At 46.9% G+C, this 59,232-nt stretch overlaps 2 protein-coding genes across 2 annotated transcripts; both read right to left on the reverse strand.

Annotated features, from left to right (window-relative positions):
• Window positions 1-3,687: 3,687 nt before the first annotated feature.
• LOC140410846 (4-galactosyl-N-acetylglucosaminide 3-alpha-L-fucosyltransferase 9-like) lies at window positions 3,688-12,174 on the reverse strand. Its single transcript, XM_072499550.1, has one exon. It carries the CDS (start codon window positions 11,959-11,961, stop codon window positions 10,891-10,893), a length of 1,071 nt encoding a protein of 356 aa, XP_072355651.1. The 5' UTR covers window positions 11,962-12,174; the 3' UTR covers window positions 3,688-10,890.
• Window positions 12,175-26,444: 14,270 nt separating this feature from the next.
• Window positions 26,445-27,756, reverse strand: LOC140410847 (4-galactosyl-N-acetylglucosaminide 3-alpha-L-fucosyltransferase 9-like). The gene has a single exon (XM_072499551.1). It carries the CDS (start codon window positions 27,534-27,536, stop codon window positions 26,466-26,468), a length of 1,071 nt encoding a protein of 356 aa, XP_072355652.1. The 5' UTR covers window positions 27,537-27,756; the 3' UTR covers window positions 26,445-26,465.
• Window positions 27,757-59,232: the final 31,476 nt, after the last annotated feature.

A 59,232-nucleotide genomic window follows, 5' to 3' on the forward strand; every position in this document is an offset into this window, starting at 1 on the left:
CTCACGCCCCCCCCCCAGGACCCCGGAGCCCGGCCACGCCGCCTGGTCCCGCCGATAAATACCAGGTTTAATTTACGCCGGCGGGACAGGCAATTTCTGGGCGGGACTTCAGCCCATCCGGGCCGGAGAATTGAGCGGGGGTCCCGCCAACCGGCGCGGCCCGATTCCCGCCCCCGCCCAATGTCCGGTACCGGAGACTTCGGCGGGGGCGGGGGCGGGATTCACGGCGGCCAAAGGCCATTCTCCGACCCGGCGGGGGGTCGGAGAATGACGCCCAATGTTTTTATTGTCACAAGAGGAATGCAGTCAAGGTCAGCAACTAATTGATCAATCATGATGTTACAAAAATACATTGTGAAAGAGCTTAGCACCAGTGATTCTGCTATTCACTCTCTGTTTAATCTAAAGGCAGGCAAGATAGGTCCTATTGCTGTAATGCTCTGGGTAAATGGGAGGCCTAAACAGCTGGCTTGTAATGCAGAACAAGGCCAGCAGCACGGGTTCAATTCCCATACCGGACTCCCTGAACAGGGGCTGGAATGTGGTGACTAGGGGCTTTTCACAGTAACTTCATTGAAGCCTACTTTTTTAAAAATAAATTTAGAGTACCCAATTAATTTTTTCCAATTAAGGGACAATTTTGCATGGCCAATCCACCTAGCCTGCACATCTTTGGGTTGTCGGGGCGAAACTCATGCAAACACGGGGAGAATGTGCAAATTCCACACGGACAGTGACCCAGAGTCGGGATCGAACCTGGGACCTCGGCGCTGTGAGGCTGCAGGGCTAACCCACTGCGCCACCGTGCTGCCATTGAAGCCTACTTGTGACAATAAGCAATTATTATTATTATTATTAAGATGGAAGTGGATCCGGGCCATTAGTCACTATGATGGATGAGAATTCATTTCAGTACCTAAGTGAAGGAGTCCAACCATTGAACTTCAAGAGCACTTAGAGACTTATATGGGAGAAGCAATAAAAATAAAAGGCATTACAATGGTACTTGTAAGCTATGGACAACAGTCTACCCAACTCCCAGTGACAACAGTGATGGGTGAAGGACCAAGCCTTCTCAGCCGCGATCGGCTCAAAGAAATCAAGTTGAATTGGGCTGAGAGTTTTCAAGTGTGGGAAGGGGGACTGCCCAAACCGAAAAGAAAATACGGGAACGTCTTCTGTGATAAGGGCTACAAGCTAAAGTTTATGTGGATTCAGGGGCGACAGATCAATTATTTAGGGTAAGACCGGTACCTGGGCTGGATTCTCTGTGACATCATGCCGAAATCGCGAAACGCGATCGGCTGGAGAATCGGCTCCGATGCCAAAATCGGATCCAGAAATACAGTACACATCTCATTATCAGCCCTGACGACCGATTCTCCGGGGCCTCAGCGATTCTGCGCCCCAGATGGGCTGATTTCCCGACAGCGTGTTTCTAATGAGCTGTACAAAATTGTGAAGCCACCGTGCTGGCTGAGGCAACTGCGAGAGGAGGTAGGAGTTGGTGTGGGGAGCACTGCGGCCTCCCGTTTCGGACACTGGCTGTGCTTTCTGCAGGGGTATTTGCTACTCAATTTCCCGCTGACTATTTGGGGGCCTGTAGTACAGTCCTATCAAGGTGATCTCTCCCTTATTTTTCAGTTCCACCCATATAGACTCAGTGGGCGAACCCTCGGATACATCCCCTCTAAGAACTGCCGTGATGTTCTCCCTAAACAAAAACGCCACTCCCCCTCCTCTCTTACCTCCTGTTCTATTTTTTCTATAGCATCTGTACCCCAGAACATTGAGCTGCCAGTCCTGCCCCTCCCTGAGCCATGTTTCAGTCATAGCTATAATATCCCAGTCCCATGTGCCCATCCATGCCCTGAGTTCATCCGCTTTGCCCGTCAGGCCCCTTGCATTGAAATAAATGCAGTTTAATGTAGACTTTCCTTGCTCTCTGCCCTGCTTTCTCTGGTCATGCTTTACACACTCTCCCTTCCTGCCTTTTGTTTCCGTCCCCACTGACTTCCTACATCGGTTCCCATCCCCCTGCCAAATTAGTTTAAACCCTCCCCAACTGCACTAGCAAACACACCCCCGAGAACATTGGTTCCGGTCCCACCGAGATGCAGACCGTCCGATTTGTACAGGTCCCACCTCCCCCAGAACTGGTCCCAATGTCCCAGGAATTTGAAACCCTCCCTCTTGCACCATCTCTCAAGCCACGTATTCATCCTAGCTATCCTGTCATTCCTACTCTGACTATCACGTGGCACTGGTAGCAATCCTGAGATTACTACCTTTGAGGTCCTACTTTTTAGTTTAACTCCTAACTCCCTAAATTCAGCTTGTAGGACCTCATCCCATTTTCTACCTATATCGTTGGTGCCTATATGCACCACGACAGCTGGCTGTTCACCCTCCCCCTCCAGAATGCCCTGCAGCCGCTCCGAGACATCCTTGACCCTTGCACCAGGGAGGCAACATACCAACCTGGATTCTCGTTTGCGTCCGCAGAAATGCCTGTCTATTCCCCTTACAATTGAATACCCTATCACTATAGCTCTGCCACTCTTTTTCCCGCCCTTCTGTGCAGCAGAGCCAGCCACGTTGCCATGAACCTGGCTGCTGCCACCTTCCCCTGGTGAGCCATCTCCCCCAACAGTTTCCAAAACGGTAAATCTGCTTTGGAGGGAGATGACCGCAGGGGATCCCTGCACTGCCTTCCTACTCTTCCTCTGTCTGTTGGTCACCCATTCCCTATCTGCCTCAGTAATTTTAATCTGCGGTGTGACCAACTCACTGAATGTGCTATCCACAACTTCCTCAGCATCGCGGATGCTCCAAAGTGAATCCATCCGCAGCTCCAGAGCCGTCAAGCGGTCTAACAGGAGCTGCAGTTGGACACACTTCTTGCAGATGAAGGAGTCAGGGACACCAGAAGGTTCCCTGACTTGCCACATCTCACAAGAGGAGCATGACACGGGTCTGAGCTCTCCTGCCATGACTTAAACCTGAAGTTAAATTTGAACTACACTACACAGCTAAGAGAAAGTCAAAGAGAGAAAAATCACTTACTAGTCACAAGCCAATCGCTTACCTGCTGGCTGTGATGTAATTGCTCCCGAGACTCCCTCACAGGTCTGCTTCTCTGCACCTCCTTAAGATGAGCACCAAATTCCCTTCACTAGTTAATTAATTTACTTAATTAATTGGATTTTTTTTTTTTTTTTTTTGGAAACTCAACTCCAAACACCAAACTCCAAAAAACACAGCCCTCACTCACCTCTTACCCGAACTCAGCCTTACCCAAACTCAGATACACTCTGTTTGCTTCCAGCACTCCGTTTCTAAAGGCTCGTCAGCCACACCTTTTGTATCCTTCCTGATTTACACTCAGCCAATAGGCCTGCTCCCGGAACTGAACTCCCGAAACTAACAGCTGACCTGCAAGGTAAGGAAGCTGTTAAACAGTTAAAAAATGGGGGGGAGGCACCGGAGTGGCAGCCGGGAGAGTAGGGGAGATTTTTGAGAGGGGTGTAAGGATGTTGTGGCTGTTTGCTGTTGCCGCGGTTGGTTTTGGTTTTTCTTCTTTCTTATGTATATATTTGAAAATGCTTCCAATAAAATATTTAAAGATAAAAGACTGTGAAAAGATCGATTCACTCCAGGCATGATTCCATGAAGAAATCAGGTTAGTCATTTTTAAAACAAAACTTTATTGTGAATAACAATATTAAACCTGTTTAACTTCAAACCCGAAAAGAACAGCCACACCCGTACACCTTAAAATTACGATTCAATTTCCCATCAAAAAACAAGATCATACACATGCAGCTCTAAATATAGCTTAAACATGCAGGCCTTAAAGTGATACATGTCTCACAGTGCACATTCTGAGAATCTCTTCTTACTCTATCTGAAGGTCTTCAAATGGCTGCTTCACTTGATTTGTTTCAGTCTTTCCCTTGTCTCCGGAGAAGGCTGCTCTGTTTTTAAAGTAGTATCTTACTTGGAAAAGGAGTATGGACTCGGAGTCAAGCATATGGGAACTCAATTTCTCTTTTCTCAAACTCATTGCGTTTCTGCCTCAACCTGTGGTCCCAAAAAAAGCAAGAGTTGCCAGATCAGAGATCAGGGACGATCGGCTGGAGAATCAATGTTACCGATGAAATCGGGAGTGGCGCCGCTAAGCGGCATACTCTAGGAGTACGCCGCTGTCATAATATCCACGCATGTATATAATGAAGTGCGGACAGGCAGTGATTGACACACAGGATGACCAGTAAGCACACAGCACAGTGCAGCCAATCACCAGACAGGACACCACCACTATAAAGCCAGAGGGCACTAGGTTTCCCGCTCTCTCTGGACCCAGCCACTGAGACAGTCCGAGTCCACGAGCTAGCACAGTGCAAACACCATGTGGTAGCTAGTGAGTCTGGTCAGGCTAGTACAAGGTCTCCAGTCAGTTCAGTATAGTGTTGACCCACAGTTAAATATGTATGTTAGTTCTATCGGTCAATAAAACCGTGTTGGATCTTCTACAGTGTAGAGGTCTGTTACTTGCATCGCTGCATCAACTGTAGTCCACACCGAACTGACCTGCCTAACACATCAGCCGCGTGCCGTATCGACAGTTTCAGGATGTTGCCTGAGGCCCTCCCCATAAAGCTCCGCCCCCCCCAACCGGCCGAGTTCCCGATGGCGTCGGTCACGTGTGCTATCATTTGTCGGGAACTCGGCCTGGCGGCTGTGGACTCAGTCCAGCCCGTCACAGTCGGGGAAGGGCCAATCCGCGGGCAGGGAGGACTTTGGCAGGGGCTGGGGGCACTGTTGGGGGGTGGTCCGGGGCTCGCGAGCCGGCCAAATGGGAAGGCACTATTTTACAGGCCGGGACCACGCGCGGCCGGCGCTATGTTTCTCGGCGCGGCCACTGTAGACCGCCACCGTGCGCATGCGTGGCCATGGATCCGGCAATTATCCGTGCCGTATCGGCAGTTAGGTCCGGGTGGTCTGCGCTGCCTTCCTGCTAGCCCCCAGCCAGATGGAGAATCGGTGGCTGTTTACGTCAAATTTTTGGTCGTAAAACGCCACCGTTCTCACGCCAGCATCAAGACATAGCTTGAAAATCAGAGAATCCAGCCCCAGACCTCACTTCCAAAAGCCTTTCTCCAGCCACTGTCTCTCTTCACAGCTTCTCACAATATCGCTCAGTGCCTCTCCCCCCACAGCTGTTAAAAAATGTCCCTGAGCTCTCTTAGCTCCTCCCATCACTGACCTCCTCTGCCAGTGTTTAACCCTTAAATTGTCCACTATATTCATAACCCAATTTCTTACAATCGTCCAGTCATCACACCGACGAAGGAAAGAGAGAGGGAGAGTGCGCCTCCATTTTGAGGCTCCCTCGCAGCAACTTTACAAAATCTGAAATAAACAGTCACAGCTGTTGGAATGTCATTGTGGAGGGGAGACCCTGAAATTGGGCATGATGTCCACAAACCAGGGCACTGGCTGGTGGCACAAAATTATGCAAATGCCTACCAGCATTTCTGCTCACATATCAGGGAGGAAATTCAGCTGCATCTCCATTCATATTCCAAAAGGAGAAGATGTAGTTGAGGAGAAGGAGGGGGTCTAAGGTAAACCCTTTGGGGTTTCTTGAGGTGATATTGCATGGGTTCATAGAGACGCCACACAGAATGGCAATATGTGTTTCAGACCACCTTCATAGATAATTCCAAGTGAAAGATTGTCTCGAATAGGGCACTATAACTTTAATATATCTGATCAGCTATAAAATCTGTTTCAGGACACTTTCTCGATAATTTCTAATACAGTTTATCTTTTTCTAAAATGTTTTTAAAAGTGGCAATAGCAGGGGAAAGACAGTGTGATTTTTTTCCTAAATAAAATCATTCACCTTGGAAAGCCATTATTTTCCAGCACAGGTCAATTTAAGACGAGAAATTGATGCTCGGAATCCAACTACTGCAGTTTCAGAAGCATCATGAATTCTCACATCACCAGGGAAGATGTAAGGTTGTCGAGTTACTATTGCTTAAACAAATGAATTAATCAAAAATATTTTCTTTTGGAGAAAGAAGTCAATTGAATTTGATAGAAATTGCTCATGATCCGTGATATTTACCAGTGATGTGAGTCATCCGAGAGTGCCTTTAAGAACTGGATGTTTAAGCAATGTACCTTTAAGAAAACAGTGATGTCATAGAGTGGGTAGAGCTCAGGTCAGCCATTTTGCAGTTTGATTTTGCAGTTTGGTTTCAGTTTTGAAAAGTGCCTGGCTGGTTTTGCTGTGAGCTGATTAAAAGGAGAAAGCCAGTTTGAGACAGCAGCTTGAGAAGTTCTGGTTTGGAAAAGAGCTGGGTGTGTGTCTGTGTTTTGCAGTGAGCTGGATTTCTGCCATGAAAGACTATGCCTGGATCATTTGGGTGATTTAAAGTAAAGCCTTTAACCTGATGTGATTTTGTTTAAAGGTGTTAAGTCTCTTGGAAGTTTGAAGGAACATTTTAAGGAATTATTTACTGTTGCAATATTTTCTGAGTTATCTTTGAAGTAAGGGGAGTTAAGAGATCCAATGTTTATTTAAGATATTAAGTTGAGTTCATGGAATAAACAGTGTTTTGTGTTTGAAAACCCACCTGTCCATAATTGTAATACCACACCTAGGGAACAAGCCGTGTGCTAGGAAAAGCAACAAATCCATTAAAGGGAGAGGTTGGTTGAACTCCATGATACATTTGTGGTTCTGAAAAAGCCTCGCCCATAACAATTGGGGGCTCGAGGGGAATAAAAGTCTATCTATTGGATTGGCTTTTGTGAACTTAAAGACAGTGAAGGATTGTTGCTTTTCCGGTGTGGTATTTTAGTTTAAATGGGGAGAGTGTTGTGAACAATGGCTCTTTCAGAGGCTCAGACATTTTTGGGGGTGGTGAATGTTACACGTTACCTTACGGACAGAAATGAAAAACAGACTGTTAGATTTGGCAAGAATATTCGCATTTTGTCAGGTAATGTTAACTGCAAAAGATAAGGTAATTATGGCGGTGGTTAAGCATTTAAAGTTGCCTGAGATAGAGTTTGACTAATTGAAAATGGCAAAAATTCAGTTGCAAATTAATCAAATGGAACATGAGAAAGAATTAAAGTGGCTGGCATACGAGATTGAGAGAGAGGAAAAAGAAAGAGAAGAGAGGACAAAGAAAAAGAGAGAGAAGAAAGGATAAAAGAAAGAATAGCCCTAGCAAAACTAAAAGAAAAAGAAAGGGAGATACAGATCAGGGAAAAAGATAAAGAGAGGGAGTTTGAACTTCAGAAAATGGCCATGAAACATAACAATCAGTTAAAATTGGCAGACGTAAAGGGAAACGTACAGTTGGATGATAGTGATGAGGATAGTGAAAAAGAGTGTCATAGTCGAAGGCTTGGTGGGAATCTATTTAAATATGTCCAAGCATTGCCAAGGTTTGACGAGAAGGAAGTGGAAGCCTTTTTCATTTCATTTGAGAAGGTAGCTAAGCAAATGAAATGGCCACTGGACATGTGGGTGTTACTGATTCAAACAAAGCTGGTAGGTAGAGCTAGTGAAGTGTTTGCATCACTATGGGAGGAAGTATCTGGAAAGTATGAGGAGGTGAAGAAATCCATCTTAAGTGCATATGAGCGAGTGCCTGAAGCAGGTAAAGAAGTCACAATTTTAAGAGATACATGGGCTAGTCAATCTTTAATGGTAATGATGAGGAATTATGTAGTTTGCGAAGAATGGTGCCAGAAAAGGTGGTGACATGTGGAATTCAGGGTGAGAGGAGTAGTGTTCCATTATATAAGATAATGTTGGAAAGTCCAGTGAAGAGTGGTGAAGTGGTAGTAGGAGTAATAGATAAACTGTATTCCTGGACAAGATAGTTTATTTTGGGTGATGATATAGCTGGATCGCAGGTGGGAGTGATGCCTACTGTGGTTAATCAGCCATTGGAAAATCAGTCAACTGAAGGGTTGAAGGACGAATATCCTGGGATTTTTCTGGATTGTCGAGTAACAAGGTTGCAAAGTCACAGGTTAAGACAAGAGGAGAAATCAAAGAGTGAAGATGAAGCTAAAGTGCAATTAACAGAAACGATTTTTGACCAGATGGTTGAAAAAGAACAAGAACAGGTGGAGGGTGAGGTGAATATTTTTAGTTCAGGAACATTGGCAGAGTTACAACAGAAAGATGTAGAAATAAAACGGATATATTAGAAAGCATATACGGAAGAGGAATCTGAGAGTATACCAGAGTGTTATTACCGTAAAAATGATGTCTTGATGAGAAAATGGAGACCTGTTCATATGCAGGCGGATGAAAACTGGGCAGAAGTTCATCAAGTAGTATTGCCGGTAGGGTATAGAAAGGAGGTGTTGCGAGTTGCACATGAGGTACCAGTGGGAGGTCATTTGGGAATAAGGAAAACTCAAGCTAAAATCCAGAAACATTTTTATTGGCCTGGACTACAGAAAGATGTAGTTCAATGTTGTCAATCATGTCACACATGTCAAGTGATAGGGAAACCTCAAGCAGTGATAAAATCAGCGCTCTTAATACCCATTCCAGCATTTAAGGAACCTTTTACAAGGGTCCTAATCGATTGTGTAGGACCGCTTCCTAAAACAAAAAGTGGGAATCAATATCTTTTGACTATAATGGATGTGTCTACTAGGTTTCCAGAGGCCATTCCAGTACGTAATATTACAGCTAAAAGGATTGTGGAGGAGTTGCTTGAATTCTTTACTAGATATGGACTACCCACAGACATTCAATCGGATCAAGGAACTAATTTTACTTCAAAGTTATTCAAAGTTATGGATAGCTTAGGAATAAAACAATTTAAATCAACTGCGTACCATCCAGAATCGCAGGGAGCGTTAGAAAGGTGGCATCAGACATTAAAGACAATATTGAGGGCCTATTGTCAAGATTATCCAGAGGATTGGGATAAAGTAATCCCATTTGTTTTGTTTGCAATTAGGGATGCACCTAATGAGTCTACCAAATTTAGTCCTTTTGAACTAATTTTTGGTCATGAGGTAAGAGGACCACTTAAATTGATGAAGGAAAAATTGGTGGGTGAGAAATCGGAAATTCCACTATTGGATTACGTGTCAAATTTTAGGGAACGATTAAATAGAGCAGGTGAATTGGCTAGACAACATTTGAAAATTGCACAAAATGTGATGAAACGTCGCGGACAAGAAATCCAAAGTTCGTAGTTTTGCCAGTGGGGATAAAGTTTTAGTGTTGATACCAGTGGTAGGGGAGACTTTAAAAGCTAGGTTTTGTGAACTGTTTCAGATTGAAAGGAAATTAAGTGAGCTGAATTATGTGGAAAAAGCACCAGATAGAAGGCTCACCGAGTGTGTCATGTGAATATGCTTAAAAGGTACTTTGAAAGGGAAGGAGAGAAAAAGGAGGTTTTAATGATTCTAACTCAAAGTGACGAACCAAATCCAGGTGACTGTGATTTTGACATACCTCAAATTAAATTGGAAAATGAGAATGTTCTTAAAAATTGGGATAAATTAAGTTACCTTCCAGAGGAAAAACAAACTGACTTGAAAGAGTTATTGATATCACATGGGCAAGTTTGTAGAGATAAATTGGGAAGTACTAAAATGGCTATACATGATGTAAATGTGGGAAATGCTGTTCCTATCAAACAACATCCATATAGACTTAATCCTTTAAAATTGGCACAGGTTAACAAAGAGATTGAGAGTATGCTTAAAAATGGCATAATTGAAGTGGGTTGCAGCCAATGGCGCTCACCCATAGTGATGGTACCTAAACCAAACAGTACCCAATGGTTGTGTTTGGACTATCAAAAGGTGAATGCAGTTACAAGAATGGACTCTTATTCTATCCCACCATTGAAGGATTGCATGGAGAAAGTGGGACAATCTGCTTTTATTTCCACTTTCCAGACATGGAAAGAACATTTAAAACATCGTATGGAGTTCTTCGATCAACTTCAGGTGGCGGGTTTGGTGATGAACCTAGCCGAAAGTGAATTTGGAGAAGCCCGAATCACTTTTCTTGAGGAGTTTCCGATACCCTCAAGACAAAGGGAGGCAATGCGATCTCTTACCATGAATGAATTTGATCGAACCTTTGTGCAAAAGTTTTGTGGCGTGATTACTCCACTGATGGAGTTGCTAAAGAAACCTAAAAAATTTCAATGGACAGCGGACTTTCAACAGGCATTTGACTGCCTGAAAGCTGTGATCACCAATGCTCGTGTATTGGAGAATTGCAAGGGACTCTGTGGTCAGATTGAACGAAAGTATCTGATTCTAAAGAGAAATGCCGAGGAGTAGAGGAATGGATGGATCGTGCAGAGACTTTGTTGAAAAAGTCTATCAACCATTTTAGTTGGAGGAAGAAGAACAAAGAAAAATGGACTATATTATTATACCTGTTTGCGTGTGTTGTTTTCTTTAAATAAAAATGTATATTTAATGTGTGCATTTCTTAGTGGATGGTGCAAAAGTGAAAAATGAAACCATCTTGAAGTTGATGGGGTTTTTTTTCTTGGGGGGATGTGTCATGCGAGAGTACCTTTAAGAACTGGTTGTTTAAGCAATGTACCTTTAAGAAAACAGTGATGCCATAGAGTGGGTGGAGCTCAATGAGAGATCCAATGTTTAGTTGAGATGTTAAGTTGAGTTCATGGAATAAACAGTGTTTTATGTTTGAAAACCCACCTGTCCATAATTGTAATACCACACCTAGGGAAAAAGCCATGTGCTAGGAAAAGCAACAAATCCATTGAAGGGAGAGGTTGGTTGAACTCCATGATACATTTTGGGGTTCTGAAAACGCCTCGCCCATAACATGTGATTTTGAGTTCAGTCCCAAAACCATTTCTCCAAATTGGAACATGATCTATATTCTTGATACCGTTTTACATTCTCACACACGTGGCATGCGTGTTCACACCAGGAAAACGGATTCCTCACTGAGTAGTGTTTCCTCCATTTGAAGTAGGTCATGTACAAATCTTCATTCCCGTCCAGTTTGTGCAGGTAACCCGCAAGTTCTTTAGCTGAGTGGAAATCATCCACATGAATGAAAGAATCGGCTGGAATGTAATTTTCATAGTTTTTTCTAGATGTCCCCAGGACCACAGGCACGGTGCCAGCACGCAAAGCATTGTAGAGCTTTTCAGTTATGTAATCTTCATGTACTGAATTCTCAAAGGCAAGGTAGAATTTAGAACTAGATATGGTAGGCATCAATTTGTGATTGTCCAGACGTTTCCCGAAGGCTTGACCGTAAGTGTTGATATTAATGTATTTGCGGAATTCATTGTAGAACTTCACTCTGGCATGATTAGTGTTCCAATGGCTTACAACCCAACACACCAGATTGCTTTTCTTAGGCAGTTTAAAATCTAATGGCACTCTGTTTATTATCAGAGACCCATAAGACGCTTTGATATCTGAATCATGACGATATGTCAAGGTCAGGTTGAAGAAATGGTCGAGTCCAGTCTTTTTTGGAGAGTGGGTAGGTGACTCCAGGTTCATCCAAACCCATTTCTGAAATGTTGGCCGAGGCTGTTTGGGCAGATTGGACAAGTCTCCACTCATGTCTCGGTGATGGAAAAGGACAGCATGAGATTTGTTATAGAGGTTTCTATCTGCAGTTAAACGGCAGTTGAACTCAGATCCACAAGAATTGAGCTCAAATTTTGCACCAAAAGGCCAAAGCCAAATGAGTACAATAGTTTCATTCTTTTCAATAACTTTCACAAGGGGCTTTTTCACACCGAGTATCGATTTGGCAGATTCCAATGGAGTATAAATCCAGTTGGTTGTTGGTTGGACATACAGCAACAACATGGCTAAAAAACAGCCCAAACAGATGGTGGATATTAACAGGATGCGAAAAACCCCTGTATTACCAATTGATGTCATAATGTCTCCTGTGAAGGGAAAGATTAAGACTATTAGGATCCTGGAAGCACAGCTTCTCTTCCAATTAACTGCATCAAGATCCAGAATGTTTGAACACAGCTTTCTGAATGGAATGAGGAAGATTTAGCTTGGAGATATAAGAGAGAAGGTAAAGAGAGTGGAAGAGGAGAAAGCTTAAAATGAGAGTTCAATTTAGGAAAGAAGTGAACAAAAAGAATGAAGAAAAATGATAGTAAGAGGATCTAATCAAACACAGACAACAATGAGCATGATAATGTTGTCAACATTACAATGCACTGTGGAATAAAAGGAAAGAAAGATTTGCATTTATATTGCACCTTTCATAGAGCCATAGGATAGAATTGAAGGTAGATGATGGGGTTACTGCACATCAACTGGACAACGGCCTTCCCTGTGATCAAGGAAACTGGGGCAGAAATTCTGCCTCCTTTAATGCTCTTGGCCAATCAGAGGCGATCAGCTGAGTTTGCTTGGCAGGGCCCCCAGCTAATGTGCAATGAGGCAGGATTAATTAAAGAGCTCATAATTTTCAGTCATCATACTAGACTGAATTTTGCACTCATTTTGAATAAGCAAGGTGTAGATCTAAGACTGGTGTTTTAAATTTAAATAAAGGGTACGAAGACAGAGCTGGGCAACGTGAACTGGGAACGTTTGGCTGAGCGATAGATGAGTTGAGATGCAGTGGCAGATATTTAAGGAGATATGTCATAACACTCAACAAAGATGCATTCCAGTTCAAAAGAATTATTTGAGGAGAAGGATGCGTCATCCATGGAAGTGAGGAAGTTAAAGATAGCAGGGAATTGAAAGAAAACGCATATAATTTTGCTAAGATTAGTGGCAAGTCAGAGGATTGGACAGATATAAGTAAAACAAAGAATGACTGGAAAAGTAATAAGAGAGTAAGCAAGCTAGAAATATTAAAATAAGCATACAGAGTTCCTACAGATATTTGAAAAGAAAAATGGTCGCTAAGGTGGGTGTTTGTCCTCTGGGGGGTGGGCGAGTCTGGTGATTAGTAATGAGAAATATGGAAATGGAAGAAGCACTGGATAGATGTTTTGTGTCTGTCTTCTTTGTAGAAGACACAAATAACATCCCAGAAATAATTGTAAAGCAAGAAGTTGAAAAAGGGAGGAATTGAAATCAATTCGTATCAGGAAAAGGGTACTGAGAAAAATGTTAAAAGCAAAGCTGACAAGTCCCTGGTTCTGATAGACTTCAACCTAGGGTCTTAAAATAAGTGGTTGCAGAGATAGTAATTTTTCCAAAATTCCCTAGATTATAAAAATCTCCCATCTGCTTGGAAGTTTGCAAATGTAAATCTATTATTCAAGAAAGAAGGGAGACAGAAAGAGGAAATTACAGGCCAATTAGTCGAACATCGGCCAGAGGGAAAATGCTAGAATCCATTATTTAGGAGCTTATCTATGGTGATTGTCCCTTCAAGGGCAACACAGCAGAGTAAGGGTCACATGGCCTGTGTGACCAATCGGGACTTAGTGTTTGGAATCCATGGTGAGAAAGGTTCTTCGGCAAAGCAACATTTTGGGAGCTTGCTATAGCCATGAGACTGCTGTCCAATTCTCATTTATAAACACCTTTTGTGTTCACAAATGACATCTGTGAAAGTGCACCTTTACATCTGGTGACGAGGATAAATTATCCTGACACTACCTCTGACCCAACACCTGTGAGTAATATGTTTCAATCGAAGTCTAAGAAAATAAAGTACTCACCAGAATAAACCTATTTGACACCTCCATGGAGGACTGGACACAATAAGTTGAGCGCCTTGGATATGATTTCCAAGCAAACAAAGTGGAGAGGAGATGAAACACAAAGTAATTCTCCTTGTGGAACTCAGGCCTAAAACCTTATTTGCAGTCTTACAGCCCCAAGTGAGACCGACTCCAGATAATTTAGTGAGCTCATGGATTTAATAAATGTTCAATTGCACCCTCAACCATCAATCATACTCCAGAGATTCAAATTGAATTTGAGGGCGGGAGCCGCAAGCGACTTGATCACAACTTACATTGTTAGACTGAAGCAATCATGGAGTATTGTGATTTTGGAGCCAACCTAAACAACATGTTATGGGACAGGTTCATCTGTGGCATGAACAACATCATTCAACACAGATTGCTTCCAGAGGCCAAGGCAAATTTGAAACGAGCAATGGAGATAGTGATGGCCGTGGAAAGTGCTGAAAAAGGTGCATAAGACCTGCAGAGCGCATTAAATGGTGTTGTTCACCAGTTAGGGAAGGAACCTATAGGACACCATGGCACCAAAACCACTGAAATCGCTGTGAAGCAGGAAACAATCTCAGCTACAAGCTACAGAATAGGCAATCAATCTGTAATGCTTAAAATGGAATATTAACAATAATGAGTTAACCACACTCCTGAATCATGTGAGTTTAAGGAGACAATCGGCGAAATTCTCCCCAAACGGCGCGATGTCCGCCGACTGGCGCCAAAAACGGCGCCAATCAGATGGGCATCGCGCCGGCCCAAAGGTGCAGAATGCTCCGCATCTTTGGGGGCCAAACCCCAACATTGAGGGGCTAGGCCGGCGCCGGAGGGATTTCCGCCCCGCCAGCTGGCGGAAATGGCGTTTGTTGCCCCGCCAGCTGCCGCGGAAATGCGGCGCATGCGCGGGAGCGTCAGCGGCCGCTGACAGTTTCCCGGCGCATGCGCGGGAGCATCAGCGGGCGCCGACAGTTTCCCACGCATGCGCAGTGGGGTGAGTCACTTCCTCCTCCGCCATGGTGGAGGCCGTGGCGGAGGCGGAAGGGAAAGAGTGCCCCCACGGCACAGGCCTGCCCGCGGATCGGTGGGCCCCGATCGCAGCCAGGCCACCGTGGGGGCACCCCCCCCGGGGTCAGATCACCACACGCCCCCCCCCCAGGACCCCGGAGCCCGCCCACGCCGCCTGGTCCCGCCGGTAAATACCAGGTTTAATTTACGCCGGCGGGACAGGCAATTTCTGGGCGGGACTTGGGCCCATCCGGGCCGGAGAATTAAGCGGGGGTCCCGCCAACCGGCGCGGCCCGATTCCCGCCCCCGCCCAATCTCCGGTACCGGAGACTTCGGCGGGGGCGGGGGCGGGATTCACGGCGGCCAGCGGCCATTCTCCGTCCCGGCGGGGGGTCGGAGAATGACGCCCAATGTTTTTATTGTCACAAGAGGAATGCAGTCAAGGTCAGCAACTAATTGATCAATCATGATGTTACAAAAATACATTGTGAAAGAGCTTAGCACCAGTGATTCTGCTATTCACTCTCTGTTTAATCTAAAGGCAGGCAAGATAGGTCCTATTGCTGTAATGCTCTGGGTAAATGGGAGGCCTAAACAGCTGGCTTGTAATGCAGAACAAGGCCAGCAGCACGGGTTCAATTCCCATACCGGACTCCCTGAACAGGGGCTGGAATGTGGTGACTAGGGGCTTTTCACAGTAACTTCATTGAAGCCTACTTTTTTAAAAATAAATTTAGAGTACCCAATTAATTTTTTCCAATTAAGGGACAATTTTGCATGGCCAATCCACCTAGCCTGCACATCTTTGGGTTGTCGGGGCGAAACTCATGCAAACACGGGGAGAATGTGCAAATTCCACACGGACAGTGACCCAGAGTCGGGATCGAACCTGGGACCTCGGCGCTGTGAGGCTGCAGGGCTAACCCACTGCGCCACCGTGCTGCCATTGAAGCCTACTTGTGACAATAAGCAATTATTATTATTATTATTAAGATGGAAGTGGATCCGGGCCATTAGTCACTATGATGGATGAGAATTCATTTCAGTACCTAAGTGAAGGAGTCCAACCATTGAACTTCAAGAGCACTTAGAGACTTATATGGGAGAAGCAATAAAAATAAAAGGCATTACAATGGTACTTGTAAGCTATGGACAACAGTCTACCCAACTCCCAGTGATAACAGTGATGGGTGAAGGACCAAGCCTTCTCAGCCGCGATCGGCTCAAAGAAATCAAGTTGAATTGGGCTGAGAGTTTTCAAGTGTGGGAAGGGGGACTGCCCAAACCGAAAAGAAAATACGGGAACGTCTTCTGTGATAAGGGCTACAAGCTAAAGTTTATGTGGATTCAGGGGCGACAGATCAATTATTTAGGGTAAGACCGGTACCTGGGCTGGATTCTCTGTGACATCATGCCGAAATCGCGAAACGCGATCGGCTGGAGAATCGGCTCCGATGCCAAAATCGGATCCAGAAATACAGTACACATCTCATTATCAGCCCTGACGACCGATTCTCCGGGGCCTCAGCGATTCTGCGCCCCAGATGGGCTGATTTCCCGACAGCGTGTTTCTAATGAGCTGTACAAAATTGTGAAGCCGCCGTGCTGGCTGAGGCAACTGCGAGAGGAGGTAGGAGTTGGTGTGGGGAGCACTGCGGCCTCCCGTTTCGGACACTGGCTGTGCTTTCTGCAGGGGTATTTGCTCCTCAATTTCCCGCTGACTATTTGGGGGCCTGTAGTACAGTCCTATCAAGGTGATCTCTCCCTTATTTTTCAGTTCCACCCATAGAGACTCAGTGGGCGAACCCTCGGATACATCCCCTCTAAGTACTGCCGTGATGTTCTCCCTAAACAAAAACGCCACTCCCCCTCCTCTCTTACCTCCTGTTCTATCCTCTCTATAGCATCTGTACCCCAGAACATTGAGCTGCCAGTCCTGCCCCTCCCTTAGCCATGTTTCAGTCATAGCTATAATATCCCAGTCCCATGTGCCCATCCATGCCCTGAGTTCATCCGCTTTGCCCGTCAGGCCCCTTGCATTGAAATAAATGCAGTTTAATGTAGACTTTCCTTGCTCTCTGCCCTGCTTTCTCTGGTCATGCTTTACACACTCTCCCTTCCTGCCTTTTGTTTCCGTCCCCACTGACTTCCTACATCGGTTCCCATCCCCCTGCCACATTAGTTTAAACCCTCCCCAACTGCACTAGCAAACACACCCCCGAGAACATTGGTTCCGGTCCCACCCAGATGCAGACCGTCCGATTTGTACAGGTCCCACCTCCCCCAGAACTGGTCCCAATGTCCCAGGAATTTGAAACCCTCCCTCTTGCACCATCTCTCAAGCCACGTATTCATCCTAGCTATCCTGTCATTCCTACTCTGACTATCACGTGGCACTGGTAGCAATCCTGAGATTACTACCTTTGAGGTCCTACTTTTTAGTTTAACTCCTAACTCCCTAAATTCAGCTTGTAGGACCTCATCCCGTTTTCTACCAATATCGTTGCTGCCTATATGCACCACGACAGCTGGCTGTTCACCCTCCCCCTCCAGAATGCCCTGCAGCCGCTCCGAGACATCCTTGACCCTTGCACCAGGGAGGCAACATACCAACCTGGATTCTCGTTTGCGTCCGCAGAAATGCCTGTCTATTCCCCTTACAATTGAATCCCCTATCACTATAGCTCTGCCACTCTTTTTCCCGCCCTTCTGTGCAGCAGAGCCAGCCACGTTGCCATGAACCTGGCTGCTGCCACCTTCCCCTGGTGAGCCATCTCCCCCAACAGTTTCCAAAACGGTAAATCTGCTTTGGAGGGAGATGACCGCAGGGGATCCCTGCACTGCCTTCCTACTCTTCCTCTGTCTGTTGGTCACCCATTCCCTATCTGCCTCAGTAATTTTAATCTGCGGTGTGACCAACTCACTGAATGTGCTATCCACAACTTCCTCAGCATCGCGGATGCTCCAAAGTGAATCCATCCGCAGCTCCAGAGCCGTCAAGCGGTCTAACAGGAGCTGCAGTTGGACACACTTCTTGCAGATGAAGGAGTCAGGGACACCAGAAGGTTCCCTGACTTGCCACATCTCACAAGAGGAGCATGACACGGGTCTGAGCTCTCCTGCCATGACTTAAACCTGAAGTTAAATTTGAACTACACTACACAGCTAAGAGAAAGTCAAAGAGAGAAAAATCACTTACTAGTCACAAGCCAATCGCTTACCTGCTGGCTGTGATGTAATTGCTCCCGAGACTCCCTCACAGGTCTGCTTCTCTGCACCTCCTTAAGATGAGCACCAAATTCCCTTCACTAGTTAATTAATTTACTTAATTAATTGGATTTTTTTTATTTTTTATTTTTTTTGGAAACTCAACTCCAAACACCAAACTCCAAAAAACACAGCCCTCACTCACCTCTTACACAAACTCAGCCTTACCCAAACTCAGATACACTCTGTTTGCTTCCAGCACTCCGTTTCTAAAGGCTCGTCAGCCACACCTTTTGTATCCTTCCTGATTTACACTCAGCCAAGAGGCCTGCTCCCGGAACTGAACTCCCGAAACTAACAGCTGACCTGCAAGGTAAGGAAGCTGGTAAACAGTTAAAAAATGGGGGGGAGGCACCGGAGTGGCAGCCGGGAGAGTAGGGGAGATTTTTGAGAGGGGTGTAAGGATGTTGTGGCTGTTTGCTGTTGCCGCGGTTGGTTTTGGTTTTTCTTCTTTCTTATGTATATATTTGAAAATGCTTCCAATAAAATATTTAAAGAAAAAAGACTGTGAAAAGATCGATTCACTCCAGGCATGATTCCATGAAGAAATCAGGTTAGTCATTTTTAAAACAAAACTTTATTGTGAATAACAATATTAAACCTGTTTAACTTCAAACCCGAAAAGAACAGCCACACACGTACACCTTAAAATTACGATTCAATTTCCCATCAAAAAACAAGATCATACACATGCAGCTCTAAATATAGCTTAAACATGCAGGCCTTAAAGTGATACATGTCTCACTGTGCACATTCTGAGAATCTCTTCTTACTCTATCTGAAGGTCTTCAAATGGCTGCTTCACTTGATTTGTTTCAGTCTTTCCCTTGTCTCCGGAGAAGGCTGCTCGGTTTTTAAAGTAGTATCTTACTTGGAAAAGGAGTATGGACTCGGAGTCAAGCATATGGGAACTCAATTTCTCTTTTCTCAAACTCATTGCGTTTCTGCCTCAACCTGTGGTCCCAAAAAAAGCAAGAGTTGCCAGATCAGAGATCAGGGACGATCGGCTGGAGAATCAATGTTACCGATGAAATCGGGAGTGGCGCCGCTAAGCGGCATACTCTAGGAGTACGCCGCTGTCATAATATCCACGCATGTATATAATGAAGTGCGGACAGGCAGTGATTGACACACAGGATGACCAGTAAGCACACAGCACAGTGCAGCCAATCACCAGACAGGACACCACCACTATAAAGCCAGAGGGCACTAGGTTTCCCGCTCTCTCTGGACCCAGCCACTGAGACAGTCCGAGTCCACGAGCTAGCACAGTGCAAACACCATGTGGTAGCTAGTGAGTCTGGTCAGGCTAGTACAAGGTCTCCAGTCAGTTCAGTATAGTGTTGACCCACAGTTAAATATGTATGTTAGTTCTATCGGTCAATAAAACCGTGTTGGATCTTCTACAGTGTAGAGGTCTGTTACTTGCATCGCTGCATCAACTGTAGTCCACACCGAACTGACCTGCCTAACACATCAGCCGCGTGCCGTATCGACAGTTTCAGGATGTTGCCTGAGGCCCTCCCCATAAAGCTCCGCCCCCCCCAACCGGCCGAGTTCCCGATGGCGTCGGTCACGTGTGCTATCATTTGTCGGGAACTCGGCCTGGCGGCTGTGGACTCAGTCCAGCCCGTCACAGTCGGGGAAGGGCCAATCCGCGGGCAGGGAGGACTTTGGCAGGGGCTGGGGGCACTGTTGGGGGGTGGTCCGGGGCTCGCGAGCCGGCCAAATGGGAAGGCACTATTTTACAGGCCGGGACCACGCGCGGCCGGCGCTATGTTTCTCGGCGCGGCCACTGTAGACCGCCACCGTGCGCATGCGTGGCCATGGATCCGGCAATTATCCGTGCCGTATCGGCAGTTAGGTCCGGGTGGTCTGCGCTGCCTTCCTGCTAGCCCCCAGCCAGATGGAGAATCGGTGGCTGTTTACGTCAAATTTTTGGTCGTAAAACGCCACCGTTCTCACGCCAGCATCAAGACATAGCTTGAAAATCAGAGAATCCAGCCCCAGACCTCACTTCCAAAAGCCTTTCTCCAGCCACTGTCTCTCTTCACAGCTTCTCACAATATCGCTCAGTGCCTCTCCCCCCACAGCTGTTAAAAAATGTCCCTGAGCTCTCTTAGCTCCTCCCATCACTGACCTCCTCTGCCAGTGTTTAACCCTTAAATTGTCCACTATATTCATAACCCAATTTCTTACAATCGTCCAGTCATCACACCGACGAAGGAAAGAGAGAGGGAGAGTGCGCCTCCATTTTGAGGCTCCCTCGCAGCAACTTTACAAAATCTGAAATAAACAGTCACAGCTGTTGGAATGTCATTGTGGAGGGGAGACCCTGAAATTGGGCATGATGTCCACAAACCAGGGCACTGGCTGGTGGCACAAAATTATGCAAATGCCTACCAGCATTTCTGCTCACATATCAGGGAGGAAATTCTGCTGCATCTCCATTCATATTCCAAAAGGAGAAGATGTAGTTGAGGAGAAGGAGGGGGTCTAAGGTAAACCCTTTGGGGTTTCTTGAGGTGATATTGCATGGGTTCATAGAGACGCCACACAGAATGGCAATATGTGTTTCAGACCACCTTCATAGATAATTCCAAGTGAAAGATTGTCTCGAATAGGGCACTATAACTTTAATATATCTGATCAGCTATAAAATCTGTTTCAGGACACTTTCTCGATAATTTCTAATACAGTTTATCTTTTTCTAAAATGTTTCTAAAAGTGGCAATAGCAGGGGAAAGACAGTGTGATTTTTTTCCTAAATAAAATCATTCACCTTGGAAAGCCATTATTTTCCAGCACAGGTCAATTTAAGACGAGAAATTGATGCTCGGAATCCAACTACTGCAGTTTCAGAAGCATCATGAATTCTCACATCACCAGGGAAGATGTAAGGTTGTCGAGTTACTATTGCTTAAACAAATGAATTAATCAAAAATATTTTCTTTTGGAGAAAGAAGTCAATTGAATTTGATAGAAATTGCTCATGATCCGTGATATTTACCAGTGATGTGAGTCATCCGAGAGTGCCTTTAAGAACTGGATGTTTAAGCAATGTACCTTTAAGAAAACAGTGATGTCATAGAGTGGGTAGAGCTCAGGTCAGCCATTTTGCAGTTTGATTTTGCAGTTTGGTTTCAGTTTTGAAAAGTGCCTGGCTGGTTTTGCTGTGAGCTGATTAAAAGGAGAAAGCCAGTTTGAGACAGCAGCTTGAGAAGTTCTGGTTTGGAAAAGAGCTGGGTGTGTGTCTGTGTTTTGCAGTGAGCTGGATTTCTGCCATGAAAGACTATGCCTGGATCATTTGGGTGATTTAAAGTAAAGCCTTTAACCTGATGTGATTTTGTTTAAAGGTGTTAAGTCTCTTGGAAGTTTGAAGGAACATTTTAAGGAATTATTTACTGTTGCAATATTTTCTGAGTTATCTTTGAAGTAAGGGGAGTTAAGAGATCCAATGTTTATTTAAGATATTAAGTTGAGTTCATGGAATAAACAGTGTTTTGTGTTTGAAAACCCACCTGTCCATAATTGTAATACCACACCTAGGGAACAAGCCGTGTGCTAGGAAAAGCAACAAATCCATTAAAGGGAGAGGTTGGTTGAACTCCATGATACATTTGTGGTTCTGAAAAAGCCTCGCCCATAACAATTGGGGGCTCGAGGGGAATAAAAGTCTATCTATTGGATTGGCTTTTGTGAACTTAAAGACAGTGAAGGATTGTTGCTTTTCCGGTGTGGTATTTTAGTTTAAATGGGGAGAGTGTTGTGAACAATGGCTCTTTCAGAGGCTCAGACATTTTTGGGGGTGGTGAATGTTACACGTTACCTTACGGACAGAAATGAAAAACAGACTGTTAGATTTGGCAAGAATATTCGCATTTTGTCAGGTAATGTTAACTGCAAAAGATGAGGTAATTATGGCGGTGGTTAAGCATTTAAAGTTGCCTGAGATAGAGTTTGACTAATTGAAAATGGCAAAAATTCAGTTGCAAATTAAACAAATGGAACATGAGAAAGAATTAAAGTGGCTGGCATACGAGATTGAGAGAGAGGAAAAAGAAAGAGAAGAGAGGACAAAGAAAAGGAGAGAGAAGAAAGGATAAAAGAAAGAATAGCCCTAGCAAAACAAAAAGAAAAAGAAAGGGAGATACAGATCAGGGAAAAAGATAAAGAGAGGGAGTTTGAACTTCAGAAAATGGCCATGAAACATAACAATCAGTAAAAATTGGCAGACGTAAAGGGAAACGTACAGTTGGATGATAGTGATGAGGATAGTGAAAAAGAGTGTCATAGTCGAAGGCTTGGTGGGAATCTATTTAAATATGTCCAAGCATTGCCAAGGTTTGACGAGAAGGAAGTGGAAGCCTTTTTCATTTCATTTGAGAAGGTAGCTAAGCACATGAAATGGCCACTGGACATGTGGGTGTTACTGATTCAAACAAAGCTGGGAGGTAGAGCTAGTGAAGTGTTTGCATCACTATGGGAGGAAGTATCTGGAAAGTATGAGGAGGTGAAGAAATCCATCTTAAGTGCATATGAGCGAGTGCCTGAAGCTTACAGACAAAGGTTTAGAAATTTAAGGGAAGAATTTGGTCAAACATAAATGGAGTTTGAAAGGCTCAAAGAGTAATTTTGATAGGTGGATAAGGGCTTTGAAAATAGACCAAACGTATGAAGCTCTCAGAGAAATTATACTTTTAGAGAAGTTTAAAAATTAAATTCCTGATGTAGTGAGAACTCATGTGAAAGAACAGAGGGTTAAAACTGCGAGATTAGCGGCGGAAATGGCAGATGATTATGAATTAGTTCATAAATCAAAGATTGGTTTCCGACATCAGTTTCAGCCGGTGAGGGATAGAAACTGGGGACATGAGAAATACTCAAGTGGTAAAGGTAAAGGTGATCTGATGGGAGACAATAAAGAGGGTGTACTTCAGATTAAAAAAGAAATCCAGGATGGTGGAAAAGAAATGAAAAATTTCAAATGTTTTCATTGTAATAAACTAGGCCATGTAAAGTCACAGTGTTGGTGGTTGAAGAAAAGCACTGGGAAGGCTAATGTGGTAAAACAGGATAAGACGGTGGGGTTTGTTAGAGTGGGAAAGGAAAGCCCAAGGGAAGCGAAGAGGTGCAAACGATTGTACAGCCTGTTCAAGAAGTAATTGTTAAGAAGGTGCCAGATGTCTTTAAAGAATTTAATTGTGTGGGTAAAATTTACTCATGTGTATCAGGAGGAGCAGGTAAAGAAGTCACAATTTTAAGAGATACATGGGCTAGTCAATCTTTAATGGTAAGTGATGAGGAATTATGTAGTTTGCGAAGAATGGTGCCAGAAAAGGTGGTGACATGTGGAATTCAGGGTGAGAGGAGTAGTGTTCCATTATATAAGATAATGTTGGAAAGTCCAGTGAAGAGTGGTGAAGTGGTAGTAGGAGTAATAGATAAACTGTATTCCTGGACAAGATAGTTTATTTTGGGTGATGATATAGCTGGATCGCAGGTGGGAGTGATGCCTACTGTGGTTGATAAGCCATTGGAAAATCAGTCAACTGAAGGGTTGAAGGACGAATATCCTGGGATTTTTCTGGATTGTCGAGTAACAAGGTCGCAAAGTCACAGGTTAAGACAAGAGGAGAAATCAAAGAGTGAAGATGAAGCTAAAGTGCAATTAACAGAAACGATTTTTGACCAGATGGTTGAAAAAGAACAAGAACAGGTGGAGGGTGAGGTGAATATTTTTAGTTCAGGAACATTGGCAGAGTTACAACAGAAAGATGTAGAAATAAAACGGATATATTAGAAAGCATATACGGAAGAGGAATCTGAGAGTATACCAGAGTGTTATTACCGTAAAAATGATGTCTTGATGAGAAAATGGAGACCTGTTCATACGCAGGCGGATGAAAACTGGGCAGAAGTTCATCAAGTAGTATTGCCGGTAGGGTATAGAAAGGAGGTGTTGCGAGTTGCACATGAGGTACCAGTGGGAGGTCATTTGGGAATAAGGAAAACTCAAGCTAAAATCCAGAAACATTTTTATTGGCCTGGACTACAGAAAGATGTAGTTCAATGTTGTCAATCATGTCACACATGTCAAGTGATAGGGAAACCTCAAGCAGTGATAAAATCAGCGCTCTTAATACCCATTCCAGCATTTAAGGAACCTTTTACAAGGGTCCTAATCGATTGTGTAGGACCGCTTCCTAAAACAAAAAGTGGGAATCAATATCTTTTGACTATAATGGATGTGTCTACTAGGTTTCCAGAGGCCATTCCAGTACGTAATATTACAGCTAAAAGGATTGTGGAGGAGTTGCTTGAATTCTTTACTAGATATGGACTACCCACAGACATTCAATCGGATCAAGGAACTAATTTTACTTCAAAGTTATTCAAAGTTATGGATAGCTTAGGAATAAAACAATTTAAATCAACTGCGTACCATCCAGAATCGCAGGGAGCGTTAGAAAGGTGGCATCAGACATTAAAGACAATATTGAGGGCCTATTGTCAAGATTATCCAGAGGACTGGGATAAAGTAATCCCATTTGTATTGTTTGCAATTAGGGATGCACCTAATGAGTCTACCAAATTTAGTCCTTTTGAACTAATTTTTGGTCATGAGGTAAGAGGACCACTTAAATTGATGAAGGAAAAATTGGTGGGTGAGAAATCGGAAATTCCACTATTGGATTACGTGTCAAATTTTAGGGAACTATTAAATAGAGCAGGTAAATTGGCTACACAACATTTGAAAATTGCACAAAATGTGATGAAACGGGTAGCGGACAAGAAATCCAAAGTTCGTAGTTTTGCCAGTGGGGATAAAGTTTTAGTGTTGATACCAGTGGTAGGGGAGACTTTAAAAGCTAGGTTTTGTGAACTGTTTCAGATTGAAAGGAAATTAAGTGAGCTGAATTATGTGGAAAAAACACCAGATAGAAGGCTCACCGAGTGTGTCATGTGAATATGCTTAAAAGGTACTTTGAAAGGGAAGGAGAGAAAAAGGAGGTTTTAATGATTCTAACTCAAAGTGACGAACCAAATCCAGGTGACTGTGATTTTGACATACCTCAAATTAAATTGGAAAATGAGAATGTTCTTAAAAATTGGGATAAATTAAGTTACCTTCCAGAGGAAAAACAAACTGACTTGAAAGAGTTATTGATATCACATGGGCAAGTTTGTAGAGATAAATTGGGAAGTACTAAAATGGCTATACATGATGTAAATGTGGGAAATGCTGTTCCTATCAAACAACATCCATATAGACTTAATCCTTTAAAATTGGCACAGGTTAACAAAGAGATTGAGAGTATGCTTAAAAATGGCATAATTGAAGTGGGTTGCAGCCAATGGCGCTCACCCATAGTGATGGTACCTAAACCAAACAGTACCCAATGGTTGTGTTTGGACTATCAAAAGGTGAATGCAGTTACAAGAATGGACTCTTATTCTATCCCACCATTGAAGGATTGCATGGAGAAAGTGGGACAATCTGCTTTTATTTCCACTTTCCAGACATGGAAAGAACATTTAAAACATCGTATGGAGTTCTTCGATCAACTTCAGGTGGCGGGTTTGGTGATGAACCTAGCCGAAAGTGAATTTGGAGAAGCCCGAATCACTTTTCTTGAGGAGTTTCCGATACCCTCAAGACAAAGGGAGGCAATGCGATCTCTTACCATGAATGAATTTGATCGAACCTTTGTGCAAAAGTTTTGTGGCGTGATTACTCCACTGATGGAGTTGCTAAAGAAACCTAAAAAATTTCAATGGACAGCGGACTTTCAACAGGCATTTGACTGCCTGAAAGCTGTGATCACCAATGCTCGTGTATTGGAGAATTGCAAGGGACTCTGTGGTCAGATTGAACGAAAGTATCTGATTCTAAAGAGAAATGCCGAGGAGTAGAGGAATGGATAGATCGTGCAGAGACTTTGTTGAAAATGTCTATCAACCATTTTAGTTGGAGGAAGAAGAACAAAGAAAAATGGACTATATTATTATACCTGTTTGCGTGTGTTGTTTTCTTTAAATAAAAATGTATATTTAATGTGTGCATTTCTTAGTGGATGGTGCAAAAGTGAAAAATGAAACCATCTTGAAGTTGATGGGGTTTTTTTTCTTGGGGGGATGTGTCATGCGAGAGTACCTTTAAGAACTGGTTGTTTAAGCAATGTACCTTTAAGAAAACAGTGATGCCATAGAGTGGGTGGAGCTCAATGAGAGATCCAATGTTTAGTTGAGATGTTAAGTTGAGTTCATGGAATAAACAGTGTTTTATGTTCGAAAACCCACCTGTCCATAATTGTAATACCACACCTAGGGAAAAAGCCATGTGCTAGGAAAAGCAACAAATCCATTGAAGGGAGAGGTTGGTTGAACTCCATGATACATTTTGGGGTTCTGAAAATGCCTCGCCCATAACATGTGATTTTGAGTTCAGTCCCAAAACCATTTCTCCAAATTGGAACATGATCTATATTCTTGATACCGTTTTACATTCTCACACACGTGGCATGCGTGTTCACACCAGGAAAACTGATTCCTCACTGAGTAGTGTTTCCTCCATTTGAAGTAGGTCATGTACAAATCTTCATTCCCGTCCAGTTTGTGCAGGTAACCCGCAAGTTCTTTAGCTGAGTGGAAATCATCCACATGAATGAAAGAATCGGCTGGAATGTAATTTTCATAGTTTTTTCTAGATGTCCCCAGGACCACAGGCACGGTGCCAGCACGCAAAGCATTGTAGAGCTTTTCAGTTATGTAATCTTCATGTACTGAATTCTCAAAGGCAAGGTAGAATTTAGAACTAGATATGGTAGGCATCAATTTGTGATTGTCCAGACGTTTCCCGAAGGCTTGACCGTAAGTGTTGATATTAATGTATTTGCGGAATTCATTGTAGAACTTTACTCTGGCATGATTAGTGTTCCAATGGCTTACAACCCAACACACCAGATTGCTTTTCTTAGGCAGTTTAAAATCTAATGGCACTCTGTTTATTATCAGAGACCCATAAGACGCTTTGATATCTGAATCATGACGATATGTCAAGGTCAGGTTGAAGAAATGGTCGAGTCCAGTCTTTTTTGGAGAGTGGGTAGGTGACTCCAGGTTCATCCAAACCCATTTCTGAAATGTTGGCCGAGGATGTTTGGGCAGATTGGACAAGTCTCCACTCATGTCTCGGTGATGGAAAAGGACAGCATGAGATTTGTTATAGAGGTTTCTATCTGCAGTTAAACGGCAGTTGAACTCAGATCCACAAGAATTGAGCTCAAATTTTGCACCAAAAGGCCAAAGCCAAATGAGTACAATAGTTTCATTCTTTTCAATAACTTTCACAAGGGGCTTTTTCACACCGAGTATCGATTTGGCAGATTCCAATGGAGTATAAATCCAGTTGGTTGTTGGTTGGACATACAGCAACAACATGGCTAAAAAACAGCCCAAACAGATGGTGGATATTAACAGGATGCGAAAAATCCCTGTATTACCAATTGATGTCATAATGTCTCCTGTGAAGGGAAAGATTAAGACTATTAGGATCCTGGAAGCACAGCTTCTCTTCCAATTAACTGCATCAAGATCCAGAATGTTTGAACACAGCTTTCTGAATGGAATGAGGAAGATTTAGCTTGGAGATATAAGAGAGAAGGTAAAGAGAGTGGAAGAGGAGAAAGCTTAAAATGAGAGTTCAATTTAGGAAAGAAGTGAACAAAAAGAATGAAGAAAAATGATAGTAAGAGGATCTAATCAAACACAGACAACAATGAGCATGATAATGTTGTCAACATTACAATGCACTGTGGAATAAAAGGAAAGAAAGATTTGCATTTATATTGCACCTTTCATAGAGCCATAGGATAGAATTGAAGGTAGATGATGGGGTTACTGCACATCAACTGGACAACGGCCTTCCCTGTGATCAAGGAAACTGGGGCAGAAATTCTGCCTCCTTTAATGCTCTTGGCCAATCAGAGGCGATCAGCTGAGTTTGCTTGGCAGGGCCCCCAGCTAATGTGCAATGAGGCAGGATTAATTAATGGGCTCATAATTTTCAGTCATCATACTAGACTGAATTTTGCACTCATTTTGAATAAGCAAGGTGTAGATCTAAGACTGGTGTTTTAAATTTAAATAAAGGGTACGAAGACAGAGCTGGGCAACGTGAACTGGGAACGTTTGGCTGAGCGATAGATGAGTTGAGATGCAGTGGCAGATATTTAAGGAGATATATCATAACACTCAACAAAGATGCATTCCAGTTCAAAAGAATTATTTGAGGAGAAGGATGCGTCATCCATGGAAGTGAGGAAGTTAAAGATAGCAGGGAATTGAAAGAAAACGCATATAATTTTGCTAAGATTAGTGGCAAGTCAGAGGATTGGACAGATATAAGTAAAACAAAGAATGACTGGAAAAGTAATAAGAGAGTAAGCAAGCTAGAAATATTAAAATAAGCATACAGAGTTCCTACAGATATTTGAAAAGAAAAATGGTCGCTAAGGTGGGTGTTTGTCCTCTGGGGGGTGGGCGAGTCTGGTGATTAGTAATGAGAAATATGGAAATGGAAGAAGCACTGGATAGATGTTTTGTGTCTGTCTTCTTTGTAGAAGACACAAATAACATCCCAGAAATAATTGTAAAGCAAGAAGTTGAAAAAGGGAGGAATTGAAATCAATTCGTATCAGGAAAAGGGTACTGAGAAAAATGTTAAAAGCAAAGCTGACAAGTCCCTGGTTCTGATAGACTTCAACCTAGGGTCTTAAAATAAGTGGTTGCAGAGATAGTAATTTTTCCAAAATTCCCTAGATTATAAAAATCTCCCATCTGCTTGGAAGTTTGCAAATGTAAATCTATTATTCAAGAAAGAAGGGAGACAGAAAGAGGAAATTACAGGCCAATTAGTCGAACATCGGCCAGAGGGAAAATGCTAGAATCCATTATTTAGGAGCTTATCTATGGTGATTGTCCCTTCAAGGGCAACACAGCAGAGTAAGGGTCACATGGCCTGTGTGACCAATCGGGACTTAGTGTTTGGAATCCATGGTGAGAAAGGTTCTTCGGCAAAGCAACATTTTGGGAGCTTGCTATAGCCATGAGACTGCTGTCCAATTCTCATTTATAAACACCTTTTGTGTTCACAAATGACATCTGTGAAAGTGCACCTTTACATCTGGTGACGAGGATAAATTATCCTGACACTACCTCTGACCCAACACCTGTGAGTAATATGTTTCAATCGAAGTCTAAGAAAATAAAGTACTCACCAGAATAAACCTATTTGACACCTCCATGGAGGACTGGACACAATAAGTTGAGCGCCTTGGATATGATTTCCAAGCAAACAAAGTGGAGAGGAGATGAAACACAAAGTAATTCTCCTTGTGGAACTCTGACCTAAAACCTTATTTGCAGTCTTACAGCCCCAAGTGAGACCAACTCCAGATAATTTAGTGAGCTCATGGATTTAATAAATGTTCAATTGCACCCTCAACCATCAATCATACTCCAGAGATTCAAATTGAATTTGAGGGCGGGAGCCGCAAGTGACTTGATCACAACTTACATTGTTAGACTGAAGCAATCATGGAGTATTGTGATTTTGGAGCCAACCTAAACAACATGTTATGGGACAGGTTCATCTGTGGCATGAACAACATCATTCAACACAGATTGCTTCCAGAGGCCAAGGTAAATTTGAAACGAGCAATGGAGATAGTGATGGCCGTGGAAAGTGCTGAAAAAGGTGCATAAGACCTGCAGAGCGCATTAAATGGTGTTGTTCACCAGTTAGGGAAGGAACCTATAGGACACCATGGCACCAAAACCACTGAAATCGCTGTGAAGCAGGAAACAATCTCAGCTACAAACTACAGAATAGGCAATCAATCTGTAATGCTTAAAATGGAATATTAACAATAAGGAGTTAACCACACTCCTGAATCATGTGAGTTTAAGGAGACAATCGGCGAAATTCTCCCCAAACGGCGCGATGTCCGCCGACTGGCGCCAAAAACGGCGCCAATCAGATGGGCATCGCGCCGGCCCAAAGGTGCAGAATGCTCCGCATCTTTGGGGGCCAAACCCCAACATTGAGGGGCTAGGCCGGCGCCGGAGGGATTTCCGCCCCGCCAGCTGGCGGAAATGGCGTTTGTTGCCCCGCCAGCTGCCGCGGAAATGCGGCGCATGCGCGGGAGCGTCAGCGGCCACTGACAGTTTCCCGGCGCATGCGCGGGAGCATCAGCGGGCGCCAACAGTTTCCCACGCATGCGCAGTGGGGAGAGTCACTTCCTCCTCCGCCATGGTGGAGGCCGTGGCGGAGGCGGAAGGGAAAGAGTGCCCCCACGGCACAGGCCTGCCCGCGGATCGGTGGGCCCCGATCGCGGGCCAGGCCACCGTGGGGGCACCCCCCCGGGGTCAGATCGCCTCAAGCCCTCCCCCAGGACTCCGGAGCCCGCCCACGCCGCCTGGTCCCGCCGGTAAATACCAGGTTTAATTTACGCCGGCGGGACAGGCAATTTCTGGGCGGGACTTCAGCCCATCCGGGCCGGAGAATTGAGCGGGGGTCCCGCCAACCGGCGCGGCCCGATTCCCGCCCCCGCCCAATCTCCGGTACCGGAGACTTCGGCGGGGGCGGGGGCGGGATTCACGGCGGCCAACGGCCATTCTCCGACCCGGCGGGGGGGTCGGAGAATGACGCCCAATGTTTTTATTGTCACAAGAGGAATGCAGTCAAGGTCAGCAACTAATTGATCAATCATAATGTTACAAAAATACATTGTGAAAGAGCTTAGCACCAGTGATTCTGCTATTCACTCTCTGTTTAATCTAAAGGCAGGCAAGATAGGTCCTATTGCTGTAATGCTCTGGGTAAAAGGGAGGCCTAAACAGCTGGCTTGTAATGCAGAACAAGGCCAGCAGCACGGGTTCAATTCCCATACCGGACTCCCTGAACAGGGGCTGGAATATGGTGACTAGGGGCTTTTCACAGTAACTTCATTGAAGCCTACTTTTTAAAAAATAAATTTAGAGTACCCAATTAATTTTTTCCAATTAAGGGACAATTTTGCATGGCCAATCCACCTAGCCTGCACATCTTTGGGTTGTCGGGGCGAAACTCATGCAAACACGGGGAGAATGTGCAAATTCCACACGGACAGTGACCCAGAGTCGGGATCGAACCTGGGACCTCGGCGCTGTGAGGCTGCAGGGCTAACCCACTGCGCCACCGTGCTGCCATTGAAGCCTACTTGTGACAATAAGCAATTATTATTATTATTAAGATGGAAGTGGATCCGGGCCATCAGTCACTATGATGGATGAGAATTCATTTCAGTACCTAAGTGAAGGAGTCCAACCATTGAACTTCAAGAGCACTTAGAGACTTATATGGGAGAAGCAATAAAAATAAAAGGCATTACAATGGTACTTGTAAGCTATGGACAACAGTCTACCCAACTCCCAGTGATAACAGTGATGGGTGAAGGACCAAGCCTTCTCAGCCGCGATCGGCTCAAAGAAATCAAGTTGAATTGGGCTGAGAGTTTTCAAGTGTGGGAAGGGGGACTGCCCAAACCGAAAAGAAAATACGGGAACGTCTTCTGTGATAAGGGCTACAAGCTAAAGTTTATGTGGATTCAGGGGCGACAGATCAATTATTTAGGGTAAGACCGGTACCTGGGCTGGATTCTCTGTGACATCATGCCGAAATCGCGAAACGCGATCGGCTGGAGAATCGGCTCCGATGCCAAAATCGGATCCAGAAATACAGTACACATCTCATTATCAGCCCTGACGACCGATTCTCCGGGGCCTCAGCGATTCTGCGCCCCAGATGGGCTGATTTCCCGACAGCGTGTTTCTAATGAGCTGTACAAAATTGTGAAGCCGCCGTGCTGGCTGAGGCAACTGCGAGAGGAGGTAGGAGTTGGTGTGGGGAGCACTGCGGCCTCCCGTTTCGGACACTGGCTGTGCTTTCTGCAGGGGTGGGGAAGGGTGGGGAAGACAGGCCGAGCAGCCGTGGAGCCCCCGACAGGACAGGGGCGGTGCCCATGCACGGAGAGCCATTACGGCAGCCAGCTTGCTGCCACCCACCCCCGTCCCTAGGAGGACGCAGAGAAAACGGCCATAAGGGGGGATACCTCTCCTCCTCCACCCTCTGGTGCCCGATGGCCCCCGGGCCTCTCCATGGGACGGGGGTGCGGGCGGAGCCATCCCCCGTGGTCCCTCACCACCTGGCACTGCCAGTCCTGGAGGCCCGCTCAGGTATCGACATGGGTCTGAACGTTCGTGGCCATGGAGCACAGGGAGTGGGCCATCTCTGTCTGCGACTGTGCCACCACCCTGAATGTCTGTGCCACATCAGCGAGTCATTGGGCCACCTCCCTCTGTGTCTGTGCGAGCACCTGGGCAATGCCGCCGCAGCTCTCATCAATAGCCTGCTGTGACTGGGCCAGCACCTGGGCTATGCCGCCAATTCTGTCAGGAATGGCCTGCTGTGAGTCGACGACGCTGAGGAGCACTGCTGCAATCTCCAGGTGGCTCTGTACATGATTGCCAGTGAGAGGGCAGCCCTGTCCTGGGCCACGGCTCCCGCCTGCACAGAGTGCCCCACACACGTTGACCCATGTTTGACACCGTTGCCCCCAATGCCTCCACCGCGGACGCCACCCATAAGGTTTCGGCCTGGGTAGCACGCATTGCCGGCACCACCTCCTGCTGCTGCACGCGGATGGACTCCTCCACCTGCATCTGCAGGTGCTGGAAGCCAGCCGTCATCCCCTCCTCTAGTCCCTGGGTCTCTGCCTGCACCAACACTACAGGTGGGACTGGATATTCCAAGAACCCGGGACCCGTCTGGGCGGCAGCTGGTTGCTGGTTCCGGCCTACCCTCCGACCGTCCGGCCCCTCGGCTCCTCCTACCTCCTGCTGCACCGGAACGACTGTGTGGTGCGCACCAGACAGTGTCCCAGAAGCCTCTTTACTAATTTGCTCAACCGAGGTCATGGAATCATAGAATTTACAGTGCAGAAGGAGGACATTCGGCCCATCGAGTCTGCACCGGCCCTTACAAAGAGCACCCTACTGAAGCCCACATATCTCCCGTATCCCCGTAACCCAGTAACCCCCACTTAACATGTTTTGGACACTGAGGGCAATTTAGCATAGCCAATCCACATAACCCGCACATCTTTGGACTGTGGGAGGAAACCGGATCACCCGGAGGAAACCCATGCAGACACAGGGAGAACATGCAGACTCCGCGCAGACAGTGACCCAGCTGGGAATTGAACCTGAGACCTTGGAGTTGTGAAGTGGCTGTGCTAACCACTATGCTACCATGCTGCCCTACAAATTCAACTCCGATAGTCTCAGAGATGGTGGAGGGCGTTGAAGATAGCTGTGATGGAAAGTCAGTGTTCTCCTCCGACCCGAACTCCGGGATCTCTTGGGTCGCGGTGTCCTGGGTTGTGGTGTCCTGGGTCGCCTCGGGCAGAAAGCTGGTTTTCCAATTGCTCCCTCGGTCGATGCTTGACTGTCTGGAGGGCACATGCTCTGGCCCTCACTGGGGGTGGGTGGCCACGGATGGGCTGAGACCATCCCCGGCTGGTCCTGTAAGGCAAAAGACGGCATTTATGGTTAGACAGCCAGACGGGGGTGAGGCGTGAGGTGGTGAGGGCTGGGGTGAGGGGGGGTATGGAATGTGGGGTGTTGGATTGTGGGGTGAGAGAGGTTGGGGTGCGGGCTGTGGGGTGAGGGGGGTTGGGGTGTGGGGATTGGGGTGGGAAGGGACCCACAACCATGCATGGAGACCTGCACCAGGCAGGGGAACCAAGCAACCAGCCAGTAACAGTGTTAGATGGCCCAACACATACACCCTAGGGGTCGGATATCTGATGGCATTAGTGGCCAGGGGACCCGGCCATGCGGCTGGCATGGGTGCAGTCATGTGAGTCAGGGTGGGGTTGTTGGGTCACATGTATGTTGAGGGTAGGGTGCTTGGTGCCAGGGGCACAGCGCTGGGTACTCACCCTGGCCGCCCTGAGGTGGTTGTGCAGTTTCTTCCTGCACTGGCCTCCAGTCCGGGCCACCTCGCTGATGGCGACTCACACCTCCGCCGAGGCATGGCGAACAATGGCTTCTGCTGAACTCTGTCTCGGCCCGGGGTATAGTATCAGCCTCCTCTCCTGCATGGTGTCAAGGAGGGTCTCCAGTTCGACGTCCCGGAAGCGCAGTGCTGCCCTCCTTGCGGGCATGTCGGCTGCCACGCTTGTTTGAGGGGGAGAATGCATTATGTGCAGCCGCGGCGTTGCGTCAATCACGGAACCGGCGAATCGGCCGTCGGTCCATTAACAGCATGTTGTGGTTCCCGATACGTCCACGCTAGCCCCTTGGGAGCGATTAAATCGCTGCAGCTGTGGACCTGATAACGTCATCGTGAAAATCCACCATTTGCATGACAGCGTCAACACGTAGTCTCCAGAATGGATAATCCAGCCCCATATGTCTATAAGATTAAATGGATACTGAGTTTAAAAAGTTGGAAGAAATGAAATGAAATGAAATGAAAATGAAATGAAAATTGCTTATTGTCACAAGTAGGCTTCAAATGAAGTTACTGTGAAAAGCCCCTAGTCGACACATTCCGGCGCCTGTTCGGGGAGGCTGGTACGGGAATTGAACCGTGCTGCTGGCCTGCCTTGGTCTGCTTTAAAAGCCAGCGATTTAGCCCTGGTACTCACCAATTCAGTTCAGTTCTGAGAATGGGCAGCACCCATGGTCCGCATATTGAAACTGGACAAGACCATCCACATTTACGGCAATTACAAGCTGACACATTATCAGGCTGCCAAGCTGGATAAATATCCAATCCCGAGTATTGAAGACCTGTATGCTGTTATATTACAGAGATGTAGTATAAATATTATTCATTTGTCTTGCTGAGTTGTATTGAACCTGGTGATAAACAGTCAAAGTCTTCCAGTTGATGACAAATTATTTATTGAGTAACAAAATAATATACTTGTGAGTTCTTTTACTTTAATACTTTAACTAGTAAGATAATTAACTGAGATTATATTAAACTAACAACTATGATAATACACTACACTCTGATCTGGTCATGTCTTTACTCTAGCTGCACTACGCACACAGTAACCCACAGAAAGAGCGGGTTAGTATTGCCATCTATTGATCATCTGATTGTAATGACTGCACATTAACTAATCATGTATTAACATATACAGAGATCACTACATATGCAAAGCTGGCAGGAGATCAGTCCTTCACAAAGTTGTATATGAGTCACGCGAACCAGCAATTTGAATTAGATGATGCGATAAACACACACTAAAGCCTATTCCAGTACACATGCCTGCCTTTTGTTATGCCTTCAGCATCTGCAATATTCCAAAGGACATTGAAGAGTCTCCTACAGGGGCTACCACGAATTGCAGTATACCTTGACAATGTCCTTATCACTGGATCGACAGACATTGAGCATCTAGTGTAAAGAGATTTCAGGAGGCTGGAGTTTGCTTCAAGAAATCGAAGGGCACCATTCAAGCCATTGAGGTAACCTACCTGGAGCCCTGTGTAGGTGCACAAAGATCACACCCTGTGGAAAACATGATCAAAGCGACAAAGGAGGTACCTGCCCTCACACACGCAACTGAACTCAAATCAAACTTATCAATGGTATTAGCCCCCTTGTATATTTTGCAAAAGAAGCACCATCATAGGTCTTGAAAGGCTCTTGAGGAGGAGGTTTTCAACAGAGTAAAGAAAGTGCTCCATCCCTCAAACCTGTTAGTATAATTTGACCCAGCAAAGAACTGATATTGACCTGTAACACCTCTCCATATGGTGTCGGTGCGCTATTGTGCCATGAAATGGACTAGGGCTCTGAAAGGCCAATAGGGTATGTGTATGGAACTCTTTCAGAGGCCAAAAAAGGCGACTCAACAATCACGAAGAAAGGACTTTGGCATCAAGAAATTCCAACAGCACAGTAGACAGTTTTCCACTATTTATGACCACAAACCGCCCTTGGGTCTCTTCGAAGAGGACAAGGTTATCCTGACGATCGTCTCAGCGAGAATTCATTGATGGGCATTAATTCTGTCTGCCTTTAAATACTTTCAAGCACAGAGCTGGAACACACATTCCAAATACGGATGCTCTTAGCATCCTACCCTTGCAAGAAAGTACCACCTATACACCAATACCACAAGATATCATCATGGCCTTATACTTTTTAGACACATTGCCAGTCTCGGCGAAGCAGATCTAAAACTGGACTAAATGAGATCCACTTCTGTCCAAAGTCCCCCAGTTAAATGAGTACTTATCGGATAGGTCAATGAGCCAGTTTTCGAGGAAATGAAACAATTCTTTACCCGCAAGAATGAATTGAATTGTCAGGAAATGAAAATGAAATGCAAATTGCTTATTGTCACAAGTAGGCTTCAAATGAAGTTACTGTGAAAAGCCCCTAGTCGCCACATTCCGGCACCTGTTCGGGGAGGCTGTTACGGGAATTGAACCGTTCTGCTGGCCTGCCTAGGTCGTCTTTCAAAACCAGCGATTTAGCCCTGTGCTAAACAGCCCCGATGGCATCATACCTTTGGGGAGTGAGTGTTGTCATTCTAGGCAGCTCTAGTTAGGCTGCTCCTATCTGAATTACACAGCACTCATCCTGGTATCTCTAGGATGAAGACGTTTGCCAGGAGTTATGTGTGGTTGCCTGGTATTGATGCTGGTATCAAGAAGCTAGTTAAGCACTGTCAACAGTGCCAACTGCAATGGCTGCCTGCTACAGCCCCACGGGCATCCTTGGGTATGAATCCATAATAATTATGTTGGTCTATTCCTGGGCACAATGTTTTGCTCATGACTGATGCACACTCAAACTGGATGGGCACGTTTGAGGTAAAGTCACCTGCATCGCACACTACCATTGAATAATCCCGTCAATGTTTATCAACTCCTGGGGTACCTGAAGTCATGGTATCAGACAATGGAACCGTATTCACAAGGGCTGACGTTCAAATCTTCACCGGAATGCCCGACCCGGCCCCCGACCAAGAGACATGACCCGACCCGATTCGGAGAGACCCATCTGGCATCCCAACTTACCGGCAGATGGAGAAAAGGGGGTGAATCCACGTGAAGGCCCGATTTCAGGAACGCCCGACCTGACCACCAACGCTGGAACCGAACACGTGACACAGGACAACCTGATGCAGGAAGACCCTGCCTGCGACCCAAACCCAGGCTAAACACCCCCAAAACAGCGAAGACCCCATGCGAGGACCCGAATGTGCTGAAAAGTAGACCCATCCTTACAGAACCCGGGGCCAGACCGGATAGCAAAGGTAAGTCAACCTTTAAAAGCACTTCTCTTTGCAGGGGCAGGCCAGTCGATTTCGGCGGCGTGAGAGCAGCTGGTTAGTCAGTTTCAGCGGGAGCATTGCGGAAGGAGGGTGCTGGGAGGTAAGTCAACCTTTAAAAGCACTTCTCTTTGCAGGGGCAGGCCAGTCGATTTCGGCGGCGTGAGAGCAGCTGGTTAGTCAGTTTCAGCGGGAGCATTGCGGAAGGAGGGTGCTGGGAGGTAAGTCAACCTTTAAAAGCACTTCTCTTTGCAGGGGCAGGCCAGTCGATTTCGGCGGCGTGAGAGCAGCTGGTTAGTCAGTTTCAGCGGGAGCATTGCGGAAGGAGGGTGCTGGGAGGTAAGTCAACCTTTAAAAGCACTTCTCTTTGCAGGGGCAGGCCAGTCGATTTCGGCGGCGTGAGAGCAGCTGGTTAGTCAGTTTCAGCGGGAGCATTGCGGAAGGAGGGTGCTGGGAGGTAAGTCAACCTTTAAAAGCACTTCTCTTTGCAGGGGCAGGCCAGTCGATTTCGGCGGCGTGAGAGCAGCTGGTTAGTCAGTTTCAGCGGGAGCATTGCGGAAGGAGGGTGCTGGGAGGTAAGTCAACCTTTAAAAGCACTTCTCTTTGCAGGGGCAGGCCAGTCGATTTCGGCGGCGTGAGAGCAGCTGGTGAGTGGTGAGTCAGTTTCAGCAGGAGCTGAGACTTTTTCTCTTTTCTTTAAATTAGATTTTTAGGCGGGATCAGGAAGTCGACCCGCGGACGTCTGGGAAGACCCTCACCAATAAATTCAGGTGGAGAGGAAACCCGAGACACTACACGTGTAGTGTCTCCCACCCGCCCTCCTCCTCTAACCTAATAATAAAACCCATTGGTCTGAGGTAAGTACCATATTTTTATTATATTATTATTATTTTTTATAAAAATTTAATTTAGTTGTTAGCCAGATCTTGGTAGAAAGTTAGAGGAATGGCAGGGAAGGGAGTACAATGTTCCTCCTGCAGGATGTTTGAGGTGAGGGATGCAGTTAGTGTCCCTGCTGATTTTACCTGCAGGAAGTGCTGCCATCTCCAGCTCCTCCAAGACCGAGTTAGGGAACTGGAGCTGGAGTTGGAAGAACTTCGGATCATTCGGGAGGCAGAAGGGGTCATAGATAGCAGCTTCAGGGAATTAGTTACACCAAAGATTGGAGATAGGTGGGTAACTGTAAGAGGGACTGGGAAAAAACAGTCAGTGCAGGGATCCCCTGCGGTCGTTCCCCTGAGAGACAAGTATACCGCTTTGGATACTTGTGGGGGGGGGGACTTACCAGGGGTAAGCCATGGGGTACGGGCCTCTGGCACGGAGTCTGTCCCTGTTGCTCAGAAGGGAAGGGGGGAGAGGAGCAGAGCATTAGTAATTGGGGACTCTATAGTCAGGGGCACAGATAGGAGATTTTGTGGGAGCGTGAGAGACTCACGTTTGGTATGTTGCCTCCCAGGTGCAAGGGTACGTGATGTCTCGGATCGTGTTTTCCGGGTCCTTAGGGGGGAGGGGGAGCAGCCCCAAGTCGTGGTCCACATTGGCACCAACGACATAGGTAGGAAAGGGGACAAGGATGTCAGGCAGGCTTTCAGGGAGCTAGGATGGAAGCTCAGAACTAGAACAAACAGAGTTGTTATCTCTGGGTTGTTGCCCGTGCCACGTGATAGTGAGATGAGGAATAGGGAGAGAGAGCATTTAAACACGTGGCTACAGGGATGGTGCAGGCGGGAGGGTTTCAGATTTCTGGATAACTGGGGCTCTTTCTGGGGAAGGTGGGACCTCTACAGACAGGATGGTCTACATCTGAACCTGAGGGGCACAAATATCCTGGGGGGGAGATTTGTTAGTGCTCTTTGGGGGGGTTTAAACTAATGCAGCAGGGGCATGGGAACCTGGATTGTAGTTTTAGGGTAAGGGAGAATGAGAGTATAGAGGTCAGGAGCACAGATTTGACGTCGCAGGAGGGGGCCAGCGTTCAGGTAGGTGGTTTGAAGTGTGTCTACTTCAATGCCAGGAGTATACGAAACAAGGTAGGGGAACTGGCAGCGTGGGTTGGTACCTGGGACTTCGATGTTGTGGCCATTTCGGAGACATGGATAGAGCAGGGACAGGAATGGATGTTGCAGGTTCCGGGGTTTAGGTGTTTTAGTAAGCTCAGAGAAGGAGGCAAAAGAGGGGGAGGTGTGGCGCTGCTAGTCAAGAGCAGTATTACGGTGGCGGAGAGGATGCTAGATGGGGACTCTTCTTCCGAGGTAGTATTGGCTGAAGTTAGAAACAGGAAAGGAGAGGTCACCCTGTTGGGAGTTTTTTATAGGCCTCCTAATAGTTCTAGGGATGTAGAGGAAAGGATGGCGAAGATGATTCTGGATATGAGCGAAAGTAACAGGGTAGTTATTATGGGAGACTTTAACTTTCCAAATATTGACTGGAAAAGATATAGTTCGAGTACAATAGATGGGTCGTTTTTTGTACAGTGTGTGCAGGAGGGTTTCCTGAAACAATATGTTGACAGGCCAACAAGAGGCGAGGCCACGTTGGATTTGGTTTTGGGTAATGAACCAGGCCAGGTGTTGGATTTGGAGGTAGGAGAGCACTTTGGGGACAGTGACCACAATTCGGTGACGTTTACGTTAATGATGGAAAGGGATAAGTATACACCGCAGGGCAAGAGTTATAGCTGGGGGAAGGGCAATTATGATGCCATTAGACGTGACTTGGGGGGGATAAGGTGGAGAAGTAGGCTGCAAGTGTTGGGCACACTGGATAAGTGGGGCTTGTTCAAGGATCAGCTACTGCGTGTTCTTGATAAGTATGTACCGGTCAGACAGGGAGGAAGGCGTCGAGCGAGGGAACCGTGGTTTACCAGGGAAGTGGAATCTCTTGTTAAGAGGAAGAAGGAGGCCTATGTGAAGATGAAGTGTGAAGTTTCGGTTGGGGCGATGGATAGTTACAAGGTAGCGAGGAAAGATCTAAAGAGAGAGCTAAGACGAGCAAGGAGGGGACATGAGAAGTATTTGGCAGGAAGGATCAAGGAAAACCCAAAAGCTTTCTACAGGTATGTCAGGAATAAGCGAATGACTAGGGAAAGAGTAGGACCAGTCAAGGACAGGGATGGGAAGTTGTGTGTGGAGTCTGAAGAGATAGGCGAGATACTAAATGAATATTTTTCGTCAGTATTCACTCAGGAAAAAGATAATGTTGTGGAGGAGAATGCTGAGCCCCAGGCTAATAGAATAGATGGCATTGAGGTACGTAGGGAAGAGGTGTTGGCAATTCTGGACAGGCTGAAAATAGATAAGTCCCCGGGACCTGATGGGATTTATCCTAGGATTCTATGGGAGGCCAGGGAAGAGATTGCTGGACCTTTGGCTTTGATTTTTATGTCATCATTGGCTACAGGAATAGTGCCAGAGGACTGGAGGACAGCAAATGTGGTCCCTTTGTTCAAAAAGGGGAGCAGAGACAACCCCGGCAACTATAGACCGGTGAGCCTCACGTCTGTAGTGGGTAAAGTCTTGGAGGGGATTATAAGGGACAAGATTTATAATCATCTAGATAGGAATGATATGATCAGGGATAGTCAGCATGGCTTTGTGAAGGGTAGGTCATGCCTCACAAACCTTATTGAGTTCTTTGAGAAGGTGACTGAACAGGTAGATGAGGGTAGAGCAGTTGATGTGGTGTATATGGATTTCAGCAAAGCGTTTGATAAGGTTCCCCACGGTAGGCTATTGCAAAAAATACGGAGGCTGGGGATTGAGGGTGATTTAGAGATGTGGATCAGAAATTGGCTAGCTGAAAGAAGACAGAGGGTGGTGGTTGATGGGAAATGTTCAGAATGGAGTACAGTCACAAGTGGAGTACCACAAGGATCTGTTCTGGGGCCGTTGCTGTTTGTCATTTTTATCAATGACCTAGAGGAAGGCACAGAAGGGTGGGTGAGTAAATTTGCAGATGATACTAAAGTCGGTGGTGTTGTCGATAGTGTGGAAGGATGTAGCAGGTTACAGAGGGATATAGATAAGCTGCAGAGCTGGGCTGAGAGGTGGCAAATGGAGTTTAATGTAGAGAAGTGTGAGGTGATTCACTTTGGAAGGAATAACAGGAATGCGGAATATTTGGCTAATGGTAAAGTTCTTGAAAGTGTGGATGAGCAGAGGGATCTAGGTGTCCATGTACATAGATCCCTGAAAGTTGCCACCCAGGTTGATAGGGTTGTGAAGAAGGCCTATGGAGTGTTGGCCTTTATTGGTAGAGGGATTGAGTTCCGGAGTCGGGAGGTCATGTTGCAGCTGTACAGAACTCTGGTACGGCCGCATTTGGAGTATTGCGTACAGTTCTGGTCACCGCATTATAGGAAGGACGTGGAGGCTTTGGAGCGGGTGCAGAGGAGATTTACCAGGATGTTGCCTGGTATGGAGGGAAAATCTTATGAGGAAAGGCTGACGGACTTGAGGTTGTTTTCGTTGGAGAGAAGAAGGTTAAGAGGAGACTTAATAGAGGCATACAAAATGATCAGGGGGTTGGATAGGGTGGACAGTGAGAGCCTTCTCCCGCGGATGGATATGGCTGGCACGAGGGGACATAACTTTAAACTGAGGGGTAATAGATATAGGACAGAGGTCAGAGGTAGGTTCTTTACGCAAAGAGTAGTGAGGCCGTGGAATGCCCTACCTGCTACAGTAGTGAACTCGCCAACATTGAGGGCATTTAAAAGTTTATTGGATAAACATATGGATGATAATGGCATAGTGTAGGTTAGATGGCTTTTGTTTCGGTGCAACATCGTGGGCCGAAGGGCCTGTACTGCGCTGTATTGTTCTATGTTCTATGTTCTATCTCCTCCGGCGACCCCGAAATCACACCTAGTGCCCGGGACCCTGCCAGATACGACCCTGAAATTGCAACCACCCTACCATAAGGCCAGATGTCTCCCACCATCCAGAAGCAGCCACCTGACCGAGGAAGCGAGGGGAACGCGGCAGTCTGTAGGTGAGACGAAAACAATGCTGATTGAAGACTCCTCTCCCCAGCATAGTGCTGGCAAATGTCCAAGTGATTGAAAACAAGCTGGACGAGCTTAACTCTAGACTTACCTCTCAGAGGGAAGTAAGAGGCTGCTATGTGCTCTATTTTACGGAGACATGGCTCCCCCCTGCCTCACCAGACTCCGGATGGACGGCACAGCAAAGCGAAGGATGGAGGCGTTTGCCTCCTCGTCAACTCCCACTGGTGCTCGGACATGGCGACCCTGGTGAACTACTGTTCCTTGGAACTGGAATACCTGACTGTGAAATGTCGCCCCATTACCTTCCATGGGAGTTCAGTTCTGCCGTCATCACGGCGGTCTACATCCCACCCTAGGTGGAACTGAAGAAGGCACTTGATGAATTGTACACCACTGAAAATAACAAAGAAACAGAATGCCGGAGGCCTTGTTCATCGAGGTCAGGTGAAATAGATCCATGGAGGCAGAAGTCCCTTCACCAGAATCCCTTTTATTAACAAAACCAACAACAGTACAACAAGATGCATTCCGCTTGCTATCTACACTGGGAGTGCCGAGGATCTGACACTACCTGTTATATACAGAGAAGAGGTCCCCTGATTAGCTCACTAATCAGGGAACTCGTATACCAATTGGACAATCTCAAATGCCTGGTCTAATTCATTATACCGGGGACTTTAACCAGGCCAATCTCAAGAGTGTACTGCCAAAATTACACCAACAAAGCTCCTGTCCCTCAGAGGCGCCAAAATCCTTGATCACTGCTTTCAAAATCACCATAAACACCAAGTGCCTGATTGACATGTTATCGACATAACTGATGTCTCCATGGAAGCAAATAGCGATGAATCGCCTGGGCCAGAAGAGATGTCTGTTATTGCAGTTCCTGTAAATGTCGATCCTGTGGAAGCATCTCAGATGACAGAAATATGCCACTCGACAAGATACAGAAAACCTCCTCAAAGACTTGATTTGGAATTGTCCAACTCATGTACATAATGTTTAGTTAATATTTAGGGCTGAGTAAAAGATTGTATAAAGGAATTAAAGGGGAAAGGATATGGTGATTGTCCCTTTAAGGGCAACACAGCAGAGTAAAGGTCACATGGCTTGGGTGACCAATCGGGACCCAGAGTGTCGAATCACCCCATGGTGAGAAAGGTTCCTCACCATTTGGGGAGTTGGCTACAACCATGAAGCTGCTGTATAATTCCTATTAATAAATATCTTTTGTGTTCACTAAGTCAGTGAAAATGCATCTTTACATTATCATAAGCCAGTTTGAAAATCTTAGTCCAGTCAGGAAGAATCAATGTGGTTTTGTGAATGGGAAATTATGATTTACTAATTTATTTGAGTTCTCTGAGGAAATAATATGCAACATGGATATAGCAGAAACCGTGGATATAGTGTACATGGATTTCTGGAGGCATTTGACAAAGTTCCACATCAAAGGTTGCCACAAAATAAGATTGCCACAAGAGGTAAAATGTTAGCATGGATAGAGGATTGGTTGGTAAACAGAAAACAGAGAGTAGGGATACATGGATAATGATTGCAATGGCAACATGCTACAAGTGTTGTGCCACAGGTATCAGTGCTGGGGCCTCAATAATTTACAATCTATACTAATCACTTGGATGAAGAGGCCAAATCCATGGTTACAAATTTTGGTGATGACACAAAGGTAGGTAGAAGAGCAAGTTGTGAAGAGGACATAAGAAGTCTGAAAAGGGACATAGATATAGGTAAAGTGTATGGGCAAAAATTCGGCAGATGGAGTACAATGTGGAAAGATGTGGAACTTGTCCACTTTGGCAAAAAGAATGGAAAAGCACAATATAATGTAAATGGTATGCGAGTAGTCCTGTGTTGTAGCATGCTTCACAAAAGGTAATTATGCAGGTACAGCACGTGATTAGGAAGGCAAATTAAATATTATATTTTATTGTGAAGGGAATAAAATATAAAAGCTGAGATGTTTTGCCGTAGTTGTGCAGGGCATTGGTGAGACCACACCTGGGGTATTGTATACAGTTTTGGCCATCTTGGGCAGGATTTACTGGCTGTTCAAACCGATGGAAAATTCCAATCCCACGTCGGAGCATGGGTCTCCCAGCAACGACAACGGCGAATACTTTTAAGGCAGAGTCAGATTTGTGACTGAGAAGGGACTCAAAGGTTTTAAGGATAGACAGGAAGGTAGATGCTGCCATGAGATCAGCCATTTTCTTAACAAATGGTAGAGCAGGCTCAAGAGGCCAAATGGTCAATTCCTGCTCCACATTCTTATGTCTTTGCGACTAACAATTCACCCACTTGAGCACCAGGGAAAGTGAGTGATCCAGGCCACAGTTGAATAGTATTGGGGAGGGGGGTGAAACCCCAAGGATAAAGGTTGCAAGGGAGAACAAGTAAAGTCACAATAGTCTGAGATGACCAAATGCTGTTTTCCCTTTGAAGGGGAGGCTGACTAGTGGTGATTTAACCTGAGGATCACCATACCTCAGGCGAGGGGCAAGGTCATGAATAACCTCAGCCGGTACAATGGTATGTTGGCATCGCTCTGCATCAAGACCCAGCTGTCCAGCCAACTGATCTAAACCAACCCTCAACAAGGGAGTATGGGCAGCAGCAAGGATATGGGAATTAGCTATAGTAGGGTTGTAGCCATCTGGGATGGCCACTTACAAAGGGAAACATGGCCACTTATAAAGGGAAGTATGGCCACTTGCAAAGAATCACGGGAAATATGGCCAATGCGGGATCCAGGCGAACTCAGAGCTTAAGTGTATATTTCCCACTAGATAACCAGACTCGATCGAAACCCCCAGCCAATTTACATTCTAATGGCCCATTTCCCCAGAACAAAGGTCTTGTACTTAGGTATCAGATACAGATACAGACTCATCGGCGTCACTCCCTTCACCCAAGAAGCCCAAACAGCCAAGGTCAATGACCGCTTAGGACATGCCCAGCCATCAAGGCACCCGTCCCTTTATTGCCTGAAATCGAAGGCAGTAATCGAAGCCTGCCGAATTATTAGGTCCAAAGCTAAGGACTGCTCAAAAGAGCACAAAACCGCCGAAGGATAAAAAGAGACACTGCCATGTGTTCAGTCTTTTTTGGCCCCAGCGCACCAGCAATTCTCTTGGCCCCGGCTTGCGTCCAAAACCAATTGTAGCATGATGGCCAGAAGCAAGTTCAAGACCAACAATTGCTACCAGATGGATGAGCCCAGCAGAAACAAAGTCACTTCTCCAGACCCAGCCATGCAAGATCCAAACAAAGGCCTTGTTCTTCTGCATAAAGCCGGGTGCCTGAAGTTAAGTACAGGTTGTTGTAGTGTTAGGTGTCATTTGGCTTGTAGTGTTTTATGTTGCATGTCGAACTAATTCTTGTGTGTAAATAAACTATCATTGAACTTGAACTAACTAACAGGTTTTTTGGTCTTTGATCGATATCCGGTAAAGCCTTGTGGTGGTATCATTTGATACCTGGCGACTCTGAAAAGCAATATTATCATCAATAACTATCAGTATCCAGTTAAAAGGAACAACACTATTGGCGACACTGACGGGACTCGACCCAGAAGTGATTTTGGCACTCCGACAGAACTCACAAAACGTTGAATTAGAAATCCAATTGGGAAAAGTGAAAGAAACCACAAGTGTAAGGCCAAATCTCCAAGATTCGGAAGTGTGTATTAACTTGCATGCGTACTAACAGGGATATAAGGTAAGCTCGTTAGATTTTCTTGCGTAAAACTATCGGGAGTATTGTGAACCGGTAAATAGCTTAGGCCATACCCGCTGTTCGAATCGCCGCCTTACTTCCGCTGTCCCACATTTACGGTAGAGAAACAGAGATTATGGGAGGATAAGCGATACTAGTAACAATGGCAGCAAAGGCAATAAAACGCCTAATGAACCTGCAAGAACCAAAGTCGCAGCGTCCAGTAGAGCAGAGCAGTGCCCCATATGGGAAGAAGAGTTGAGGAAGTATTTAAAGGGGAAAGGATGGCCCCTTTGGTCCGAGTTTTGTTCAAATGAAGAATCCAGTCCAGGAAGCATAGAACAAACCTGGTGGGATAACCTAACCGAAATACATAAGAAGAATGTAGGAAATGTTTGTAAGCCGTTGCCAATCGTGTCCTGTCTGGCACAATTGCGAGGCACAGAGGAGGTCGTGAGGACGCTCCGCAGACAGCTTGTAGAGAAAGAGGAGAAGAGTGAGGGAAATTTTAATGAATGTAAGAAAATTTTTAGAAACTGCTGGCGTAGGCCGCTGGAGGCAACGCCAAAAACGATCTGGTCCCGGATCATGGACTCTGAGGTGGTGTCGTAACCGCAGGACTGCGCGAGTATGCGGAGGTGCGTCAGGAAGGACTGAAAGAGCTCATCCTTACCTTGCAGGCGCTGCTGAAAGACATACCTCTCAAAGCTCTCGTTGACCTCAAGATTGAGGTGCTTGTCGAGCTTGAGGAGGACCGTGTCATACTTAGCTTTGTTCTCGCCTTCCGCGAACACCAAGGAGTTGTATACATGGATGGCGTGCTGACCTGCGGTAGTGAGGAGCACGGCAATCTTTGTTTCGTCCGAGGTGCCCTGTTTTTCATTCCCCTGCATGAAGAGTTCAAAGCGCTGCTTGAAGAGCTTCCAATTTGTGCCCAGGTTCCCAGCAACTTGCAACGGCTGCGGTTTGTTGAGGGTTTCCATGGCTCAGGATGGCAGATTTGCTGGTAGGTATCGATTCACTCCTGGTATGATGAAGTGTTGGGTGCTCTGAGGTACAGACGAACCAACATGGTTGCGATTGGTACAACGCAGTTTTATTCCATCTAACTATTTATACATCAGACTTGGTACTCAGCATGTTGTGACGGTGTGAGTGTCTTGCTTTGAGGTCCTGTGCCGTCTCCAGATGGACTGCCCGGGAAGTGTTGTGTTTCTTGTTTTATACTGTGTCTGCTCTTGTCTGTGTTTGGCTGTCGTGTTATGTGTGCTAATTGGTCCGTTGCTCTGTCTATCATTATGTATGTGTTATGATGCATGTTTGAATATCATGACAGTGGGTGTCTGGGTTACAGGGGCTCGGCTTTGATGCCTGGGGGCACCCGCTGCATCCAGAAATGTGTGTGCAGGCTGTGTTTCATAGCACCCTGAGGATGTAAGGGGTAGGCTGGGGAACTGGAGTGTACCGGGTAAAAGCTATCGCTGAGTGACTGTTTCTCACCCTTATCAATCCCTTGCAGATATTGCACGAAATGGATACCTTGAACCCCACAGAAGTTGCCATCATGGTGCTGCTGGCAGGCCAGGTGGCCAAATGTCAGAGGAGGCAGCAGTACTGACAAAAGTTAGAGATGGTGGCCCATGTTAAGGGCCCCGCCCCACACCCTGAGGGCCCAGCCACTCATCAGACCAGGGAGGGATTCAGAGGAGGAGGCTGACAATGGCCCAAGGTGTACAGGCGTCGCTGGTCATTCGAACAGATAACGGACGTGTGCCGCAGGAGGCCCTGCCTCAAAAAGGGGATGGTGTGGCACCCTTGCCATGTCTTTGTGGACTTCGCACCATGTGTGAGGAACAAGGTAGAAGAACAAGGTAGCCTGCCTCAACGACGACCGACCAGTGGCCTTGACGTCTATTATCATGAAATGTTTCGAGCGGCGAGTCTTAAGACGGATCACTGCCAGCCTTCTAAACTGTCTCAATCCACTGCAGTTTGCACCGCAACCGGTTCAAAGCAGACGCTATCTCCCTGGCTCTCCAAACAACACTCGAACACCTCGACAACAAGGACACCTATGTAAGACTGCAGCACTACAGCTCCGCCTTCAACGCCATTATCCCGACAAGATTAATAACCAAACCCTGCAATCTTGGACTTGACCCCTCCCTGTGCAGCTGGATCCTTGACTTCTTCACCAGCAGACCGCAAACTGTCAGGATAGGCAACAGCACCTCCACCACAATAGTCATCAACACCGGGGCCCCGCAAGGGTGTGTGCTCAGTTCTCTACTATGCTCCCTATACACACTATGGTAAACCACTATATTGCATTGTACTGTTGTATTGTTACATGCCTGGGCTTGTCCCTGCTGGCTCCAAACCACTGTCGTATATAATATGTGTATTGTGGTAAACTGCCACTGTATTATATGTAATGTGGTAAACCACTGCCTGCTGGCTCCGCCTCCCCTTGGGCTCGCTATAAAGGTGGCTGGTCTCCGCCGCTGCCCACGTTCGGGATCCGAGGCCAGGCGGCTTTCTGTTTAGTTTCTTAAAGTCTCAGTTATGTTCACCACTCGTCATGTGTTCATTGATGGCACATCAATTTAATAAACTAAACTACTAAGATGAATTCATTGCTCAAGCCGGATCACCTGGAGCTGGACCCACAGGCAGCTGACGCCACTGCAACATTCGAGCACTGGCTATGCTGCTTCGAAGCGTACCTCGGATCCTCCACCGAACACTTCACCGATCTCCAAAAGAAGCAGATCCTCAACGCACGGGTGAGCCCGCAAGTTTTCCTTCTCATCAGGGATGCCCCCTCGTATACGGAGGCGATAATGCTGCTGAAGGGACAATATGTGAAGTCTGTAAACAAGGTGTATGCTAGGCACCTTCTTGCCACGAGACGACAACGCCCGGGGGAATCACTAGCAGAATTCCTGCGTGCCTTGCGGGTACTCAGCTGGAACTGGGGCTTGGTATAAAGGTGGCTGGTCTCCGCCGCTGCCTCAGTTATGGATCCAAGGCCAGGAGGTTTTCTGTTTAGTTTATTAAAGCCTCAGTTACATTCACTACTTGTCTCGTGTTCGTTGATGGCACATCACACACATGACCGTGTGGCAAGATTTAACTCAAAGTCAATCTATAAGTTTGCAGATGATACGACTGTGGTGGACCGTATCTCAAACAATGACGAATCAGACTACAGGAGGGAGATAAATCACTTGATTTCATGGTGTACCGAAAACAACCTCTCTCTAAATGGCGGAAAGACCAAGGAACTGATGATCGACTTCAGGAAGCATAGCACGGCACACACTCCCGTCTGCATCAATGGCTCTGAAGTGGAGATGGTCGATAGTTTTAGGTTCCTGGGGGTCACCAGTACCAACAGTCTGTCCTTGTCCACTCACATTGATGCAACAGTCAACAAAGCCCAACAACATCTCTACTTCCTACGGAAGCTAAAGAAATTTGGCATGTCTGCATCGACTCTCACAAACTTCTACAGATGTGCCATAGAGAGCATCCTATCCGGCTGCATCACAGGCTGGCATGGCAACTGCTCAGTCCAAGATCGCAAGAAACTGCATCACACAAGCTTGCCACCCCCACATTGATTCTGTATACACTTCCCGCTGCCTCCGGAAGGCAGACAGCATTATCAGAGACCCCTCCCACCCAGGCATTGCCTTCTTCCAGAATCTTCCATCAGGCAGAAGGTGCAGAAGTCTGAAGACCCGCACATCCAGACACAGGAACAGCTTCTTCCCCACAGCTACAAGACTCCTCAACGACTCCCCCTCGGACTGATCTGTTCCCTGTAAGAACACTATTCACGACGCCCTATGCTGCTCTTGCTCATGTATTTGCTTTGTTTGGCCCCTTGTTCTGCACTGTAACCAATCACTGTTTGTCGATGTACCATTTGTCAATGTTCTCTGTTGATTACTCTTTTTGTTTAGTATGTACGTACTGTGTACGTTCCCTCGGCCGCAGAAAAATACTTTTCACTGTACTTCGGTACATGTGACAATAAATCAAATCAAATCAAATATAGGAGGAGGACAACTGCTCCCGTTTGCCGTCATGGTCAACGCAGCTCTGAAATTTTAAGCTTTGGGATCATTCCAGGGCTTGAGCAGGGACTTGTGTGGCATTTCTCAACCAACAGCCCACAAGTGAAGTAACGGAGGCCCTTTTTGCCCAGACAGCTAACTATATAAACTTTGACCTGGACCAAGCCCAACAGGATTCTCCACCATCGCCGGGATGCCCCAGGTCCAGGGGGTAATAGATGGCACGTATGTTGCCTTCCATGCACCAGGGCATTAGGGACTGCATTTCTTTAACAGGATGGGGTTCCACACCCTGAATGTCAAACTTCTGTATGACCACCACATGCAGATCATGCACGTGTGTACACACTTCCCAGGGAGAGTCCACAACATCCTGGGGCAGTTGAAGATCCCCCTCTTCTCTGCGGGATCTCCTAGGGTGACCGTGTGGCTTTGGAGGGGATAAGAGGTACCCGCTGAAGACCTGGCTGATGACGCCAGTACGGAGACTGGTGACTGACGCGGAGACACAATATATCGCATCCCATGTGGCCACCTGGGCTGTGATTGAGCAGCGCAGCTTACTCCTCATAATGCGGTTCTGATGCCCCGACTGCTCCAGTGGTGCTGTGCTGTACAGCCACCCCCCTCCCCTCCCCGGAGGGTTGCCCGCTTTCTGGTGGTCTGCTGTGCCCTCCACAACCCTCCACAGAAATGGGGCAATGTGCTGGAGATGGAGGAGGAGGAGGAGAAGGAACATGCAGTTACCTCCAAGGAGGACAAGGAGGCGCTGGACCAGGTGGAAATGGAGGACGAGCCCGGGGAAGTTCCGCAGGACCAGCTGGAGGATGAAGGACATACAACGGTGGCAAGGAGAGCCAGTGAGGCCCTCATCCTTGACCGCCTCACATAAGATGTGGGCAGCACGGTAGCATAGTGGTTAGCACAGTTGCTTCACAGCTCCAGGGTCCCAGATTCGATTCCCCACTGCGTCACTGTCTGTGCAGAGTCTGCACGTTCTCCCCGTGTCTGCGTGGCTTTCCTCCGGGTGCTCCAGTATTTCTTCCACAGTCCAAATAGTGTGGGTTAGGTGGATTGGCTATGCTAAAATTGCCCTTAGTGTTCAAAAAATGTTAAGTGGGGGTTACTGGGTTACGGGGATAGGGTAGATATGTGGGCTTCAGTAGGGTGCTCTTTGTATGGGCCGGTGCAGACTCGATGGGCCTAATGGCCTCTGTCCTATGTTGTGCACTGTAAATTCTATGATTCTATGTCCGTCATCCCATCTCTTCACCCCTTCCCACCATACCTGTGTCCCCATCCCTCACCTGACCTGCTGCAACTTTCCCCTTCCCCGCCCACATCCACCGAACCCTCTCACCCTCTGCCACAATCACCCTCTTGCCACAATCACCCTGTTTCCACTCTCCCAAGGTCTGTGTTTGATCACTCCAGGGTGATGGTCCTGTGTTAGCACTGCCAGTTGGCCTCTGTGCCGGTGCTATCTCCTGTTCCCTTCGCCTTCAGGATTCCTCCAATCGGCTGTGGACATGTTGTGGCTGACATTCCCCTCTAAATCGCTCAGCCGCACTCTATCCATTGCATCAGCTCCAGGTAAACCTGGTCAACAGACTTACATCTGGCTGGGACCCAACTGGGTCCTGGGATCGAGCAGACCTCTAACTGCTGTCTCACCTGGATGTTCCTGCCTCCACCTAATGTGCATCTGCAACTGTGCGGTGCTCACCAGAATGTGTTCCAGAAGCCTGTCTACTGCTTTCGCCCACCTAGGATTGTGTCACTGAGCTGGTGAAGGGTGGGGATGATAGCCGCGACTATTATGGTGGTATCCTCACAGCTCTCCTCTGAGTTGTTCCCTTGGGAGGCATGGGAGGAAACCACCCCGGTTGGCCGGCGGCATCAGATGGAGGTCCTATGGGAGAATGGACATGTGGTCAATGGAGGGGGGGGGGGGGGTGCCAGGGAAAGGATCAACATGCTAGTATGAACAACACACATGTGACCTGTCATTTGGATGGGAATCGGTGGTTTCTCACCTCTGCCAAGCTAGCTAATCTCAACGTAATTGACCTACCTGTCCCGGACAAGTCCCTCAACCTTCAGGGCCTGTTCCTCGTAGGGGATGAGGACGCTGATGTCCAGTACTGCGCCTCCCACCTGGGCCCTCTCCCGTCTGTTATGAGCCAGCTTCTTCTGCTGGGATTCAGACACTTCATGCACCTGGGGGGAGGGGGGATGGCATGGGCACCACTGCTGAGCATGGGTGGAGGGTTGTGGCATTATACTGAGCGGAGGAGGTGATGCAAAGTCGTTGGCCGGGTGGGGGTATGACAGGCAAGACCGGTGCCGGGGGCCGATGCAAACTCACCTGTGCAGTCCGGTGGAGGCCATTTAGCTTTTCGCGGCACTGGGTGGCAGTCCTCCTGGTGACACTCATCGTGCTGATGGCCCCTGCCACTTCCTCCCAGGCGACACTGGCTGCCCTGTGGTTGACCCGCCGAGCCCCTTGGGTGAACATGGTGTGCTGGCTCGACTCCACCGTGTCCAACAGTCTGGCCAGGTCTGCATCTCCGAAACCTGAAGCTGGTCTCCTTGGTGGCTTGGCTGCTCTCCGGGATCGGTTTAAGTACTGTCCCCCCTCGTTAGTGGGGGCTGGCAAATCAGCCAGTGTGACAGTCATTTGTGGAGTGAGGTCTGTGGGGTCTTGTTAAGTAGAGAAATTAGCATTAGATACCGGTGATGGCCTCGCCAGGGCAGCTGTCGGTAAACTGACGGCAATTCCGGCTTGCCATCACATTTTGAACAAATTTGGTTTGATCATACCCATGAAGCATCGTGCACCCTCATAACTGAACTATATTCAATTTCTGTCTCATGGCATATATTTTAAAAGTAAAATATTATTCGTTTGCACCATACATGCCTTATGCTACTTCCTTACTGAGCTTTAGCAAACACTTAAAAGAAACAGTAGAATACGCTGGTAACTTGTGCGTTGTAATTAGCTCCTATTTCTTCATTGCAATCTTCTGCTCGTAGTTTAACATTAGTTGATTTTAATGTTTCAAACACTAAGGGCGCAAAGTAACGGAAATGTTTTAAAGTGTGGTAGTGAGCAGGAATTGCTGGGTTTTTCCTGATGACTGACCTCACCGGTATCTAATGTTAAATAGGGCACTTAATGATGCCCCACAGCGAACATTTATGCACCAAATTGGGACAACGCAGATTTTATCAAAAGGGTGTTGGCGGCCATCCCCGATCTGGACTCATACCAGTTGATTATTGGGGGTAGATTTCAATTGTGTATTAGACGCGAGGATGGACATGTCAAGTCCAAGGTCTCTGGTTACTTCTGGGATGGCTAGGGAGTTGACTGTTCATGGAACGGATGGCGGCAGCGGCGGTGGTGGTGTTGGGGGAGGAAGGAGAGAGAGAAAGAGAGACGTGCACCGGGTCAATTCCAGAACACATTTCTTCATAGTGGGAAAGCCGTTATTCCCAGGGGTGTTGGGAACTGGATACTCGGCGATTGTAATACCGGACTATGCTCCACGCTATGTGGATATGCAGTTGGAGATGGACCAAGCCCTGTGCCCCCCATGGAGTTTGGACACATCACTCCTGATAGGCAACGGGATTTCTGAAGAGGTGGCTAGGGCCAAAGAGAACTACGTGGATTCCAACTACAACAGGCAGGTCTCGCCTTCCATGTCTGGGAAGCGTCGAAGGTGGTGGTCAGAGGGAAAATAATATTGGACAAGGCACACAATGATAATGCTGGCAGGGCTGAAAATGCAGGTGCTGGTGGACTTAATCTTGGAGGTGGATCAGAGTACTCCACGGCCCCTACGGCAGAGAGAAAGAGGCTACAAATTATGTTTGAGCTTGAATCGACGGGGAATGCGGTGAGCCAGCTTTGCCGTTCGCGAGGGACATTTTATGAGGATGGGGGATACAGCCAGTCGATTATTTGCTCACCAACTGAGATGGCAGGCAGCCACATGGGAGATGGCCCAGGTGAAAAATGAGGGGGAGAGCTGGTTACTGCCCTGGAAATGATTAATGGAGGTTTTGAGGATTTTTATCGAGGGCTGTAGAAGTCTGAACCGCTGGAGGATAGCTCGAAGATGGAGCAATTCTTGGCCAGATTGGTCTCCCCTGTGGGGGAAAGGGTGAAATGGGAGGAGCTGGAGGCACTGTTGAGGTTGGAGGAAGATATGGACTGTAATGGTTCCATACAATTGGGGAAGGCACTGAGGCCGGATGGTTTTCTGGTGAAATTCTACAAACAGTTCACGGCCCTGTCAGTGGCGCACATACTGGGAACGTTCAATGACTCTCTGCTGAGGGAGGGTGTTGCCAGCCACACTGGCGCAGGCCTTGATTTCTCTAGGTAGGTAGTGGATTTAGGGTTGTTGCTGTTACTTCGTCAAAATAAAAATTACAAACTGTTTGTATTATATAGTTATGCCTTTTGTCTGTGATAATTTGATGATGCTTGGAATAAAATATATATTTTTTAAATGATGCCCCATGAGCTTCATGCCACAACTGGCTGCCCAACAACTGATTTGCCTGGACATGCCCAACAGCTTCCCACCAACAGGGGGTGCAGCAGCTAAACCCCTCTGAGCAAACCCCAGGCAGCACAGAGCTATGCCACTGAAGAGACCTCCACCACCCTTTGGCAATGCTGACCTGGCTAGGCTGCTTCCATCGTAGTGTTGAGCCCCAGAGTCCAGGCCTCACAGTCTGATTGGGATGCTAGACCAGGGGTTTTCAAAGTGGAGGTTGCGACCCGCAGGTGGGTCACGGGCGGTTGTCAGAAGGGCCGTGGAAGCAGGATCGAATTGCTGCTCATTGCGCCCATCAGCCGCTAGGGCGGAGTTTCCCAACAGCAGCATTCAGAAGCCTGCAGGGAAAATCCAACTGGTCGGTGCAGGCTTGAAGGGCCGAAGGGACTGTTCCTGTGCTGTACTTTTCTTTGTTCTTTGTTCTAAAACGTCAATTCAGTCCTCTCCTTAAACAATTACAATGAGGACAGATTTGACAGTTAGGAATTCTAGCTTATTGCACCAGATCCATGTTCATCAATTTTGCCCCTTTAATTATTTTAAAGAAGTAATTTCAGTGCACTATAATAATTATTTCCGGGGTCATAGGAGCTGATGGACGTACATTGGTCAGATCATGCTAGAGTGAATGCAATTCAGGGGAAGTGACCGCGTACCAACCACTGTAGGTGAGAACAGAATGGATTCATAGCTTAAAATCCTTACCTAATTTGTGCTCAGCATTCTGTCTGCAAATGTGATAAAGCTGGCCGTTAGAGTGAAGGGTGTTTAAGGTGGCGTTTGATTAACCTACTAAATTGTAAAAGCATGGGAGGCAACTTCTGTATTGAAGGGCAGGATTGGCAAGATCTCAAATATCGTAGTTAATCGATTTATTTATCTATTGGTTAAGGGAGTGAGTCACCAACTCTCATTAAATGACCGAGGTGAAATTGCACATAGGCTCGGAGGCAAATTTATATGGTCCTATCCGAAATTCTGTTCCAATTGAATACAATTGACCATTGGAACTGTTTAGAAAGATCTGCAAATGGGATTCTGACTGTTTTGTGACTCTGCACATATTTGTCTTAAATCCCTTCACACCACTGACCACAAAAAACTGTCATTCCTTTCTCTCTATTTTAATTAAATGCCTGCCCACACGTGCTGATTTCACATGTCTGTGAAGGCGGATGTATTCAATCACACAACTCAGCCAGCTCACATAACCATCCTTTGGACCCATGGCTGCGAGCCCCTCCCAGCCCAGGTCAACCCTCCACTGATAATAACCCACCCTCCCTACCAGGCCTATCCTTCCACCCCTCCACGCCCCCTCGCCCTCAGCACTGGGGCAGCAGATCTGGTGCCCGTGCCCCTGGGATGCATGCCTGTTTCGAAGATAGCTGCGCACCTCCACAGATCCCCTCAGCAGCCATTCTGCCAGCTGTACATATTTTAATTGGTGTCCGCTCACTTTGTAGCCGGTTAGATCATGGGTGGCTGTTAGATAGGAGGTCAGTCCCGTTAATGGGATCGAGTTTGGCCTTAATCGGTGATTATTGGTTTCTCGTCTCATTAAGGTGGGATCCGGAACCCGCCAACGGGAGTGGGCCGGTTAGGTCGGAAACTGACAGGTGTCCAGTGCGATTCCCAATTTCGGCCTCTCCCCGGCCCACGCAGATTCATACCCAAAGTGATGTGGCCGTTAGGCCGTGCCCTAAATTTCATCTTTGCTATGTTATTTTTATATTTAAATTGAAATTACTGGAATGTTCTAGATTGGGATTGTTCTGTTATCAAACCTTGTAATCTCAGAAATTGTAATCATCAGTAGATTGCAAATTCTGATAATAAATAAAAGTCTATTTCTGATGGAAAGAGAAAATATGACCATTAATGTCAGAGTTTGGGAAATACATTTTGCTTCCAGAGGTTTCAAGGAGCCAAAAAGGCACCAAACAATTTCACAACAGTGAACATAAAGTCATGACAGGTCTAAAAGTCAGACAACTTCCTTGTTCACAGGCCACATTATAAAGTTAATTCCATACATCTAATACAATATCTTGGACGCGATTGTCTGGAAAAACGTTTAAGTGTGGTAGCGAGCGGGAACTGCCGCGAGCTTCCTGGCACTCGGCCTGGCGAGACCGGCAACGCTATTCAAAGTTAAATGATCCACTTACTGAGGCTTCACGGGCTTCTCGCTGCAAATGAAGGCTTGCCAGCCGATTCATTGGCACCATGCTCGCCAGCCCCCCTACCACCACCTCCTAACAAGGTCGAGCAGCACTTAAGAACCACTTGTTCAGTCAAGCCCAGCCAGCTCACACCAATGGCGCCAAGGAGACCAGCCCCAAGATTTGGGGAGGCTGCTAGATGCTGTGGGGGACAGGAGGGATGTCCTGTTCCCCCAAAGGTCCTGGGGGGCTAGCCTCCCGTGAGACCACCTCGGAGGAGAGTGCCGAGGATGCCACCATATAGTCGCGTCACAGCTGTCATCCACCAGCCAGATACTCACACCTCGGTGGGAAATATTAGTGGTCAGGCTTCTGGGGCACAATCTGGTAAGCACCATGTTGCTGCTGAGGATGTACATCAGATGAGGCAAGAACCTCCAGGCGAGACAGCAGTCAGATGTCTGCTGGATCCCAGGACCCAGTGGAAGAGGAAATCACGGAGCTGATGGAGATGTTAGGGTGCAGCCGGGACATTCGGAGGGAGATGTCAGCGTCACTCCAGCAGATCCATAGCTGCTTGGGGGAGTCCCAGCAAAGACGGGTGCTTTATGATTACGGTATGATTACGGCAATGCATGACACTGAGGCCAACACAGGAAAGTTGGCGACCGCAGTGGAGAGCCTGATGCATGACGTCGGCACCATTAGTGAAGATATCCACGGCGTCGAGCAGTGGATGACGGCTATGGCTGAGGGTCTCGGCAGAATGTCCGACTCGCTGTGGGATGTGACTCAGTACTAGACTGACCTTGATGAGGTTGTGCGGGACATGTCCCGCTGTCAGATGGGCATGGCCATGCGCTGCAGAGCTTGTCCCAGTCGCAGATGGGCATTGCTGAGGCACTGCAGACCATGTCCCAGTCACTGAGGAGCATCGCAGAGGGCATTGACACAACGGTGCAGACTATGGGGAGCTGCAAGGGCTGGAAGAGCCAGATGATGCAGTGGCAGCAAGGCTCGAACCAGCTGCCCCTCCACCCCAAGGTGAATACCACAGCTCTATGGGCACTGAGCAGGAGGAGGGGGCTTCAGGTGCCGACCCAGACCATCCCATGGAGTGGCACAGCTCCCCAGAGTTCCACCACTCTGATGAGGTCTCACAATCAGCACACAGGACAGGGTGGTACTGCTGTTCATGTGCCGCCGACAAGTAAGCCGGGGCCTTCTGGCCTCAGAGCCCCAAGAGGAAGCCCGCCAGGGGCATCAAAGGCCATGGGGCGAGGTAAGCAGCTGGCTGCCTTCACCTCAGATGTGCATCCTGGGGACACAACTAGATGTAATGATAGAGCTAGGAAGACAAAGAACATCGAGAATCATTGAGGGCAACGGGGGAGGGGTGGGGGGGATTGGTAGGGGGTGAGAGGGCCGGGGGTGGGGGAGGGGCAGCATCATTGGGTGGGGAATCATAAAACACAATAAACACCCTTGTGCACAACCTGAATGACACCTCTGTCACTTTCTTCCGCAATGCGGCACGACCTCCGAACATTTGGCCCATCTCTCCAAGCATCTTCCCCTTTCCGTAGCACCCGCCCATCCTCCGGCCATGGACATGTCCCTGGAGCTGTGTCCCAGCCCCTGGGTGTTTGGATGTTGGCTGCTGTGTGTGTGTGTGGTGTTGCCTCTCGCAGCGTTCAAACACAGTGTCCATGCAACAAGGTGTGTTTGGGATGCTAGGCAATGACTTCCACATGCTACATGGCCCGCCCACCCATAGGTCTCCACTATGGTTATGTGAAGTGCTCACTTAACCACAATTGCCAATTCACTATTAGCAATTGCCTTCAGCCGCACGGCCAGAGAGCTCGGCAGTCGGTGGGGTGGTCAGTTGGGCAGACAGGCAGGGACAGGAGTTGCCCCTGGAGTGGGTGCACATGATCTAGGGTTTGGCATAGTGGTGCTGCGCGTGGTTGCCCCCCGGTTGCCTCCCCCGCCACCCGCCCATGGCAGCCCGCCACTGCGGAAGATCCCCCACACCTCGCCAAGCACTGGGGTGGCAAGCCCAGCGCCCCATGGCTCTTTGCATGTGAGCAAAGATGGCTACTCACCTCCGTGGCTCCTCACAGAAGCCCTTCTGTCAGGTTCACGTTTTTAATAAGGAGTACTAATCGGCGCCAGCAGGAACATTTGCTGGCAAGGCTGCTGAATAACGGGAGGCCGTTGGATATGGGGTGGCTCT

Source organism: Scyliorhinus torazame, chromosome 4, assembly GCF_047496885.1.
Source record: "Scyliorhinus torazame isolate Kashiwa2021f chromosome 4, sScyTor2.1, whole genome shotgun sequence".
Lineage (NCBI taxonomy): Eukaryota > Metazoa > Chordata > Chondrichthyes > Carcharhiniformes > Scyliorhinidae > Scyliorhinus > Scyliorhinus torazame.

What these genes read in the sequence shown, in the direction of transcription:
- LOC140410846 (XM_072499550.1), bottom strand. Translation starts at nt 11,961, where the DNA reads ATGACATCAATTGGTAATACAGGGGTTTTTCGCATCCTGTTAATATCC.
- LOC140410847 (XM_072499551.1), bottom strand. Translation starts at nt 27,536, where the DNA reads ATGACATCAATTGGTAATACAGGGATTTTTCGCATCCTGTTAATATCC.